The sequence below is a fragment of the Crassostrea angulata genome, chromosome 2 (assembly GCF_025612915.1).
Source record: "Crassostrea angulata isolate pt1a10 chromosome 2, ASM2561291v2, whole genome shotgun sequence".
NCBI lineage: Eukaryota > Metazoa > Mollusca > Bivalvia > Ostreida > Ostreidae > Magallana > Magallana angulata.
Window position 1 is genome coordinate 21,527,200 of NC_069112.1, and position 52,253 is coordinate 21,579,452.

At 32.8% G+C, this 52,253-nt stretch overlaps 5 protein-coding genes and 1 pseudogene across 7 annotated transcripts; 5 read left to right on the forward strand and 1 right to left on the reverse strand.

Annotated features, from left to right (window-relative positions):
• Window positions 1-725: 725 nt before the first annotated feature.
• LOC128174018 (ornithine decarboxylase antizyme 2-like) lies at window positions 726-6,232 on the forward strand. Its single transcript, XM_052839666.1, has 6 exons — window positions 726-749; window positions 868-934; window positions 2,648-2,823; window positions 4,196-4,362; window positions 4,776-4,861; window positions 5,123-6,232. The coding sequence occupies exons 1-6, from the start codon at window positions 726-728 to the stop codon at window positions 5,251-5,253; spliced, it is 651 nt and encodes a 216-aa protein (XP_052695626.1). The 3' UTR covers window positions 5,254-6,232.
• Window positions 6,233-9,215: 2,983 nt separating this feature from the next.
• LOC128171754 (uncharacterized) lies at window positions 9,216-18,135 on the reverse strand. Its single transcript, XM_052837519.1, has 9 exons — window positions 17,947-18,135; window positions 16,791-17,143; window positions 16,267-16,431; window positions 14,744-14,886; window positions 14,238-14,415; window positions 13,262-13,732; window positions 12,571-12,620; window positions 10,857-10,972; window positions 9,216-10,515 (listed from the first exon to the last, which is right to left on the reverse strand). The coding sequence occupies exons 2-9, from the start codon at window positions 17,002-17,004 to the stop codon at window positions 10,404-10,406; spliced, it is 1,449 nt and encodes a 482-aa protein (XP_052693479.1). The 5' UTR covers window positions 17,005-17,143; window positions 17,947-18,135; the 3' UTR covers window positions 9,216-10,403.
• A 1,684-nt stretch (window positions 18,136-19,819) lies between these two features.
• Window positions 19,820-22,656, forward strand: LOC128170481 (uncharacterized). 2 transcript variants are annotated; one of them, XM_052836252.1, is made up of 7 exons: window positions 19,820-19,969; window positions 20,071-20,109; window positions 20,436-20,521; window positions 20,955-21,026; window positions 21,203-21,374; window positions 21,750-21,909; window positions 22,384-22,656. In XM_052836252.1, exons 1-7 carry the CDS (start codon window positions 19,885-19,887, stop codon window positions 22,574-22,576), a joined length of 807 nt encoding a protein of 268 aa, XP_052692212.1. In that variant the 5' UTR covers window positions 19,820-19,884; the 3' UTR covers window positions 22,577-22,656. The 2 variants fall into 2 exon arrangements, with proteins under 2 accessions (XP_052692212.1, XP_052692213.1); XM_052836253.1 differs by having other exon boundaries at window positions 19,876-19,964.
• A 180-nt stretch (window positions 22,657-22,836) lies between these two features.
• Window positions 22,837-27,218, forward strand: LOC128170480 (cholecystokinin receptor type A-like). Of its 2 annotated transcripts, XM_052836250.1 has the most exons (3): window positions 22,839-23,541; window positions 23,929-24,099; window positions 25,031-27,218. In XM_052836250.1, the coding sequence occupies exon 3, from the start codon at window positions 25,066-25,068 to the stop codon at window positions 26,200-26,202; it is 1,137 nt and encodes a 378-aa protein (XP_052692210.1). In that variant the 5' UTR covers window positions 22,839-23,541; window positions 23,929-24,099; window positions 25,031-25,065; the 3' UTR covers window positions 26,203-27,218. The 2 variants fall into 2 exon arrangements, with proteins under 2 accessions (XP_052692211.1, XP_052692210.1); XM_052836251.1 differs by lacking the exon at window positions 23,929-24,099 and having other exon boundaries at window positions 22,837-23,541.
• A 1,271-nt stretch (window positions 27,219-28,489) lies between these two features.
• Window positions 28,490-29,476, forward strand: LOC128174019 (uncharacterized; annotated as a pseudogene).
• Window positions 29,477-47,095: 17,619 nt separating this feature from the next.
• LOC128174020 (gastrin/cholecystokinin type B receptor-like) lies at window positions 47,096-48,307 on the forward strand. The gene has a single exon (XM_052839667.1). The coding sequence runs from the start codon at window positions 47,096-47,098 to the stop codon at window positions 48,305-48,307; it is 1,212 nt and encodes a 403-aa protein (XP_052695627.1).
• The last annotated feature ends 3,946 nt before the right edge of the window (window positions 48,308-52,253 follow it).

Consider the following 52,253-nt stretch of genomic DNA (forward strand, 5'->3'; position numbering starts at 1 on the left):
ATTATTTTAGTTTTTTTTTTTTTTTTTTTGTTTTTTTTTTTACAGGCATTGCTTTTTTTATTTATTACAAAGGAGGGATAATAATGATATGCCAGAAAAAAAAACAAAAAAACCCAAAAAAACATTCACACTTAATCATATCAGTTAAGAGAAATTGACGCTTCCAGCAATTATTCAATTTGCCAGGAGATTAAGTAAAAATATCAAGGACTAGTGTCATCGAGTTAAGCATTTTTGTCAAATGAAATCATCTCGATTTGTTTGTTTGTTTGTTTTTTCTTACAAACTTTAAATATTGTTTAATTAATCTGAGAGAAAAACTTAACAAAGTGCGTTGCTACATAGTTCAGGTGTGAGGCTTGTGTATAGTAGATCATTAGTTCGAATCCGCCTGGGGCTTTTGTTCACATTTACTGAATTAAATTTTTGAAAATATATTTTTTATCCAAAATTTCACATTTTTTGCCTATTTGAATTATAGAAGTATTATATTTTTAGTAATTTTTAGTGTTAATTCAATGTTAATTTGAATTGAATTTCGCAGTGGTGGGGGGTGGGGTCAGGACCATAAGTCTAACCATTTATGTCTTTCAGTCTGTTCTTAAAATGTTTAATTTTAAAAATTACCCATGCTACATTTTTCACCCTTTTTTCTTTGCAGAATGTTCACACGCACTATGTGGTAAAAATCCGAGGAATTGCCGCTTCATTGTGACGTCAACAATATGTCACACGCGGAAATTGCCGAAGTGCGTGTATAAATCGAATAAATCCGGAAACTTCTCTCAAACAGAATTTCGTATTCGGGGTGTAAACACACACACCGCGAGAAAGTGATGTTGAGGGCCGCCGACGCCATAATTTTAGACGAAAACTTTGGCCCGAAAGCGAAAGAAGAAAAGGAGAAAATGCCTGCGTTACATAGTACAAACCTGTGAGTTCATAGATTTATTCTTTTGTTTGATTGCGATCAAATCGACAAGAAAGTCGGCCATCTTTTTTTTGTCAATAAAAGGAAGGTCATCAAACTTACTACGTAGATGCAGTTTTAATTTAGAATCTCGTTGAGAGATTCTTTTAGATTAACCTTAACAGTAGATATTCTAGTGTAAAGATTGTTCTTTTTTTTCCCTCGATATTTCGAAGCATCGTGATCGGGTCAAGATATGTGACGTAAGAGTCAGCTGATGAACTTTGTTTTCCACAAAATATTTTATAAGAAGTCGTTGTATGATGTTTATTAATCGAGAAAGACTCCAATGTCTTATATTTTATATACACACCTTGTCAAATTATTTTTATCCTGAATTTTTTTGATTCCTCAATCGAGAATCGCTTGTTTTTTAAATTGGGTCACTGTTCTGAAATAAAGATATTTTTATCACGGAAGTGTTTAATTTTCTGATATAACAGATTATTCACCCCGATAAAAAACCGCGTGAACTGTGACTGTCGAAGCTGTGGATTTCTTTCCTTTTTTTCAGTAAATGAACATGATGAATTGGGGATTGTCATAGATATTATTTTTTTTTTTCTAGAACATAAACAAATCATCTCAAAACTTTTCATCAGTTTGTCAAATTTAATATCACCAGACTCTCCTCTCCTGAGATTTTACTGCGTAAGATTAATTTAGCAAAGTCCATTAGTGATTGCCATGATTACCTTGTTAGTCCACCAGAAAAACAGTTATTTTAGGTAAATTCCATTGTAATGCGTTTGGTTTTTTCCATCCGCCGGCATGGGCTTTGTTGTAATACCATAAATGTTGATGACAGAACAGACTTTTACTTGAATTTTCTCAAATTCTCTTTCATCATGTTCATTGCAATTAATATATGAAATAAGCACTGGATGGAAATTCTCCTGCTTTTTATAAGAACAGTTTTGATACTTTACCTAGATCCCAGATGCATTAGGCCTAAAAAAAAAAAGTTGTGTGTTTCAGGTAACCCGACCTAACCTACAAAAATGGCCCGATCCTACCATTTTTAGATGCCTGATTTTATCCGACTGTGAATTTTATCTTCTTTCCAATAAAAAATACGTTTTTAAATATGAAACAAACAAACATTCTTAGGATTCAGGCAAAAAAAAATTATAAAATAAAAAAAATCCCGACCTACCTAACCTAATTTTTTCATCAGTGTTACCCTAAACACACTATTTTTTTTTTTAGGCCTTATCATGGCTTGAAGAAGAATTAACTTAATGGTATATATATAGCAATGATAATTGACAGGAAAAATCATCAAATAATATGTTTTACGGTGCGACCGTTGGGGCGAGCGCAGCATGTGATCGAATAATGAATTATTATAAATCAATAAAGATAAAAGTATTAACATAACATAAATGAATTTGAATGCAAAATAAAATATAAACATGCCTATTTTTTCTAGTAAATTCATTATTCATAATTTATAAGATTGTTTATTTATTTAAATAGAATTTATCTCAGATACAATGTTGTTGAATAATAAAGATTTTAACATAATGTTTATTGCACTTTATTTCCTCTTTTCTTGCAGCAGACATTTTTCTTAAACTTACATATAAAAAATTGACTTATCAAAGAGTCCCCTTCCCCCAGCTTCCCTTCCCTCTTGTACCAGCATCTGATTGTACTTTCATTTTCTACTTTCAGTTTGCCCAGCAAGCGGTACTCCATATCGCTTGGTGCAGGGCCTCGGTCGTGTTCCTGATGCTCCCCACGCCGTCAACGTGTCATTCGTGACAGAGGGCAACGGCGTGGGGGTTTCAACAGAGCCCCCTGTCAGTGCTAAAAGCTTGTTTATTAAGGAAAACAGCCGTCAGGCACAGGTTAGTCTATTTTTATATACAATCGTCGCATAATTTTTAAGTATCTTTCTCTGTGGTGACATAACCCATATATTTTGTGACTTATAGTGTGATACAGTTCACCGTTTATGCAAATGACGTACTATTGGGCACAAGCTCATCATTATACGAAATGAAAATAATGAAAAAATGTTAGTAAATTAATATTCAATTGAACAATTTCTGTGAAAATTTTATATAAATACAAGTAATAATCATTCATTGAACATTATGAGGTGATCAAATCTACATGTACCTTTAAGCACTGTGGGTTTTATTGGATTTGATCCCTCCTGATCGTATTTGATACATGACATTTTTAAAAGAAGAAAAAGAGGAAAAAGGAAGGAAAACTCCCCACATAAATGTACACTTAAAGTAACTTTTTATAATGTACATGTTTGTTTGTATATATATAGTATATTGTTTTCCCTTGGACTGAAATGTCACATTTTCATTGGATTAAACATAGCACGTGATTGCCTCATATATCTCTATATTTGTTCTGTGAGAAATAATATTAGGCAATATGGCCGTCATTGGTTGACGCTTCGCTTACTCATTTCGACATTTCATAGTATTTTATACTTAAACTGCATGCCGTAAGTTCTTAAAGTATTTGGAGTAGTTGCCCTTTGAAATTCTTTAAAATTAGAGTAGTTGCCCTTAGAATATTGACGTCACATTGTTTTGTCTGGAGCAAAACAAAATGGCAGCGTCGAAATTTGCTCAAATCTCTGCAGAGGAAAGGGGGAAAACATTTAAAATTGAATAGCAACAAAACATTGTAAGTAAACATGGGTGAAGCAAAGATTTTGAAAGAGTATTTGTAAGGTGAGATTGAAAATTTTGAAGAGTTTAAATGAGTTAAATTGGACGAGATGTAAGGCATCTTGTACATGGCTATGCGTAGATCATCGCTATTTGTGAATAAATATGTCGCTTGAAAGTCCTCGAGAAAACAAAACACTTATTAGGTTAGTTACTGACTCACTACGGAAATATATTGGGTTGATCAATCTCATAGAAGGCTCGGCTTCGCCTCGCCATCTATGAGATTGATCAACCCAATATATTTCCGTAGTGAGTCAGTAACTAACCTAATAAGTAATAGTATAGCAGTTAACTATTTTTGTTTACCAACGGGGAACGTATTATAGTATGCCATAACACTTCCATCTCAATACGAATCCGGCCTCTGTCAATACCTACTTCACCTCTCAAATGCACTGACACAGTGAAATTAAGTTGTGACGAGGTACATTTAGTCTTACATGCTCCGTACATTTAGTGTAACTTTATACATGTATATATTCAGTGTATGTACATATGTTGTTATATTCTCGTTAAACAGCTGGACAACAACCGACCTGTAGAGGTGGAGACTAGAGCGACGGCCAACCTGAGCTTTACTGTTTACCTCTCAGGACAACACAAGGTCACCTGGGAAACCATTCTGAAGAATCGCAACTTGTACGTGGAAGTCCCCAACGGAATTCTTCCGGAGGGCTCAAAGGAAAGGTCAGTGCGGAATCCGTCGTCATCCGCAAGAAATATTGGATTGTTTTATCCGCATCCGCTCATGAAAAAATTAAACATGTCAAAGTTCTTTCAAACATTTACTCCATAAGGTCCTTACATGAATCACATTCTCATTCATGTCTGTCCATCAACAATGCTTATTTGTAGTGAAGTAAGTCTTGTGCAAATCCGCCCCCCCCCCCCCCCCCCCCAAAAAAAAAAAAAAAAAAAATTGAATAAAAGAAGTTTTATATTGGGGGAGAGACACCTATAAAAGTTGGTGGTTTTTACCTATCTTTGTCTTTATGTATTTTAGTTATGGCCAGGACATTTTTGTTTTTCTATTTAATGTACCTCAGCCTTACAATATACCAGAAGTGTGTTTTAATTTAAACTTATTCTTTCTATTATAGCTTGATCACTCTTCTTGAGTACGCAGAGGAGAAGCTTTGCTGTGAGCACGTCATCCTCTGCTTTTGCAAGAGCAGAAATGACCGAGGTAATATTATTAATAGCAATAACATCCCCACACACCCCCCTCCCCCCTCCAATTCAGTTTCATTCTTAAACATGATTATTGCAATTTTCTGAAAATTGGAAAATTTGTTATACACAACCTTTTTTTTTTACCGTCATATATAATGTATAACCAAATATACAATTTTCAATATTTTAGTAAAAAAAAATTGCACAGCAAATGTTGCAAAGGAAGGGTAAAAATATGTTTGTTTGAAGCTGATTTGATCTGTTCTATTTTTAGCCTCCCTGATCCGGACTTTCATGTTCATGGGATTCGCAGTGGCTTGCCCTGGTGACCCTATCGTTCCCATGGTACCAGAGGTCATGTACATGGTGTACAGGATTGACCCTGACGATTTGGACGATGACTAATTAACGTTTTCCTTAATCAATAGAGCTTTTAGTATTATGGGCCACTTTTTGAACCTTTTCTCTTTGATTTTGTTGATTTTGATTTTCAAATCACTTTTTTTTTCTCATAGTTGGTAGTATTTTTGTTCACTCAAATTTTTTTTTCAGGTTTATTTTCAAAAAGAAGAAACACTGTTAATTTTCGTGAAGCACAAAAAGTGTTGGTAACAAATCTAAAATATTGAACTTCTTTTATATAAACTGTGAACAAATATTTTGTATCAAACTTGTTGCCATTATTTACATCGTTTGGAAATATTCTTTTTGTGTGGGTTTTTTTCTGACCTAGTGCTTGGTTTTGGGTTATCTGAACAAAATTTCATCGCCTTACGATCAAATGACATCAGATGTTGGTCTTGTTTTGCAATAACTTGTACAACATTTCATATTTTGTGTGGATTTTTTTTTATTAATTCAATTTTTTTTTAGCACTTCTTAAATGTCCTCTGTCATGAAATAGACATGTATTACAAAAAAATGAGAAAATGCAAAAAAAAAAAAAGAAAAAATATCTTTAAAAAGTTAAAAAAAATAAATATATGTATTGTACTATGTAACGCAGGTTCATTCGTTAATATTTTTACATTTTAAAAACTTTTTTTTTTTCATTGTACGTATTGTTTTGTGTAGAAACATTTTTGCTTAGTGATACACATGTAATTATACATGTACTTTGGACCATTTATTGTTAGTCGCAATTTCAGCGTATTGCACATATTTTCACTATCTTGCATGTTAATGACCTCCATGTAGCTAACAATTTCAAAATTCCCACTAAAAGAGTGTTTTTACTTGGTATTTGTCATTTTAAACTCTGAGTCTTTGTATTACTGAGTCTATGTAGATAATGGTTTGACTATTGGTTGTTTTTCTCCCCGTTTTTGTGCAGAAATGTTTCTATATAAATCTATTATAAAATAAAGAACAGTGAAAAAAAAAATGTTGAAAGTTTATTTTCTTTTTTCCCTTTCACGATCGGGACATTTAAATCATTTTCAGATAAAAATGGTTTTAAAAAATCGCTCCAATTATGAATTGTTGAAAACCTAAATTATTTAAAAACAATGATGCTAATAAACTTCTTTGTAACATGTTTTGATCATTTATAAATACATTAGACAAAAAATTTGTCAACTATGAATGATGCCTTATGACAGAATACAGCATATCCGGGTTTTTTTCGCGTGTCACAAAATATGCGAAAATGGGGAAAACCTGTAGCATTTTTAATTTGCGCAAGTCATTCTTTTGCGATTTTGAAAATTTCTTTTCGAAAATAATATGTGATATAATCTGCTCATATTCAATCTTTTTCAAATTGAAAGAGATCGCAAAATTAGCGAAATTAGATCATCACGAAATTTATCGGATATACGGTAATATGAAAAAGTTGATTTCCTGGTCATATTTTACCAAATCAGAAGCATATGGGTTAAACCAAGTAGAAAATACCTGGTTGTAAGTCGTGATCAATTCATGTGAAGAAAACATACAAGAAACATATGTCTAAAGTAATTCTCCCCTTGGAACCTAACTTTATTATCAGTAAATTATTTATATATCCGCAACATTAACCAGGTTATACAAACAGTTATTATCATTTATGATTCAGGACACCCGTCTCGTAAACCAGAGCAACTTGGTCTTATCCATTGTGTTTTTTTTGGTGGATTAATAATTTGTCACGTGTTTATGCAAAAAAAATATTTTATTATATTTAAATTTATCATAAAGCCCTCTGGGCTATATTGGAGTTGACCTTGCCCCAACAAAAATTATCACCTCATAATACTCAAAGAGTTATTCCTTAAGTACGGTAAAACGAGTGGACATATATTGCTCATTAACACAGGTGTCATAAGAGTAGACGTTACTTCAAACAGTAAACAAGAATTAAATATGTCGTAGTTTATTCAGTGATAATGTAGGCACATGTATAATCACAGGTAAATCAGAAATTTAATCTTTAAAGAGATTAGACTGGGATTATTTATAGGTGAAGTAAACATGTAGATTGACAGGAAGGGTAATATCCTCTTTGTCGTTGACGTTTTATTTATAAAATGTTTTCTTTTGTGATTTATGCATGTATGAAGGCAGCGGATATTGCAGAATAAAATGCCTTGAGTTAGAAGCCATATGTAAGGTCATGATTTAGATTGTGTATATCCCTGTTTTGTCATCCATATACATGTACGAATTACAATTTCTGAGGGAATTAATTTATTTTTGTTGGCAATATTAATCTACGAAATTGAGTCCACAACAAATTTTTAACTCAAGTACTCAAAAATACAAAGTTGATACAATGTAAATCTTAGAGATTATGTATGACAAAATTAAATCCCAACAACATTTTATATGGTTTAAAAACGAAATTTTAACCCAACAAAAATATATGCTTCTACAGAAGTTATTAGCTAATGGATGTAAATACAGTATATTTAATTGAATACTGTGGAATCATTTAAATTTGTGGGGGCCAATTTTCGTGGATTATGACTTTTTGCCGATTCATGGGGATGTAATTTCGTGGATGCGTCGGTTACTGTTTCAGCAACAAAGGATTTAAATTCGTGGGGAAGGGCTACCCACGATCACCACGAAAATTGAGCCACCATGAATTCTAATGATTCCACAGTACTTCACTTAAGCAGTGTGAAAACAGTATAATAGTGCTTTGACACAAAATGTTTCTAATATGGCAGAAACACAATGAAGCCAAGAACCATAGATGAGCAAATTTTGATTCATTATACATGAAATAATTTTAACTTGTATATAGTTACATGTACATGATAAGTTTAAGATTAATTAGGGGAATAGAACTTTTTTGCTGTAAGATTGAATTTGTTATAGCCATGTCATAATCAGGTATTAAATAGGGAAAGATAACAAAAATTGAGATTGCTGATATACTTTTAATTCATTTTTGATAAACTCTCATTAATAAATATCATTAACATATAAGATAGAACAACAGTCAAGTTATACAATGACAAAGGAACAGCTAAGGCTTACACTCCTCAGACAAACCCACATTATTCCATTATTCATGTAATAATAATGTGAAACTCAATACAGTGATTGTACATTGCACAACAAAATCCTTTTCATATACTGCATCAAAGATATTATATAATACATACAGAGCACACTGTTCTGTAAAACAAAATACTTTTTATGTGCTGCTTTCTATTTGAAAAGAAAAACCAACACTGGTTGCCGTCATAAAATCTAGATCTATATATAGTTTTTAAAAAAGCGATAACATGCACAAGTGCATGACTGTACCATGTATGAACAATGAAAAGAAGTTTTAGTTCCTCAATTTACTATACACATGTACATGTTCAAGTAAACATGGTGGCATTTTAATTATAAACCTCTCCTTTAGTTCAGGAAGGAATGACATCATCAGCACTTCTGGTATTATCACATAAAAACACAGGCTTTTTAATCTTCATATTATATTAATAATTAACATACATGCTTTAAATATGACTGGATATCTCTCTCTCTCTCTCTTTCTTTCTCTCCACATAACTTTAGTGTGCACAAAGTACCACTTAAATCTTCTACAATACAGTATCGTCATAAATACAATCAAAGTTTAAAATCCAGGTTCTTTTAAAAAAACAAACATAGTTGACCCACATAAAACATAACAGGACATGTACTTTTCTTAAATTTTAAAAATAGTTACAAATAAAAGGAGGAGTCAAGGCCATACAGATTTAAAAGTCCTGCAGCAAAATATAAAATTCAACCTGTAGACTACCTTTTATGAGCTAAACTATAATTCAAAAAATTGGGTAAGAGCCATTTTGGAAGATTTATCATTGCAATAAAAAGAAACTCCAAATATCACTCTAAAACTAAAACACTATAAATTTCATAATTTGAGACAGGTTTAATGAGCACTAGTTGTATAGCTGAAATAAAATAATTACAAGAACAGTTACACATTACATGAATGTTGAAAATGTACGGTGAAATTCAATATCGATCAATCCCAGTATTAAATAATAGGTTCCTTTGATACCAATACATATTAAATAAGTAGTTTGTGAAAAGTCTTTTCAGACAACATCCATGTACCTGTATACATGATTGATTTTTTGGACCAGATAAGTAGTTTACCATATTCAGTCCATTTCATGAACACTAGATTGTCAAAATTGTTTGATACCCCTGTTTTACATAAATGTTAGAACCCATGCATAGAAATCGGGGGACATAACTTGTAGACCTGACATAAATTACCGGTACAAACTAACTTTCATATAACTTTTGATATGATTTAAAATCTTTGACGAATTTATTTTGCAATGTGTACTATTTTCAAACAATCTTAAAGGACTTATCACTCTTCAAGGGGAAAGCTATCTAGAACTTAATGAAAACAGAGATTTTCATTTGATTTCCTCATTTCTACTAGATGTTTCAATTTTGTGCTGTTCCTGAATGTATAAGAAAATCACTTTTCTTCATAGTTAACTGCTAAATTTTCTTCTCAGTTTAACATGATCTCTTCACATTCAATACACTGACTTGCTCAGGATCATACATTTAATGTTGACTCGTTGTTGGTCCTACAAGGGAGATAATTATACATGCACCTCCGATTTCATAATTAAGGGAGTCGCAAGATTCAAGAGTGACACAGAGCCATAGAAGATATTATGTATGAGACCTCAGGGGAAGTAACTTTGCCATGGACTGGTGAGGTGCTAAAATCACTTTAAGCAGGATATAGCTAGGTCTCCGATTTCATGGTCCAGTGAGTTTTAAGGTTCCCGGATTCACACCAAGCTATAAGGTGGATATTTTTAGTACCTCAGGGGGAGGTAACTTTGCCCTGGACTGGTGAGGTGCTAAAATCACATCAAGCAGAATATAGCTAGGTCTCCGATTTTCAAGGTCCAGTGAGTTTGAATTTTCTCGAAATCACACCAAGCTATAAGGTGGATATAGCTAGGTCTCCGATTTCATGTTCCAGTGAGCTATGAATGGCATAAATCACACATAACTATAAACTGGAGATAGAAATAAGGTTGAGGTAGCTTGGTCTTCGATTTAAAGGTCAAGTAAGCAATGAGTCGCCGAAATCACACTGAGCTGTAGGCGCCGTTTGTTCGGGACCTCAGGCTGTACAGGGGAGGTAACTGGGGCGAGTTTTTCTGTTTGAGACTTTGAGGACTTTCACAGGTATTCTTTTCTCTATAAAATCATAAAGGACAAGTTTATTAAGAATACACAATTTTGAATGAATTTTTAAGCAATCTGATTATTCCCCTCATTTTCACTGCATTCATTGTTAGGAATCAATTTTCAATGGAAGACAAATTACTTACTTTTTTTTTCATTTTTTTTTTAATCTTTATGTAAAAATTTCATTGATGAGAGAGAGAGAGAAAGAGAGAGAGAGAGAGAGAGAGAATTTTGCTGTTGGGTAGCCATTTGCACTTTGAATTTTTAACTAAGACTAAGTAGTAAACTAGTATTTACTGGTAATTCAAATTAATAAAGATTTTAGGGAAAAAAAGCCTATGAGAACTTACATTTCTGTAAAAGCTTTCCTTTTTCGAATGCTGGAGTTAAAATAAGGAGACCTGCTTTTCATGGAACTAATACAGTAACTGTCTGTATTCTTTGACATACATGTTGCTGGGCTGCTCTAAAACAGAGAGGAGCAAAATAAAACTGTATTATGTCACTATGATTAAATACAGCACTGCATGTACAATGTACATGTAAATTATAACAAGAAGGAAATCCAGGCCTGATGTTGAAGAAAACTTACCAGTAATACAAAATATGGTAACTTTAATTTAATACAAATCAAAAATCTTTAGACTCTAAAAATCAGAATTTGATTACCTTCGATGCACAAAACCTTATGTTAAGTGAAATACAGAAACTCTATACTGTAAAGCAACTTTCATTTGCATGAGAAACTTTTGGGAGGTTTGCAAGAGCATTGCTGTGAACTAGTCCTCATTGACAAATGCCTCTGTCAATGATATTACAGTATACAGGGTTATTTTCGCCCTATGTAATTTTTGCCCTTCTACACTTGCAGACAGTTTCACCCCGTCTTGAGTTCGCCCTGACACAGTTCAGTTTAAAGAGTAATAATTTGAATCTTTGGGATTTGCCCAGTCTTAAATTCACTTGCTGACAACAAGGGCAAAAGGGGCAAAAATAAAATGGGGGCAAATATTTCCCTAATCCTGTATACAGTATATCATTTTCCAGAAAATCTACACATCTTGAGTGAAATACAGTTGCTATTTAAAACTAAGGCTTTGAAAAATTAACATCGACAAATACAGTCATAATTAAGTTGTTATCGAAACAATTATGGTCTTTCCTGCTGATGTGCTAATTAAAACCTACAACAACTGTCATCAAAACAGGATGTTGTGTTTACTAAAGATCTCTGTTTCAAGTCAAGTTATTAAGGATGTGCTAAATGAATCAAATATCAACCACATGACGTAAATATTGCAATATTCATGTTTTTGTTTAAAATACCTGAATACAGATAAAAATATTTGAAAGTCCTTTATGAACAGTTTCCATGGTTACTGTTACAATAAAATATATGACCTTATAGTTAACAATGATAGAAAAAAATATGTGGGGAAAATTTCAATTAAAAATGAATTTCAAATTTTGAAAGTGTGAATCTTCTCTACATTATAAGAGGACTGAAGCTCATATTAAATATTATATCATACAACAGTTCATTGTTTCAATTTTCCGTCATTAATACCAGTTATTCCTCTGTAGTTTGATGTCCCTATAAATTAAAGCAATATAAGCTGTATTTTCTAGAATTTATTTTGGTTCAAAAACCTGTTAGAATGATAAGTCTGCATGTAACTTTTATAATAAATAAGATTTGAAAAAATCATTATTTTTTTTTCAGAAGAAAGATTTCTCTTCGAAGGAATATATAAATATAGCAAATCAATTTTCGTACATGATGACATTAATTCAATTTTGCACCAATTAAGGCTTCTTAATGGCTTTTCCCACAAAAATATTTCAAAGCTAACAGAAATTGAAAAGCCATGATATTTTTTGTCATTTTAACAGAAAATAACATTTTTGTAAAAAAAAAAATTCAACATGGAAATTACAGCTCATATTTCAATAGAAACTATTTGATATGATTTTTTTTGGCTGAATGGCCTTACATGGTTTGTGTTGTAAGTACATGTAGGTGAACATGGTGAAAGGGCAGATAACTCTTAATGAGATACTCACCCTTAATACTCTAAAAGGTTTTATTTTTTTGCTTCTAAACTCTTTCCCACCTGAAATATAAATTACAAAAGATTTATTAGCATGGTTATACAATATCTTGATCATGTTAAGCCACTTTTCATTTTATAAGGTATTGTAACTACATATATTTTTCAAAAATGTTTATGGAAAGAAAAATTCTTGGTTAGTAGTTGCAAAAAAAAAAAAAAATAATAAATTCAGACATTTCTCCGCCAAAAAATTGATGTACATCTTTTCAACTAGTGATCCTTCTCCAAACAAAATTTTTGTTACAAAAAGAATACACATATTTTTTTTTCTTTTCTTAAAACTTGTTCCAATCTCATTTTTTTATGCACCTGATACATACAAGTATAATAGTTAGGTTAACTTCATGCAGTGAACATTAAATCCATTTTATATATGCATGTGGTGAAGTTCAAAATAAAACAAAAATTATAACGTAAGATTTTATAAAAAAAAAAATTTCTTTCATATTTTAATTTTCTAATTCTGGAAAATTTGGGTCGGTTGGTTTTAAAAAAACAACCGATAAAAAAAAGTGCTCATCGATGCAATCATTTCCAGCGGGTGGAAAACAATGGCTTTTCAACATGTTCAACAATGGGAATGATGTCTCTGTCATTCCCCCCCATACAGAGACAAATAAGAAGACCCTCATTTCTCTTACCTAGTTCCTTTAGACATCTTTTGTACTCTTTTTCACAAATCTCCACTTTTAATCTCACTTTGGCAACACAAAACTTCTCTAACAAATCCGTCGTCACTAACGTCTCTTGAAACATACTTTGTAAAGACCCAGAAGTGTACATTTTCCAGATCTCATGCACGCAGGCTAAGGACTTGCAACGTATACAGAAAATAACACTTCCGTACGATATATCCAAGTCTCCGTGCTTACACAGTATCTTTAACGTGTGCATGATTTCCATGCTCTCTTTAACAATCTCGTTTGTCTGCGAGAGTTCTTTCTTGAATTGTTCAAAAGACGCTGGTGTGTTGTCTCGCCTTCGTATGGCTTTATACGCCGTCTTTGCCATTATAAGAATCTGTTCTTCTACTTCTCCGCAGGAACAGGTTGGCTTTTTACTTGCTGGCAACGAAGAAACTTCCTCGCAATTGACAGAAATGTTTAAATCCCCTACAAAATAAACAATTAACACAAAGTATATTACTGTCACAAGTAATGCATTTTTTCTGCAATTCTATCTACCTTAACGCTAACTTACATGAAATAACTAAGAAAGCATTTTATTGTTTAAAATAATTTACATTTGATGGATGCAAGAGTTATTGCTCTTGTCATTGGAAACATACATTAAAACCACTTGAACTGTTTTTGAAATGTTCATGAGATTTGAAAGCTACATACAATTTCATTTTATTATATAAACATTCCTATAAAAATTGGTAGCTAAAAGTACAGTTAAACACATCTTAAATGAAGCACTAGGAGTGATTTCTTTATCAATAGAAACATTTTTTTTAAAAATCCAATCAGTTTATGGGAATAAATCAAATTTGCTGAAAGCATTGGTTCCTTGTAGAATTGTTCTTTACAAACATGTTTTTTTTGTACATGCAAGTACTGTGGAATATAATTTATTAAGGGTTCATTAATCTACACTCTGGGCTGTGACACTAACCCGTCCTTCGTTTCCTCTTGGGTGTACGTCGTTGTTGTGGAGAATCCTCCAGTAGATCTGCCAAATGACCTTGCAGGGTTCTACGCAGGGATTTGACAAATTCATAGAAAGCTCGATCAGGCCGCCTTATTAAGATGTTCAGAAGCTCTTCATTTTGTGACTCTAAAGGGGATTTTTCCTGAAAAGTAAAAAAAAATTCTCACTTACCATCACTTCTCTGCCTTAGGTCACATTGAAATAATTGTTAGTTTTTACGGCATTGCCGATTTAATCATTAAGGTCCAATTATTTGTTTTATGTTTAAGTTTATTTTGGGGGCTTAACAGCCCTTACATAAGGGCCAATTCCAAAAACATAATTAAAAAAAAACCCAGCCTGCTGTATCATATCTTTAAATGTTTAGTCAAGGAGACTAGAGTTTTATTTTCTAGGCTTTATAGGCTTACAGCCCTTACATAGTCCTTGACCTTTGACCCTCCTTTGTTTTTTTTTCAACCTTGACCTACCTTTATCCTGCGAACTTCTGCCGTGGCGATGACCTGGCTTGCGATGAGGATGTTGAAGATTTCCTCGGGAGTCATGTTCTCCACAAGTTCGCCTCGGTTCTGTTGTAGCTTGTTTTTATGTTCCTGGGACATCACTTTGTCCACTTTTAAAAAAAATCAAAAAGACAGTCAGACAAGACACAGTAATTTTCAAAGGACTATGTGCGGTTTTATGCATTTTTTGCCCCCAAAATCAAAGTTTTTGAAAGAGCTGTAAAAATAAGGTGAAAGATAGTTAAAATCATATTGAAAATAAAGGTGTAAAAGGTTATCACCACAGTGACGTCATAATGTAGAAATGACGTCATGAAAATTGCATTATTTTGATAAATTGATGTTTTGTAGCAAAATATGGGTGTTTTCCGATGGTTTTTCGACTGGGAAACATCGAGCGCAGGCTTGCTCAAGTACAATTTTTTAGAATAATGTGTATAACTATCTGAAGAGAAAGATATGTTAAAATCGCACTTGAGCAGACCTGCGCTCTATACTTCCAAATGCAAAATATAGAGCAAATATGGGAATATTTTCATTTGTTTGCAAATTTGCGGGAATTATGTCATTTAGGTGACGTCATAGATAAACAGCGAATGAGCAATGATGACTAAAATCAAGATAAAAGTGATAGGCTTCCTCTATACAATGATTTGTGAAGATTTGATTTTTATACGATACTATTTAAAAATTGGTTGAAATCGGGGGCAGATATTTGACCATACCGCACATAGTCCTTTAATAAAACTCAATTTAGATTCCATTAATATATCTCAGTAGATTTTTTCTATGTAAATTGAAATGGACAAGCATTTTATTCCAGCGTGCGAAATTAACAAAAGGACTGTCCCACTTAGATTTGGGAAAAACCTTGGAAAAATGGATTGTCCACATGTATTAACAACAAATTTTGTCAAACCATTATTTTCTGCAGTTAAATATTTCAACATAAGGGATGTACACAAACAGTAATATTTGTGTAAACATAGTTACACAGTACAAAAGATGTTCAAAATTCTCTTAAATGTTGAAATTAATAACAATATTGAACAAAGTTAGTCTAGAAAACATAACTGTGAAATTATTAATTCTAATTTTATATTTATTTCAATTCAATAATAAAAAAAAAAATGAAACGTTATTTTGTAAAACCTCTTTTACACACAGCTGCCAAAAATTGGGATAGACAACTCGGTCGCCTTCGATTCCGATAGGCGTAGCGCAATGCGATATGAGATAGATTCGGACTATTGGACAGGGGTTAATTTTCGCACACTGATATTCTATCTTGACTAGGCATAAAAATAATGAATAAGTGTTTCATACTATCTGCTAAACTTAAGGTGAATACAAGTTGTATGGTGTAGGCATTTATTTGTCATGTTGGTATACAGATGTAAACTGCAAGACCTGATCATGAGACCAACCACTTATTACATCTTTATAAAAGTCAAAGAATGATTTCCTATTTTTCATTCTAGGATACTTACAATTTTGTCTTTCCTCCGAGTCAGAATCTGATTGGTCAAGGTCCCTGCTCCGTAGTTGATGCTCCGCACTCAGTCTTTCTCCAGATCGCCTCTGGAGATCACGAAGTCTGTCCCTCTGTTCCGAAAGAAGATTTCCAAAGTCACCGTCTACTGGTTCACGAATTCCTTCAGAAAAAGGCCACTTCAAATTAGAAGGGATGGTAATTGATTGCAGATTTACTAATTATCGGTTAATTTGGTTCCGACCATTTAACTTATTCCTAGTATCAAAATACACAAAATTGTGCATATCTTTAAATTATGACTTGCAAGCAAATGGCTCAATATACTACCGCTATATATTTTAAAAAAAAATGCATGAACTTCTGGGAGAGCAAAATTGACATTTCCATACAAGCCTTAATGATTTAATTTTTACCAATATTTTTCGATGAAATATCTCAAATTTTCCCATTCTTAACAGCCCTGGCTCCTTGCCCACCACAAAGCCTTAGTTTTCAAAAGAAAGGGCACCAAATTCCTACCTCTGCTGGGATAATTTTTATCAATTGACGGACTTAGGCTGGATGGGTGGGGCTCAGGTTCCGATTGTTTACGCAGCTGCCCAATGGAGCGTGTCAGTTCTGCATGTTTCTTTTTCATATTTTTGCGTTCCAACAGCTCTTTCTCTCTTTCCAATTTTTTGATTTTCTCGGACAAGTCCTCTACGTCTAATTCGTCCTCCGATTTGTCACCCATTTCTAACACACAACTAAATTATTATAAATTCATCTCAGTTTCAATTTCATCCTGGTAACTCCATAGTGAATGTAACATCTTCGGTATTTGTCATTACTTCCCCATGGTCTCGACGTATTTGTTGAAATTGATGATAAGCCTGTAAAATTATCAAATGTGATAAATATGCACAGTAAATATTTGTGTACCATAATCAAGATTTCACAATCAGTGAATAATTTAATACTAACAGTTTAGAAATTGAAAAAAAAGCATACATGTATATAAAAACCTTTTACTAACAAACATAAACAAGACTGTCAGACTATTGTTGTCATTGAAAACTGTGACAGTCACTCTTTGCAGCGAGGCAATGATATTATTGCCTTGCTATCTACATTCCCCACACCTCTTTTTAAGCCTAGATAATAATTAATTTACTATGAAACAAATTCTACTAGTTCTACGTTTTCTTTTATTCATTTCCACATTCTTGGACGTCCCTCCTATTTTATAGATCCACAGCTGATACTTTATAGTCTAATGCCAGTTGATCATTCAGAGGGCATGGGGTGTTTGGAGCTAATCCATGCAATAGTATACATATGTTAACAAGTTAAATAACAACAGCGTTGCATATACTTTTATCCATTATTTACCATAATTTTACGACCTATTATCATCAGGGGTTAAAGTTAAAGTGTGTCAAATCATAGTACACAAGTTGACATCCTTGAGCAGAGTCGCCAATTTTAACAGTTAGTTTTGTAATAAAAAATGAGAAACGGGGCAAATCCTATCAGTGAGCTCGGCAAGCTCGCGAGGTTCGCGAAGCCCAACTGTTTTCTTGCTTATTTAGAACTAACTGATACAATTGTCGACCCTGTTTGACAACAGAGGAAATTCAAGACGCACATAAACTTTTACATTACACATTCTCATGAGACCCGTCTTAAATCTCACCTTCAAACCGATGCTATCTATGCAATGCTAAAAAAATTTTTGTTGATACATCTCCGCTTGATGAACTATAAATATATAATTTTCGTAATTTAAAATTGGCGCAAAGGCCGAAACAATCGCAACTTCTCGGGCCTTCCCGCAAGCCGAAAAAACCCGACAAGTTGCATTCGTTGCGGTGAGGCCGAAAAGGCTTTGTCACTAAAAAGAGCGAGGCAATCCGAACGTTGTTTACTTGCGCTTTTCTAAATACCGAACCCGATTATAATTAAAAGTAATAGAGCAATCAAGCATTATTTGTTATTTTTATATCCATTTCATTTTTTTTTTGCAATAGTTTTTTGTATGTTTGGTGTGTTCCATATATAGTAAAGAACGATAGCCTTGTCTAGCCGCCAAAATATAAAATTCTTTTTTTGGACTAATTTTTTTTTTCGGGGGGGGGGGGGGGGGTAATTTATACATTTATGTATAATTTCATTAAATATGAATGATTTACTCAAACAAAGAGGGAAAACTTTGTATTTTGGGGTGAAGCAGCTCACTTCATACTAGAAACTAACGGAAAACGGATTAAAAAAAAAACACAACATAAAACCAAACATTTTCCCCGTCGTGAAACAAAACTTCCTTTTGAGGGTTTTATATAAGGAATAAGGAATGATTTACTCAAACAAAGAGGGAAAACTTTGTATTTTGGGTTGAAACAGCTCACTTCATAATAGAAACTAACGGAAAACGGATTAAAACCAAACGTTTTCCCCGTCGTGAAACAAAACTTCCTTATAAGGAATAAGGAATCATTCTTTGAGTATTATGAGATGATAATTTTGGTCGGGGCGTGATCAAATCCAGCAAAGCCCGAAGGGCTTTATGATAGATTTGATCACACCCCAACCGAAATTATCACCTCATAATATTCAAAGAATGATTCCTTATTACTTAAATTTATATAATTTTAAGCCATCGTATGATTAAATATTTAAATATAGATAAGCAAACCCCGCTGGCGCCTCAATTTGGCGTCACTTGTATTATGGGTTATATAGTACAAAATCGATACGTAGTGTTTTCACAGGCAAAGACACTGGGAAATGTAAATATATTTTGTTATTTAGCATATTCATACCAAAGGGTTTGTTGTTTTACGGGGGGGGGGGTATGTCTACAAACAAACATACATTCCACAAAAAGCATTATGCTTTGTAACGTTTCAATAAATAATTAACAAATATAAATTAACATGGAAATTTACTTTAATATCTAACGTAAACATGTAAATACTAAGTTTTATATGGACATATCGGCCGCTAAATAATATCACTCATAAAGACCAATTTCAATGAAGAAATGTTTAGACTCCGTACGCAAAATTTCGTTTAAAAAATCATCATTTTGACTACAAATTTCATTTTAATATAAATCAATTAGGAATTGATATGAGTAGATATAACCTAGTTTTTGAATATCTGACAGAATTTTAGAAATACTTGAATGTAAAATGTGGGCTGGAAACAAGCAAGGATCTTCAAAGTTCATGCCAGTTTTATTCTGACAGGGTTTTTTAAAGCTTTGGTTTCCCTATCGAATACACGAGTCAAGTACACATGTATTTCTTTATTAAGAAAGCTGAAAGTATAAAACGAAGATTTAAAAAAAAATACATTGAGAACCTTTTACAGTGAGAATTACATGTATAAATGGTTTTAAAGGCGATCATAATTGTATTTGTCCTTTCATCTTTAATATCTATCAGATTTTTTCCCGGAGACACGAACAACATAAAGTTTACCTCGTTTACCCAGTCCTTCGATAATTAAGTATCATCCATTCTTTCACCTTCATTTTGTCAAAACTCTTATCTTGTGTCGGTATATCACACGTAATACTTCTCTTATCACATACTTAGTATATCTCTACCTGACTTAGAACATTGTGTTAATGAATACAGCGTTCATAATGGCGGGAATCAAAACAATATCAGTTGACAAAAGCAGTGTAAAATGGACACTGGGTCAGAGGTCTGGTGAGATTCATCTCTCTCTCTCTCTCTCTCTCTCTCTCTCTCTCTCTCTCTCTCTCTGTGCAAATCAGCGGCAACAAACTCGAAGTATTTTTTTTTTCCAGTGCTCGCTTTGGTCTTATTAAACAACGTATTGATAGGAGGTGAGTGCTTGACGATTAATTATTCTTAACGACATATGAATTGTCACAAACTACAACACAGAAAAAAAACCTAAAAAAAAAAACCGCAATATTTGCAAAGTGAAAGAGCACACTCGGTAATAATTAGGTTTTATCAAAAAATTAGGTTTGTCGTCCTTCAGTGGATTTCGTCTTTAAAAATTTAGAATTCATTTTTGCACACAAGACGAGACTCTTTGGAATGATCAATGATTATTTAATTTACCGTGAAATATGCATGTTGAATTATCAGTTCACATTTGTTGTTCTTTTTTTTTTTTCTAATCTTTTTTATATCATCAAAACAGCAATGGCCACACATCAGTGTGTTGAATGTTCCGATGTCTCCTCATTAGACCTGTGTACACATACAGTTGATTGTGCCCATGATGAGGTACACCGAGAAGTATAGAACACAATTATACCCCCCCCCCCCCCCCGAAAACACCATAACAAATCAATGAAATTTCCTATTTTAACACACTAAATTTACAGTTTTTTTTATGAAGATTGTTTATCCTTCTTGGTAGAATATTTGAAGTAATAAATGTATATATCATATATATCTGTAATTCTAAATCACTTCTCTTATAAATTGTGCATTGCGTTCCGGCTCAGTTATTAAGTGTATATCTAATGGATTATTTTTGAGAATATAATTATGTCGGATAACGTTCTAAAATGTTCGAATTCGTGGCTTTTTTTTTCACATTAAGTTTTACAGTCCAATCAAATTACATAAAGAAAAAAAAACTTTACTTCGTCATGTACTAACTTGTTAAAAAAATCATGATGATCGTTTTAAGTTTAATGCATACTTGTTGAAGGTTTGTTTCACCAATAGAAGAGAAGTATCTGAGGGAACATACCTCTATAGCGCAGGATGTACCACAAAACAGGTGATTCAATTTTAAAAAAACCGTTGACTACATTGAACAGCCTACATGTATATAAAATAAAATTTTAATCTCTGTTCAGTGGTCATTTCATCGTATTAGAGCAAGCGTTCATTCAGCAATGGTTCTCATAGAGGTAAGAATCATATTTCTATACATTCCATGTACATATCGTCTAGTCTTGTGAAGCTGGTCATCCAGTGGTGCACACGACGGAAGCCCCAGTAGAACAGGGTCTGGGTCACATCATCGGGAGGAAGCGGCGACAGGAGACGGGCACCTGCTACAAGTGCTGCTCCAGTACAGGGGCGACCAAAGAACCTTGCAACAACCAACTTTGCAAAGTACCAAGTAAAAGAATATGCTTCTTAATGGATGTCTTTCTTTTGGTTTTTCATTGCGAATTGAAGAGTACCTACCGCGAAGGGAGATTTTGTTAGCAAGAAACTGTTAAAGTAGCATTGTTTTCCGGTGTTTTGCACCTTTACAAAGAACCTAAGATTAATTCTCTAATTCTCTAATTTGAAACTCTACTGTTGTTACGTTGGTTTTGTTTGCAAGGGAAGTTCTCAAGTTTTAAAACTGTATTGGTATTACGTTGGTTTTCCATCTTGGAGAAGGCTAAATGACCGTCCCCTAATGAAATCAGTCATCACAACAGAACATTTGTCGTCTATAATGTGTGAATATTTAATAAGAGGACACCTTTTTTTCTTTTTTATACAGCTCAACCGCTAATGTGTCATCAATGTGGTGACATTGGTGGCGTTATTCCGTGCCTTACAAGTGAGGTGATTTCGGATCATTTGGCGCCGTGTCCAACAGGATACTTTTGTATGACCGACCTTTACCACCACTTTGATGGCTCTATCAACATTTATAAAAGGTAAATTGCTTCATAACATGCTAACGCTGGTCGTTTTAATTTTTCATCAATAATCGCTACCTTCATATTTCGCATGAAGTTCATCATTAAAACACCTCATGTTATTGTTTATTTATTTTAAAATGATAAAAAATGAATTGGTCATAAAGAGTAAATAAAGGTAACTAAACTAGTGCATTGTACATTAACACGTTCGTTAGATTAAAGAAATAGCCAAGTCTTCTTACATAGGAGTTTGAGTCTGATATCATCATGCTTATTTCGTGCAATCCGTGATTTATTTTAGGTTGCTGAAAATTTCGACCGATTGATAAACTGGTTAGAACTACTAGGTCGTGTAGATTTCGGTCAAGTTAGTTTCTATAGAGCTATGAATCACCATAGATTTTCATAAAAACAGTAAAGAATAGGTGTAAATGTATGCAAACTTTTGTATTGATGACAAGAATATTTATCTTCTTTGTCACTATTCAGATGTGTGAACGAGGCGATTTGTCAGAACATGTGGTTGAAGTCTACCTCAGACAACACTAACTGCATGAACTTTGTCCACCATCTCCGTCCCCAGGCCCAGTACACGAACTACGACTGTCACTACTGTTGTACACAAGACGGGTGTAACTCCAAGATAGCTCCCGCCAATAACACTCTGTATACAAGTTACTGACAATACATGTATTCTTTCTAGTTTTTCTGTGTTTCGTTTTCATTTTTTTTTTTTGGCTTGCTTTTGTTTTAAAATTTTTGTTTTGTTTTGTTTGAATTGGTTTTTTGTTTGTATTTTTTCCAATGAAAGTACATTTATTCTATTAAGTTCCTCTGTGTTTTGTTTTGTTTGCTTGTTTGTTTGTTTGTTTTTTGTTACGGTATTTGTTTTGAAAAAAAAGAATCGAATTGATATTTTAGCTGTGAAGAATGCAGTGTTGGATGCATTTTGGATTTGTGTTATATTTCAATTCTTGTTTTAATTTAAATATTAAAATGCCCGGAATTGGCATCGTAACATCAGAAACATTACACACATCTAACATTTGATAGTGGTTGAAGGTGTGTTAAAAGGAATTAACAAAATGATCACTTAAGACTATAAGCTTGTTGATAGTCATTATAAAATCAAAAGATTAAGCGTGTTATTTTATCTCTTAAGGGTGCTTCTAATAAGAAAAATAGAATGATATTGACCACAAAGTTTGAATTTTGTGTTTATTTATAATGTAAACTAAAATGCAGGGTTCTTATGGTAACCCACATTAATTTAATCGTATGGGTTTTGTTTAGCTTGTCGTCCAACTTTGAATAGAAAAAATGATAGAAAACTTCTACATTTCTAAATTTTTAAGAAATTGTGTTTCGACAAAACTATTACAAATACATACATCAATACATATAAAATTTTATACATATAAAAATGACGTTAAACCTTTATGTAAAATAAGGTATCTTTCCAAAAAATAACACAGAAATGAACGGTTTATAGACAATCGAGCATGTAAACCTCGGGCATGTGTCAATTTCATTAAAAAAGTTTAATTGAATCATCACTTCCGCGATTGTTGGAAGTAACATGTACAAACAAACTATGTAAGTCTGGGAAAGGATAACATTTTTTAAAAATAGGACATTTTATACATTGTAAGTGTTTTGTTGTTTGTATTTTTTTTCTCATACGTACCATATTTTGAATATTTGATAAGTAAGCTAGCGATTTGTATACTAAGAAATTGATTTTTATGTGTAATGTTGTATGCGCAAAATCTTATTTTTTAAGGTAGGGTTTCTATTTAAGGTATGATTTAGTATTTTACAGATTGTCTGAAAAATACCTTAAGTTACTTAAAAGCCTGTGTTAAAATTGTTGAAATGTATACATTGCAGTAGAGAGAAGTAGACAGAAGTTATAAACTTGTAATTTACCACTTTCTCCTAGAAAATAAGTCTACAACAGACTTTTCAAATCTTGATTTTAATTGAAACTTTGCTGATATCCATACACGAGTTTATATCTTTACACCTCTTCAGATCAAACAGGAATTTTGTAGCCCTCAAGGGTACCATTGCCAAACGAAATTCACACAAGTAACATATATAAAAGTGTTTGTCGATCAAAATGAAGGTCGAATTATGAGAGACATTAATCCACACGTGAGCCATGTGATTGCAAAGTAGGACAAAAGCTGTATATTGCTAAATGTAAGTGCATTCATGTGCTGATGAGTAAATCTCAGTTTAAAATTGAAAAGTAGAATGTATTTGGTATAATATGTAATAGGGACAATATTACGAAATAATTTTTTTTTGTCAAAACTAATATTGGTAAAGAGGAAATTTTCGTAAATTGAATCAAAACTCTTGTTTTGTTCGCGACTGTTAACCTAGCTAGCGCATCATGATAGTATGCTCTAAATGACAATCGTTTTTAGATAATTAACCATAGATCAGAATGGTACTTTTTAATAACACTTGTCCGCTGCTTATCCTCCTCAATCGAATATGAGACTTCAATCCGCGAATTACTCGAATCCAATAATATTTTTAGAAACATACATTACGTTTTTATCACACTATTAGAAATTAAAATAACAGAAACAAGTACATGGACTTTATATAGCCATTTGCTAAAGTGTGGAACATCCAATTTGATATTAGTCCATACTATTAATACAGTATCACATTAATTACCTATATTGACTATACTTTATTATTTTTAATCAAGCCTGTTTGATAATTTAGTTTAAAATACTGTAAGAACAAAAGCAAAACCCAATCTAAAAAACCTTTTCCCATGAAGGCTTGTTTCAACTATAATAACATTATAACCTGCATTTGGTTTCCCTTTTGCAAGTCAATAGAAAATTTGCCCACCTTTATAGAAATTATTTTAAAGATCAATTAGCCAGTAAACTCTTATTTATATAGCAATTAAACTGTTGTTGTACTCTTAGCTGGTCAACCAAGCCTTAAGGTACATCACTCTTATGCGTCTTTGTTATGCGCGCTACATTTTCCTTGTAATAAGGAAGGCGCTTTAGACATGTAAATTAACTTCCTGTGTCATTTAAGTGTTTAACAAATATCCACCCAAACATGTAACACATAAAAAACCAATTTTTTTAAATTCCAGATAAATATTGCTCTAGTACTTGTTTAACCATCAACATGGCCAGCAGTACAGACGCGGATATTCTACTGTCAGAGCAACATTCGAAGCAACTACTCCCCAACACGGTGTTGGACCTGATTGCAGGAGCATTTGGTTTCTTTGGAAACGGCATTGTCCTTCTGATGTACACCAGGTACATAACCGATAAAAGCGGCACAAGGTACTTCATCCCGATCCTGGCTCTAGTGGACCTCATAGGATGTGTATCGAGTGTGAGCAGTTTTCACTTAGACAACACGATGAGATACGTCTATCCGAGCGAAAACCTCTGCAAATCCCTATTTTTCCTGATTATCGTGTCCGGCGGGTTTTCCGCTCATCTGATTTTTGCTATCGCATTGCAGCGATATCTGATAATTTGCCGCCCTTTTGGTCAGCAGATGACTCAAAGGTACCGCAGAATTGCAGTTTTGGCTATTTTTCTTTTCTCGCTTGGATATGCGGCCCCATTGCTGAAGTTTGCTGGGTTGAAAGAGACTGGAAAACGATATACCGAAGGGAATGACACACAGAAAATCTCAGTATCTTTCTGCTATTTTGACGGTGGTTCATACGGATCTCGAGTGATGCTACCGTACTTTGGAACGCTTCTTCTGCTTTCGTTCATCAATATCATAGCGACTTCTGGATTATACATTCCCGTGACCAAAACCATTTATAAAACATTATCGCCATTTAATGGAGCTGCCTATAGGGTAAACAATTTACAAGACGAAGAAACCCGCGTTACCTCCACAGATGATCATAGTTCAAGTTTTGAACAAGCCAAAATAACGGAAATTCCTCGACAGGATTTGACTAAGAGGACAAATTGCTCTGAGCCACAACCAACTGCTTGCCGAGAATCTAACCATAAACAACAGACTCGCAGAAAACTTAGCATTATGTTTCTGCTAATCATTGTTGTCTACGTAGTTTCGTACCTGACGTCATTGATTACACAAATCCACACATTTGTGACTGGAATACGTTTAACGGGATACCGACTAAATATCAATTTCTTCTTTCTGCGTTTTAATCTTCTAAATCATATCGCAAACCCGTACATCTATTGGTTTTACGATGTCAAGTTTAGGGGAGAACTTAAGAAACTATGTTGTAGGAGACTACAAAAAAACTCTTTCGACCTTTAAAGAAAACATACTTTTGAAAAGAAAAAAAATGAAAGTCAGCGTTTCCAAATGACTATCCATTTGTAATTCGATGACATTGACATTTTGATGTAACCGACTGACAGCGAAATTGTCTTAGTCTTCTTCCTCTGAAGATATAATGATACGTTATATATATAACCCCGTTGGATATTTTGACATAACTTTGATGATGGGGAACAATATTATTTTAAGAAGTTCGTTTCGAATTACATTACTCTGTTTGATTCATTATCTAATTTAAAGCTTAGGTTTGTCGCACTGTAAATCGAATTCATTTTTTTTTATAACTATCAATGGGTGATTTGTAATTGTCTGGTTTATAGATTCAAAAATAAAAATAAAAATTGAAACCCACTGTTTGATTGGCTGGAAAATTTGTTTATATCGTATAAAGAATGTTGCCTAAGTCACAGTAAGACTGACGTCAAAAGCGTATCAATAAGCTTGCTTCATGTTTGAATTTTACAATTTGATGTTTTTTGAGATGAAATGACTAATTCCTGTCTTTAATTAATAGCAGGAAATTGAATTTAAGTAGAAATAAACTAGCCACCCAATTCATACTCATATACACTTGACTGGAACAGTATAGACCTTTTTTATCAAGTGCTGTGAACTGTCCTAACCCATTGCATCCTTGTTCATAAATTGGTTAGTTACTAAATCCATTTTGTAAAGAAAAAAAATCCATTAGAAATAGTGGGTTAAATCTGAATGAAGTTGTTGCGACATAAGTGCAGTTAAAGTGTTTGCCTCCTAATATACTTAGATGTACACTGTAATATGACACGAGCTGTCGGAAATAGATTACGTGTCACGTTTGTATTTTTCTGCCCCACGTTGGGAGCCAAATGTAACTGGTGCTAAAAATTCCTTCCCGCATCAATCGGGACTCGAACCCAGGGAATCTTAAGTACCGTGCCAGTGATCTAACCACGGATCTATTGAGACCAGATATATTGACCGACTTTCACACTTGTTAACACTTGTTCTGTTGCTGATAAAATTATTTATGAGCACACTGAATTCGTTTATCTTGTTTGTCACGAATCATTTTTCAAAGATATTGTACTTTCTGTACTTTACATCCTTGTCACCGGGTTCACAGGTGTGTGACTGTCAGTCAACATATCGGGTCTCAATAGCTCAGTGGTAAGAGCGCTGGTACGGTACGCCAGAGGCCCTGGGTTCGATTCTCCGTTAAGACTTGACTTTTCACCACCTGTGACATTTGTCGCCTAACTTACAAATCCCACGGTCACTCCCTAGGAACATGTTTCACAATATTTCCTTAACTTGTAGAGTTCTACTCGTTAATTCGAGGACGAATTTCTACCAAGAGGGGGAGTATGTCACCGGGTTCACAGGTGTGTGACTGTAAGTCAATATATCGGGTCTCAATAGCTCAGAGGCCCTGGGTTCGAGTCCCTGTTGAGAATTGACTTTTCACCACCTGTGACACCATTTTTAAACAAATATAAGACTCAAGCTTCGTTTGTTTTAAAGTGAATTTTTACCTCTGAATAGCGCCTTTTACTTGATTTCTAACATTCAAATTTTGGTCAATAATCCACAATGCACAAGTCAACCATTTATACTTATAATACAAAAATAAGATTTCAATCTGAAATCTGTGTAAGTCCCTTTAACTTCCAAAAGGATTTGAACATTTGAATAAAATGTTAAAATCCAAAAGGAAATATTTGTTTATAGGAAAACTACATGGTTAAATTCAATACAAAAATTCGTATATTCTATTTTCATGTACATTGATGAACATGTGAAGGTTATCATTACTTCGTTGGACCAAGGTTGAATATTGCTATGTTTGTGCATTCATCGGGTCGGGAAAAATTCCCCTATAGTGAGACAGTTTTGCATAAGCGAAATCATCCATCTTTACAATTTTCATACGATACTATTTAAAAATTAGTTAATATTGGGGGCAGATATTTGACCATACCGCACATAGTCCTTTATCGAAAAAGTGAATGGTACTAACCACTTGTCCGCTGTTGTTACTCTTTACTCGATATGATTGCAAATCAGGAAATACTGGAATTTCTTGCCATTTTTTGAGGTGTATACATTAAGTTTTAATTATACTTTATGTATTGGGGCATATTAATAGCAAAATCAAGTGCCTGAACTTTAGAGAATCATTTGACGTATACAAGTTTAACAACCAATTTGATATTATACATGTATGATACTATCAATATTATATTAGCTATCTATATTGACTGTCCTTTGATAGTTTCTAATCCTGCTTTTTAAATCTATTTATGAAAACTAAACAATACAGATTTGAAAAACAATTTCCAATCTATAGAAAAAAAAGGTACCGTAGAATTGCAATTTTGGCTATTTTCTTTTTTTTTGAATACATAGTTCGATTGTTAAAGTTTGCGGGATTAAAAGAGACTGGAAAACGATATACAGAAGGGAGTGTCACACAAATAATCTTGGTATCGTTTTATTATTTCGACAGCTCATATGGATCTCGATTATTGGTTCGGTACTTCGGAACGCTTCTGCTGCATTTTTTCATTGATATCATTGTGACTTCTGGGTCATACATTCCTGTGACCAAAACTATGTTTAAAACATTATCGCCATTTAATGGAGCTGGCCACAGGACAAACAATTTGAAGAACGCAGAAACCGAAGTGACCGCCATAGATGATCAACGTTATAGTTTTGTAAAGGTCACTTTTCCGAAAATTCCTCGACATGGTTCAACTGGGATGTAATACTGCCCCGAGTCTCAAACAATTTCAAGTTTAAGTGTTGAAAAGGTGCAACGTTAATACATCATCAACAAGGTTTGACTAAGACGACAACGTTCTCTGAATTTCATACAATTGCAACTATTTGCCGAGAATCGAACCATGAACAATAGACTCGCAGAAAACTTAGCATTATGTTTCTGCTAATCATTATTGTCTACGTAGTTTTGTATCTGACGTCATTGGTTACTCAAATCCACACATTTGCGACTGGAATACGTTTAACAGAATACCAATTGAATATCAATATTTTTTCTTAAGTTTAAACATTTTAAACCACATTGCAAATCCCGTACATTGGTTTTACGATGTCAAGTTTAGGGGCAGAATTTAAGAAACTATGTTGTAAGAGACTATGAAAGAAGTCTTTCGACACTTTACAAATGATTGTTTACTTCAGAACTGTTATAAGGAATTGTTATATGAATATGAAAAACAACAGTAAAAATGTAAAAACTGGGTAGGTCTCGTGAGAAATGAACTTTATTGTCTGGGACTTGGAAATGTTTGGGAACAACAAGAAGTTACTAATGTTAAACAATTTGTTCTACTAGTTGAACAGCGCCTTACGGACGCGTTCATACAGAATTGTTATAGTGTTTTTGAAAATTCTTCAATATGTAAAGTGTACAAGGAAATAGCTTCACATTTTTGTTTACAGAAATATCTTTTGAAACGGCTGTCACATAAGAAAAGTATCTGTTATGTAAATATAGAATATCAGCGCATTCCTTAAACCTTGAAAACGGAAGGTAGAAACATACATAAAAATGACCATAAATGTACTTTGTGTAATTCTCAAGAGATAGAGGACGAATTTCATTTTGTTCTGATATGTCCTGCTTTTTCGAATATTCGAGAAAAATACATAAAACCTTACTACTATTAGAAACCTTCCTTTTTCAAATCTATACAGTTGTTTAGTTATGATAATTTCAAATCTACTCAGAAACTTTGCTAACATTTATTGAAAGCTTCGAAGCTGAGAGAAAACTTATTATGTTAATTCCTTATGATGTTATCTGTCTTACGTATATTTACATATCTATTATATATTAATAATATTGTACACCATTTGATATATATATATACCATGTAGAATCCCCCGCCATTCTCATGTTAATTGTATGTATTATATGCCTATGAGCCACATGGCTCCTTTGGTCAATAAAGAATAAAGAATAATAAGATGACGCTTGTCGTATTTGTTAATCAATAACAATAATAAAGTGTAAGTTCTATCATCTGAATATATTGACACCACAACATTCACATATAATTCCCCATTCATTTACGAAAATGTGTAATTAGACCGTCAGAATTATTTTTTAAGGCACCATTGAAATATTTTTGTTCTAAATATAATAGGACCCAAATCAAACTATTTTATTTGTGCTTGTAACGCTCTATTAAAGAGAGTTGTCTACGTCACAGTTAGACTAACGTCAAAAATCTGTCAGTCGGCCTGACGTTATTCGAGCTCTGTAAAATTTAAAATATCATTAATGATCCACTTTTATAACTAACAACCGAAAAATAAAGCAACAGGAATGATTTCAACAGCTACCGAATTTATACTCATATTGACGTTTCCGTTTTTTGCAGACTTTTTATAAAGCGTAAATTGTCTCAACCGTTTCAAAATCATATTCATTTGGAAGGTATTGAGTCCACAAGAATATATGCAATTCCATTCGTTAGACATCCTCATAATACCGGGGATCCAGAGGCCAGTTATGGCCGTGGGAGTTAGAATCCCTGACGCTGTGGGGATGTAAGTGAGGAAAATCCTCTTTTTTATGAATGAAGTTGTTGTTACGTAAGTGCAGTTTAAGTGTTTCCCTATTGATATACTTAATAGTGCACTTTAAAATGAAAAAAAAAAGCTCTTAGTGAGCAAAAATAAACCTGTTGTTTCACGTTCAAAGTTTTACTGATGACGGTGACATTTCACACTATAAATAGAAAGTTCGTATGAATGCTGATGTATATTAATCTCCTAAAGAAAAACGTACCTTCATTCCACCATCTTTGTTTATAATCTATAAAAATAAAGTAAAACCACGCAATTCAATCATTTTGAAATGATCATTACATTACATTTTTTATGAATATTTAATCTTTCGAAATTTCGATTTAATTGTTTTATCATTCTAGAGTGATTTTTTTTGTCTACTTTCTGTATACACCGCATAAAAGTGACCCCATATTTTTCTATGTTTTCCGAGCTGAACGGAAAGGTCTAAAAAGTTGTGGTTGCCCCCCCCCCCCCCCACACACACACGCACACACACACAATCACACACACATACTTCCCATGGGTTTATTCCCACCTGGCCAACATTTTGATTTTCACACCTAAGTGATCAGGAGGCTATAGTCTGTTTTCACATGTTATGTATTTGAAATCAATCACATGAGAATAGTTTGATGAAAACAAATTTAAAATAAATAGCATTTAATTTTGCCTATAAGATGATAATCAGAATTAATAAATAAAAATAACCATTTTTTTTTTAATATAGATTAGCAATTTTCTGCAAGATCATTGCCCTAAACATTTTATATGTTGAAACCAATACGGGCACTTGCATGATCAAAACGTTTATGTAAGTAATTTTAAACTGTTTAAATTGAATGTATATAATATATATACATGAATAAGATTGATCAGCAGTTTTTAAAGAATAGACTAGAAACACGTATTACTTTGTTGTAATATATTATTATATTTAATAAGTACAGGGACAGAAGCATTACTATTTCTCATACTTTCATCTGAAAACAGACTATAGCTTACCTGTAATTAAATTCTTTTGTTCTCCACCTGCACCCCATTCCCACTTAGCCAACACAAATCTACCTGTATTTTACCTGTATTTTTTCAAAATGTTGGCTAAAGTCTGTCCCAAGATATTTTTGCCGCATATTTTCTTAAATTATTCAATATTTATAAATACCTCTTGGTTCAGACGATGTTCATTCAATAGTATGAAAAAATCCCAAGATTTCCCCTTTGAAACGCCCCCTCTAGCTTGTCGGGTATCAGTACACGGCTAAAAATAAAAAGTCTACGAGGTTTTTCCATTGCCAAGGAGATGAAGACGCCCGGATGATAACGTTGAAAAATTGCGCGAGGGGTCCCGAGTATTTCCGAATGGAGAAAAGATGTCAACATTCCCCATTATAAATCTCCGTAGGAAATCTGTTTTCGTTCCTGTGAATTTTTACGAGGGAAAAATGATAATGTGTGAATGATGTTATCTTGGGAATTTTCCCTTCTATCGATTTTAATTGCACTTTAGTCACAGGTATGTGTATTTTTATTAAAAATCGTTCAAATATGCAGGAAAAAAAAAACTTGGGACAGACTATAAGTGGGAAGACACCTTCCCATGTATGAAAAAAGACCAAATTTGATTGAGGATATGAGACCCAACCTCTGACTTAGTCCCTCCGAAGATAATAGCCTTCCTGTTGATAACAAGATTCCTATTTATTAGTACTTTGAAATCACTGAATATAAAAAAATGTGATGGGAGGAGGGGTTGTTATATCAATCGTTATTATATTACAATAATATCAATATGCAGTGCATTTGGCTTTAAACAATTGTCTATAAAAGCATAGTCAACTACCTGAATCGTTAGTGGTGAGTTAGTAATGTCTGAGAAATCTTCTAGAAAAAAAAACAAATTACGGAATCTAATTAAGATTAAACTGTTTAGGCGATCTCGAATGCGAAGTTATTGATATACCTTTATTAGTTAGGAGACAAACAGAGTTAGTTTACACAAAAAAATGAGTTCAAAACTGAAAGACTTGTTGTTTTTAATTAACATTGACATGTATACAACTGGCCATGTATGCCGATGATTGTTCACTCATCCTAAATAAAAGTATCACCCGATATACGTGTGTATCAAGGAGACATACTAGTTCAACAAGAAATTATATTGTCGCAAGCGTCAAATCGGTCGCCAGAACTATAACTGTTGTGTGAATCATCGGTGGTTGTTTACATAAAAACACACCACAAGGAAGAAAAAAACACGATTTGGTTGTACTAGTTGTGCTTGTAAATTTTCACATATTTACATCAATACGTTTTGAAGTTTAACATTTTACTATTATTATATAGAATCCAGTTCGTTACTGGAAACATTTCTAACGGTTATTGTATGATCATTGCCATTGTATAAAGTAATAGAAAACACATTGATTTTTACATAATCCTAATACAAAGTTCAACTCATCATTATTTTCTTGGAGATTAAGTAATTCCAACCATTTTGATTTTTTTGTTGCATTGTATTGAATTAAAACTTATTGCATTAGTTTATATGATTTCAAGGAAACACATAGCAAAATAGAAATGGATTATTTTAAAGGCATATGTAAGATCATGCTCATCCGGTAGAATCTGCACAATTTTTTAGGTGAAATATGGGCTGGATAATTTTGTTTCCTACATGGAATTATAAATCGTATCTACACTTCAGTTTGCAAAGATAATCATGTTTATCTAATTATATGAGGTTTTCAAATTATTAAGAATAATTCAGATTAGCTCAAATTTTGAGGTCAATTCAAATTTTAAGTTCTTTCATATTTTTGCGAAAATAATTGATATGGATGTATTCTGATATATTTACATGTTTTCTACTGATCCAGTTACACAGTTTTACATATGTAAGTTAACATTTGTAAATATAATTCAAAGATATTATTTACTGAAATCTAAAGCAATTCTTCTTTTCCATTACTTTCTATTGTCCTTTACAAAACAGAATAGATTGTTTAGAAAAAAAAGCACACAAATGACGCGTTTTGATATGCACTTTATTACATTATCGAGTTATATAATCTAAAATCGTTTCAATCAAGGGCAGGCAAACACGTTATAGAATGTCACCTGTTTAAATAAAAAAAAAAAAAAATAAACTTCAATTTGCAGTCAAGATACATGTACGTATGCTTGCAAACGTATGTTCGCAAATGAAACCGAAACCAATCATAGGGATATAATTGTTTTTGTCTTTTCACCGAATATTTTCTGATCAAATTAATGATTTAAAACAGAACGCTTCTTATCTGGATTATAAAAAAGCACACAAAAACGTACATTATCATCTAAACTATGCGTGGTAGCATGTTGTTTATTCTGAGACAATATAAAGTGAAACTGTATTGATGTCAATATTAATTATCTGGTTAATATAGCTTACAACGGTTTCAATATTCATAAATGAACTAAAACTAAGTGTCAAATGCTAATCGGGGATTATATTTTTTTTTATTTTCTAAGTTTGCACCGATGAATAAATTAAAAAAAAAGAAGAGATTAATAGGAAGTGAAACAATTATCATATTACAGGGAGAACAATTAATGTTTTTAACTTTTATCAGATATTACTTATAATTAAAATTCATTAAAAATAATTTCGACATTTAAAAGATATCACTGTTCCAATTTAAGGATTTCACTCATTGTAAATATATATTTTCCTTTAACGCAGATTGCACATGTTATACCACTATGTTGCTTTACTCTCAAGAAGCATCAACATATAAGATAAAGAAAATTCATGTGTAAGAGAAGAAAAGAAATAGATACCCCCTCTAAAAAAAATAAAACAACCATATAGACTCGATATACACTTCATTCACTTTTTTCAAAACTGCATACCTTGCACTGGGGATCCTCTTGCAATATATAATGTGCATATACCCATTTTTGTCGAGTACATCTTTAAGTCCAATTTCAAAACTTAAAATGACTTTGTAAGTAAGTTATTTCCAATGGATAAGCAAAAAACTTAGTAAAACTGCAAAGCTTTAAAAGAGATGCATTGCTATTAATTCTCGATGCTGAAAAGAAAATATATTACTTAAAATAAATGAAAAAAAAAAATCAAGAAAAAAAAAATAAAAAATAAAATATTCACAATAACAATTGCGAACAGATTATATATCAAGTTCTCTGAGAGAAGATCAAAACAGTATTACAATTCTTTATTAATCTGCATGTCAAATGTAACATCTGAAACTTAAAGCATTTACACTACATGTACATAGACCCGTGATAAGTTAATCTTTTTAAGGAAAAGCAAGTCCACAAACCCTGTCAAAAGGATGGTATTTAAGTTTTCTAATTCGATAAAGAAAAAAAATAACGCAATTCACTTGGTGCATTTAGGCATTCAAAAACTATAAACCTTGTACAATATAATCACCTTAGTGTGCTTCGCTGCTATACATATACCTACTTAAGAGTAATCAACGATGAAATACCATTGATTTAGACTATATATTAAAAAAACCTTTGAAAATCAATCTGTATTTATAGACGCGCAGCATTTGAGCCTGCTCTTATTTGTGAAAAAATGAATGTCTTTAATATAATATTAGTATTTTTATCATCGTTTTCTTTTTCAAGTCAACAAGATATGCTGAAGGGAAAATTCAAAAATTTGAAAACCTTTGATAAATTGTTACCTGAACATATTGGATCTTACTTGGTACCTATTTTTAAATCAACCCTGTTTGGATGTACCAGTAAATGCTTGATTCATGCACTCTGCGAAGGCTTTTTGTTTAATTCCATTTCAAACGACTGCGGCCTTCTACGATGCTCATTGCTTGGATTGCAAACTACAGCATCTGAATCTACATGGAGATATTTCAGCAGCATTAATAGCAAGTATATTTTCTATTATTCTAGTTAAACTTTGACATATTTTTGCTGCATTGTTAAAATAAGGAACAAAGAAATAAGAGTAAACTTTAATGACAGTTTTGAAATTTAGGTACCAATATAAATACTTAAAACACATGAGTTAATTTTTTATCTGCTTAAAATTTAACATCTTTTAATATTTCTGTATGCAGTTTGTGGTTTTGGATGGTCTCTTTATAACAATCATTGCTACCTGTATAATGAATCCATGAAAAGTTGGATGGATGCAGAGGTACACACAATTCGAAAGATTTATGTAAACATGCACTGTTAAGTCTTTATGAGAATAACACATGAAAATGAAAACAGAAATGTACAGCACTTTTGAAATACTGTAAATTGAATATTTTTATTAAAAAAAGGGCTAAATGCTTCATAATTATGCTTCGGCACAAAACATTGATGTAGCTATAGGATTGAATACAATATAACTACATGTAGTTTGTGAGTTTGATCTTAAGTGCAATTTTACGCTTTATGCATTATCTTGACTGACGTAACTTTCCAGCGATATAATATTCATAACTTAATACAATCAACGCAGAAATCGGCGTAAAGTTCAACAATATTTTAGTAATCAAGCTATAACAATTTAGTTGACTATGGCATTTTTGCACCAGTCTTTTTCAAGCCTCTTCTTATCATGCAGTTGAACTTGTCGATTTCTTTAATATGTGATTCTAACAGTTAAAATGAGGCTCTGTGTTCATCAAATTAACCACCAGAGCTTCCTTATATTTTAGATAAGATTCGTTTAAGCTACACACTATTATATTGTAAAGAAAAATCCATACAATTAAGCTTTAAATTTTAAGCATTTCCCTACAACTTCATACATTTCTATTCTTCTTAAAGAGATTAAGTAAACATAGTCTTAAAGGTACTGCGACCACCGAGCCCTTTTTCTTAAATCCCGTTTTTTTCTTTAAGTTTCTAATTAGGGTACGCTCTTGTATAAAAACACAACCAAAAGGTCCTGTTTTCATCGTTTTGTCAGGATGAACTACACAGTTTAGTTTTCCTTCATATTTGTTTTTAAAATCTTTGAAAAAGTCCATTTTAAATCATGTTCAAAATAGAAAATCTTCGAAAATAGATCACTGAAGCGTTGAAGCGAGGGACTATGCCATAAGTAGTTGAGACCAGAAGTATTTGATAAAGCATCATCCGTTTGATAAAGCAAAGGTTTATCACACGGGTAATATACACCACACGTATGATATAAATTTGTGGTAATATCTACTTTTTTAAGAATAATAATGGATATTTATATCATTTTCTTTCGTCATGACTTCTTTGATTTGTTAAATTGAGTGGACAATTAATTTATCCAATAAGAACATAATAAATGTCTATTCAAAAAATACGGCGGCACATTATGTCCTGTTCAAGATGTACAAATTTATCCAAGGTCCTATAAATTGTGTTTATGTTTTTCCGGTTGAATATACACGATTTAAAATCAGGCGTCGAATTACATTTCCTTTATCGATTCTTCTTGAAACTGGGTAGCCATGTTTAAATTTTCTGTAAAAAAAGTATACTCTTTAGATAAATTTATTTTAAATAGTCTCTTTGAATATTAAGTAAATACGCGTGGAGAATATCTTTAACATCAAAATCGAAGACGTAGATGGAATACATCTTTAGAGGTGAATTTCCTGTCAAGTATGGGAATTATGCGTTAGCATAAGGGAACATTTGTTTTTGCTTAACTTTTCGATTTCTGATAGACATTTGTAATTTTTATAAACATTTACTATGAAATATTACTTTATTATCAACTAAGAAATTCATAAATGTAATGGTAATTTGAAATGATTTGAAAAGTAGTCTTAGAAAAAAAAACCCCGGAGAAGTCTGAAATAATGAAATAATATTAACTTCTAGATATTTTGGATAAATGAATATCTCATTTGTAAACGTTTCTTTAAATTTAAGAAAAATGTGTGATTTTTTTTTTATCTAGGTGTTTTGTGAGTCCCTTGGGGGATATTTACTAGAGATACAAGACCAAGAAGAAAATGAATGGATAACACAAAAAATGTTGAAAGCTGGTAATGTTATGACAACGTTGATAATAATTTGAAGCGATGATAATTGAAATATTGAATCATTTTAGGTACACTGTATATTGTTTGATTATTTGAAAAATATTTCTGCAAGTTCTGGCAGGAAGTGCTGTTATAATTAACTTTCTATGATTTTTCTCCCTCGAAATGGTTTGGTTGTTTGCTAACATTTATTTTTTTTTAAAAATATTAACATATAAAACTCGATGGTTTGAGTCTCGTTTAATGTGATGATTCCAGCCTTGTAACGCGACGGTTTCGGACCCTTTGGCTCAAGTTACTATAATAATGAATACGCAAATGAACATTATGAGTGTTCCACGTGGTGTGGCGGAAAAAAGCGGACGGTAACACAATATTCCTGGTCACACTCAAGCAAAGACCTATCCTATACCAATTGGGCTCCCAATCAGCCTAGTCGCTGTGACCCTTGTATCAACATTCGTCATTCTGGTAAATGGAATGACGCTCAGTGTGGTAGTTCATTCAAATTCATATGTGAGAAGCCATTGCAAATATCACAGGGAGACCTTTGAACGACAAGAAATAATGACTTATTGAGTATTGAATATCTTTAAAATGTACTAAATGTACCTTCATGGGAGATTTAGTCAAATCGTGTGATTAAAAATACATGTATATGAGTAACGTGTTCATGTTTCTTATGCGACTCGGTTCATCAAGAAAATAAAATGGAAATGATATGTATCTTATTATCACAATGAACATCATTACCAATCACATATCACCAAAGGACTATATATGATATGGGCCTAAAATGGCCCCCTTAAATGAACATCATCATTTTACTGTAATTATTTGTTTTCTTTGTACAGATATATAATTATGTGATGTTTTTAAATAATGTTCATTTTGATTCAACTGCCCTCAATTTAGAAATATGACATCGTAAAGACAACATTTTTGCGTCATTTTTGCATGTTTATCATAAAACAGCTTGTTTTCGAGCAGTTTTTCTTTCAGAAAACATAGAGCGCATGCTTGAACAAACAAAATATTTTAATCGGAGATATATTAAGCCAAGGCTAATAAGTGACAAAAAAACTTTTCCTTGTTCAATCATGCGCTCTATATTTCCCATTTATAAAAAGATAAGAACAATGTCAATTTTTGACTGATTTTGATTGAATTATAGAAATAGCGTCACTTCTGACGTCATATACTGCCAGTGAGTAAATAAATCAAATCAGTAGGTGAAAAATATATTTCATATCCATTCTTCTTAAATATAACATAACATTTTATTGTACCCGAAACACTTCTAAAAATGGCGAATTATGGTAGCCAAATATATACTTCTTTTCCATAAATCAATACTTTTCCATTTAGATATAATATGCCGAATTACGTTCTGACTTTTCGTGATACTTTTTGCATCAGCCAATTCCTTTATAGCAGTTTCAGTCAGCATTTTTGTGATCGGCTTCGGCAGATCACTGTTGTGTCCATATGAGGCATCCGGCAAATTCTTCCACGTGCGCACACATTCCGCTTGGATAAGTAGTTTTTATAAAAACATGAAGTTTGGTTTAGTATTTATATAACATTTTACCCAGTTTTATTTCAATTCATATACTTTTGAGAGATGCAAACATACATAAAATACAGTTCGACCTGTTACTTCAAGAATGCACATTTTGTCTCACGCGTAAGAATTTCGATCGAAAGATTCATTCAGTAATGCAGTTGACCTCGATGAACTGACCTCAATCATAAGAAGATGCTCCATGAACTGACCTCGATCTATTGATGTTGCATAATAGTAGCTAGGAAGACGGCTTGATTTATAAACAAGGTTACGTTATAATGCGACCTCAATAGCAAGTAATGATGGCATTCAATGTTTTTCAGTCGCATTAAATTATTTTAATAAAAGTTTTTCTTTGTATACGTGTTAATGCTCTCTGAAGAGTCCTACTCAGTATTCTGAGGAAGAAAAAGATACATTAACATTTAATAATTACGTTTAAAATATAAAAATAGACAAGGAGTTTACGAACGGCTTTTCCCAAATTTATTTCAAAATTAAATTTGTTGACGGTTTATAATGATGGAATTATGGTGTACAGATTCAAAATATTCTATATTTTGTAAAAATACAGTACTTTTTAAATTATTTTACATCAAACTGGTCATGTTGATTGCTTGTAGCTATCAATATATCATTATTGCCGATTATTCCTTGTTTACATTATCACCTTTTAAACATTTTCTTTTTAACAGAAGTACAAAGATAACTGAAGCATTTTTATCTTAATCCTGGTTTTGATGTCGGAATTAATGGTTCGTGTACGATTTTTTATCACGTCAATGTAGTAAGAAATATCTTAGGCATTAAAGTAGTCCGAGTATCGCACAACGTCATAATACGGATTTTACATTATTGGTTCGACTTTTACAAAGCGTTTCTGATACCCGGTATTGATTTTGCTCTACATCGCTGTTGTAAACAATGGCAATAATAAGCAATTAGAACGGTAATATGTGTATTCTATAAGAGATAGAAATGATTAATGTTGAGAAACTCGATTCTGATAAAGTAAAATGAAAAACGAAGTTTCTGATTAACCAGGATCTCAGGTATGATTATATCTTCTTTGTTTTGACCCCCCCCCCCCCCGAATTTTCTTTTTTTTTTTTTACTGAAACCGGTTTAAATTTAGAGACAGAAGCTATTTCGAATTTAATCAATCGTCAATATAATTAATGATTAAATGATATCTAACATTGTTGACAGATCTAGGCAGAAAACTGTAGCAAAATGTGATTTTTACGGATTTGTTCGTCAGGGTCTACTTGGTTTAGAGCTTATAGCGTGAAAAGTAATCCGTCAACATATAATTTATTTTACCAAATCTTTTTTCTAAGATGTCAATCTATAAAATAGACACCATGAATTTAAGTTTGAGTCCATAAAATAGTAAAAAAAATTACCAAACGCGATACTAGCATTGCATTTTTTGTATTTTATTTTGATACATCAGGTCCATAAATCGTACTTACTTACAAAAATTTGCGCAAAATTATTGATGAGATATGGCTTAAATAAATATTTATACTCTATTTTGTATGTTCAGTTCTAATTTTCCCAAAATTGGTAATTATTTTTAGGAAAAACGGACGTCTGGCAAATTTCATAATTGTCAATAATTTTCGCAAGGGGGTACACCCGTCTGAGAGGTGATAACAAACAAACTAGCATGTGAACATACATATTTTCTTTTATGTATTGCTAGAATGTATATCTATCAATTAAAGCTAACCTTTTAATGATTGAGCCCATTTAATGCCGAGTATAGGACTACCTTAACACAGATAAATGGTCGTCTGCATAAATTATATAGCTGGCTTCAATACATACATTTCTGATTAATAAACAATATATGAACACCACGTGTCTGTTTCATATGAAGCCACTACAAATTTTAATAATTCCACACCAAGTCATTTGTACATATTACATGCATATGTAACATTAAATTAATTTTTTTTTCAAAGCTAAATTATCAATTTCAAGAATATATATATATATATATATATATATATATATATATATATATATATATATATATATATATATATATATATATATATATATATATATATACACCACTGACGTCAACAGAATGGTGAAGGTCTATCCATAACACCCATACTATTGGTACACGCACCATTCAAACGTTTAAGTACTTGGATTTTGCAAACAGGTGTTATAATCTAGTACTGTCAGACAGAGTGTTATAATCTAGTACTGTCAGACAGAGTGTTATAATCTAGTACTGTCAGACAGACAAAAGCAAGTGATCAGATTAAAATGAGAGAAGTATCGTGCAAGAATTGTTAAAGCTGTTAAAATCTTCGAGAAGCTTATTATATTTTTTTAATCCTTTACGTGTAGGGATCTGCATTGCAGCTCTTCACAGTGTTTATATGTAATGAACATGTGTATTTCAATCTGCAATCTGCAGATGATCATGCAACGCTGCTTAATGTATATAGTGTTTATTAATGTCCCATCCCTTTTAATTCAGCCAACTGCTGTATGTTTTTGCTTAAAAGAAATTTTTCCATAAGAGAAATAGTCTTTAGTAAAATATACACGGTCAATTTGGAGCAATTTACTCTTTTAAACGGGGTCACTTGATAATGTCATCATCTTTTTGTTTTGTTTTATTCAAAACGACAAGTCAATTAGGAAAGGTACACCCCAAAAATGACGTGATGCAATCTTCCACTGGGTCGCATGCTAACTGACGTTTTTCATACTAATTGTTAGACCATAATTAATCATCTAATTGTATACTGACTTTTCTTTTTTTCCGACTACAACATAGAGCCCACGGCGGGTGTGACTGGTCAGCAGAGGATGCTCACTCCTCTTAGGCACCTGATCATACCTCTATCTATTTGAAGGTCCGTGTTGCTCTGCTTTGATTTTGTACTTAGTTTTATGGATTTTTGAAATGGTTGACGGTTTGTTATTGTCATTTTTAAAGCGCTTAGCATAGCCTAGCGCTTTATTGTCGTTAGACTTCTATTTCCGGTGCATCGAATAACCGCCCCCTATGAGCAGAAGTATACATCATTAAGACTGGTTAGGGAACCAGTTTCAGGGGTTTATGCACATAACTGCACGGGCTATTGTGAATCATACGGGTTATTGTAAATTTAATGTACGGGGCTTACATGCATCATTGCAGGGGGTGTCATGCAGTGATGAGGAAATACAGTATAGTGGCAATACAGAAGCAGAAATGTTATATACATACACTGTTTATCCTTAATATACATTCAGAAGCTGGGTTAGCGCTTTTCAGTACTATGAGTACTTTGATTCTTCATTTACTTTTGCCCCTCTTTTCTAGTTTTATTGATTTGTAAACTGTAGATTTTTAATAAATGGAACGGTTGTTTCGTAATTCATGTAGATGTTTCAAGAGTTTACACAAAAAGGAGTAAGGGGCAAACATGTTTATTTTTACCTGTCAATTTTACACGAATCGCTGTCAGAAAATCGTGGCACATGAACCGGTCTAAAAAATCAAAATGGCTAACCTTACGAACCAAGCTTGTTACTTTTTTAATCTATGGAATAATGCTATAGTTATTTAGAAATACTTCTAATGTTCTGGTGTCTTTGTTTGCTATCGATATACCCGTCTGATTTGTGTCCGATAATTCTGCAGTTTGAGAGGTTTCTGAGTTTTTATAAAACCTCGTATAATGGATATCGACCTGTGTTTTTCCCTTCGGATTAAAATATTAAATCAATGTCATACACTTATTAATCTACCTAGATAGACAAAGTTGTTTTGATTTTCCCGCTAAGTTGTACTTTTTTTCCCGTAAGGGTCTTATTTTACATAAAATATCATTGTGTCAATCTTTTATAATTATACAGGAATGTCCCTCATTGAATTCAGAAAAGATTTTAAATTAAATAATAGGCAAAAAGCCAAATCTTACCTCACATTTAAGCACCTAATTCAATCTCATAATTTATTTTAAATAATTGAAGAAAACGTGGCCAATTACAACGTCAAACTTTCAAGACTTAGCTTCAGTCAGTATAAAAATACCGGAAAATGATGATACTTTAAGCCCATTTTACCCATAAGATGCAATGATATTGTACACTTTTAAAGCTTTTTATCAGCAGATCGGTTTGTAGCCTTCTAAGTGATTTCGATTGGTGTTGGACTTTCCTTGAAAATTTAGCACATGAAACAATACGCTTTCATAAAACTGATTGTGCCAGAAGGGGACATGTACTTCTCAGTGCGTAGTCTCATAATGCACTTTTGATCAAACACGAGGCCTTCAACGATTTCTAAGTTGATAATGTGTTATTAAATGGTGTTTTGTATTTATTGTAAATATGAATATCTATCTGCCTTATTAGAAGTTCAGTTTATTCATTGTGTTGTTACCGATCCTAACTGTTTTGTATACAACATTGGAAGCCATTTTATCTGTTTTTTAATTTTCACAACCTTCCTTGTTACCTTCTTTGTAAAATGGTTTGTGTTTAAGAATAATCAGTGTTCCAAACGAGTATACAATAGACGAACAATAGTAAGAACATACAGCTTTTGATGAATTTACTAACGAAGTTTGCAAAGGATGGATATAACTCTGAAAGAGCATTAAAGGTTCACCATATATATGGGACACGGGGAATGACGTACTCCTTTCAAGTTGGGATATACCTATGGCCACCACCATTTCTGTTCACAACACTAATGTATGTCATCTTCAAACGAAAGAAACTTATAGTAATCAACCAGAAATTTATTTTGTCGATAATGATGCTGAATATGTGCTATTTGTTGACTTCTGCTGTTTGAGATACAGTTTAAAACTATCTGAAATGAATTACGGGTTCCTTGACAATCAAATATATTTTCATATAGTTTTCATATCATATGATACTTAATTTCAACGTCCTTGTGTATGAAAACTTTCATGTCATTGCATCATATGTCGCTTGTCCGTCCCCTTTTACAGTTTAATGTTTCTTCACTTTGAGATTTGTATGTTTTTATACTTTCAACTATTCCTAGATTAGAACCGGTAACCTTGATCCAGGATTTCCAGCAGGGAAAACCTTTGATAAAGAGCAATAGCTGTGTAGGCAATAGTTGTTTATTTTGAGGAATCAAATGCTAGTATAGATCAGTATACTGTTATTCTGTACAACCAGGCGTTTCCTATCCCTTGTTGCTCTCTTGGCTCAAAACGTCTCTCTCCAATGTAACCAATTAAAATCTCATCACTACTGGCTCTAAAATCTCCTTTCCGTATGAAAATCCCCTGTCTTCTCCCGTGTTTTCACTGACGTCCCCTGTACACCCCCCTCCTGTCAGGCCCAGTACAGAGCCCCTGTATACCATGTCATTCCCTTTGCTCCCCTGTACACATCCCCTGTGTGCGACTGGAAGCCCATGTCACCCCTGTACGCCTCTGTCATCCCCTGTAAGCCACTGTACATCCATATGTATGGTCCTGTCACCCCTGTACGCCTCTGTCATCCCCTGTAAGCCACTGTGCATCCATATGTATGCCCCTGTCATCCCCTGTACGGCTTTTGACTTTTTTTTTCAATATTATTTTCTTAATTCAACCATTGGAATCACATGTGTTATATTTTGAACTATAAGTCACTTTTTGCACTAAAGATTCCCGAATCACAATACACTCTGTTATTGTTAATTCAGAAATCACATGTTTTAGTTAATAATTTATTGATACTTAAATAATCATGCCAACAACTAAAGACTTATGATTCACAGGGTGGTAAATATCAGGTTAGACCGGGGTTATTTTCGATAGGTGTGAAAGCCCTCAGGGCATGTAGTCCTTTAAAGTTCGGGAACATCGCTACTCCCTGACGTTTGAAAAACAGACAGAAAAAATACAACATTAAATTATTTTTTTTTTTTAATTGTCTTCATATAAATGAACACTTCACTCATGGATATCTTTAACCTAAGAATCGATTCTTGGTAATAAACAATACAATACAAACTAAGATCAAGCACGACTCATGATGTTAAGAATTTATATTAATTTTGTATATATCTAAACATATAGGTGTACACTAAAACAAGTAAATCAGTCAGAATGTAGTATTTATAAGCAGCCATGTTACGTTAGAGTACGTCTTTCTTCCCTTTTTTAATAGAGAGAGAGAGAGAGAGAGAGAGAGAAAGAGAGAGAGAGAAAGAAAGTCTTAGAGAGGTTGCATTAATTTTGAACTGAATTTACTTATTATATTAATAGTTTACTCGGGATTTACTTTCCTAATAAGTAAACATGCAATCCCAATTTCATTACCAATTCTTTATCATTTCGCGGCCCTGGTCAAAACTTACACAACATGCATTGGCATGTAAATGTAGAATTAACCTAAGGAGTTAATATTGAGAGAGAGAGAGAGAGAGAGAGAGAGAGAGAGAGAGAGAGAGAGAGAGAGAGAGAGAGAGAGAGAGAAAACTAATAGTTCACCCGGGAATTAATTTCCCAATTTTCAAAACTAATTCTCTATAATTGTTTAGATTAATTAGAGCTGTCAAATTGATTATTAATTTATCAATGTTTTATTATTCACCAGATCAATTGATCCAGAAACAACATATGGTTAAAGAGGAAATGTTCTTAACTTGAAGCAAAACAATTGTTTCTCCAATCAGGCTAACATAGCGTGACATGATAGTATGCTCTAAATAATTATTGTAGAACACAATATTATTGAACATGTGTCCACTAATTTCCCCCTTTATCGATATGATTATAATCTATGAATAAGTTATTTTGAGAAACATATATCACGACCTTATCATAATATTAGGAAATTTTAATAACAGAAGAAAATTACTTTATATGGTCATTTGCCTAAAAGTTGAACAGCCGATTTCATATTAGAAGACACTATGAATATTATATTAACTGCTAATATTCAATATACTTTTACAGTTTCAAATTAAGCCCGTTTGATAATTTTATGAAACTCCGTCAATACTACTTTAATTATCTAATTATTTCTTAATTCAAAAATTACAAAAAAAAAAAAATCATAAAACGATGAAAACAAAATTTAAAAATAGATTAAAAAAACCCACAAACAAAACATCTCCATACCCCCCCCCCCCCCCCAACAAAAAAAGAAAGAAAAAACAACAAACAACAACAAACAAACAAAAACAAAACTATAAAAAAAAAGAAAAAAAAAAAGAAGAAAAAAAACAAAATATTTGAATTCCCAATCTGGTCATATTACTGTTATAATGTGGTATCATCTTCATTTGATATTCCTTCATGCAAGTCATTAGAACTTAATTTCTTTGCATAGTAATCAGTATTATTGTTAAAGACGTCGCAAATATTGATCGCGTATATTGATTGATCTTCCCACAATGCAATCATTTCACGTTGGATATTTGTTCTCCCCTTTAAGATAATATCATTGATATAATTGCTAAAAAAACCAATTATGTTTATGCCATTTAGTAAAATGTTGTTGCACTCTTTATCTTGACAATTTAGCCTAAAGATACATTGTTCTCATTTCATCTTTGTTATATACAACACAGTTTCCTTGCAATAAGGAAGACATGTAAAGTTAACTTTCTGTGTTATTTAATTGTTTAACACTATCCACCCAAACATGAAACAAGAAAAATTACTATTTTCTCTCAGATAAATACTGTCCCATCGTTTTTTTTTTTAACCATTAACGACACGTTATCAACATGGCCAGTACAGACGCGAATATTCTACTGTCCGATCAACACTCGAAGCAACTTCTTCCTAACACAGTGTTAGAACTGATTTTTGGGGCATTTGGTGTATCTGGTAACAGCATTGTCCTTCTGATGTACACCAGGTTTATCACCGACAAGAGTGGCACAAGGTACTTCATCCCGATCCTGGCTCTGGTGGACCTTACAGGATGTGTATCGAGTGTGACTAGCTTCTATCTAGACAACACTATGGGTTACGTTTACCCGAGCGCCAACCTCTGTAAAATCATGATGTTCCTGATAATAATTTCCGGCGGGTTTTCTGCTCATCTGATATTTGCTATCGCGTTGCAGCGATACCTGTTAATTTGCCGCCCCTTTGGTCAGCAGATGACTCAAGCGTACCGCAGAATTGCAGTGTTGGCCATTTTTCTTTTCTCGCTTGGATACGCCGCTCCGTTCTTGAAGTTTGCGGGGTTAAGAGAGACAAGTAAACTATACACGGAAGGAAATGACACACGGGAAATCTCGGTATCTTTCTGTTATTTTGACGACGGATCATACGGATCTCCAGTAATGGTTCCGTACTTCGCTGCGCTTCTGCTGCTTTCGTTCATCAATATCATAGTGACATCTGGATTATACATTCCCGTAACCAGAACCATATATAGAACATTATCACCATTTAATAGAGCTGCCTACTGGACAAACCATTTAAAGAATGGAGAAACCACCGTGACCTCCTTAGATGATCAAAATACATTGTCGGAAATTCCTCGACAGGATTTACCTGTGATGCAAAGCTGCCCCGAGCCTCAAATCAGTTCTAGTTCAAGTTTTGAAAGGGTCACACCAGAAACCTCTCAAGAGGATTTGACTAAAACGACAAACTGCTCTGATTCCCAAAATACTGTAACTATTTGCCAAGAATCGAACCGTAAACAACAGACTCGCAGAAAACTTAGCATTATGTTTCTGCTAATCATTATTGTCTACGTACTTTCGTATCTTACGTCATTGGTTACTCAAATATACACATTTGCGACTGAACCAAATTTAACGGGGTATCGACTGAATATCTATGCATTATTTTTACGTATCAATCTACTGAACCATATTGCAAACCCATACATTTATTGGTTTTACGATGTCAAGTTTAGGGGAGAACTTAACAAACTATGTTGTAGGAGCTTACGCGAAAACTCTTCTAATATAAAGTGATAAAATTTATATATATATATATATATATATATATATATATATATATATATATATATATATATATATATATATATATAGTGAATAATTTCTATTTGTTTATCCATTTACAGCGCTTTGTCTTAATTCTATAATTATGAAAAAATCAAAGTGATAGTTCTTTTCATTTAAGCTTTTTTCTGTAGTTTTTGGACACGAATATATAAAAGCTATGTATCATTAAATTTTTACATTTTCAACTGACTTTGTCTTTGATAATATTACGAATCAATGATAAAGCCCTATAGCCCAATAACTTAAAAAAGTTGAGTGACACAAAATGGTCGTGTCATATGGCGTAAACAAAGAAACGGTATTGGCTGTGCTGCGTAGTAATACATAGCATTTGCTTCATAAAAAAGTGGTTCTAATATGATATTTTAAAATGTACAATTTGAAAATAATGAAAATATCATTAATAGGGAATTATACTTTGAATATTATTAGATGTTAATTTCGTTCGGAGCGTTGTCAAAATCGATCATAAAGTCTTTCGGGCTTTATTGGAGTTGACCACGCCCCGACCATAATTATCACTTCATTCTACTCAAAGAATGATTCTTTATTCCTTAAATACCTTACATCATACACTTTGGATTCCCAACTCACTCACAACAATTTGTAATTGGACTAGAAAAGTTATTATAATCGCCTTGTACAAAAAAAAATTATTTTGATTAAAAATATATTTTTGAGCTGACAGATTTTCTTCTATATTGTATTTATAACGCACATGATGTAGGTATCTAAGCAAATCCATTACAATACATCATTATTGTTGTTATTATTTTCACAAAGTCAGGGATCACGAGTCTACTTGTGCTTGTGGGGCTCAGAACCATTGACGGTGGGAGGATGTTACAGAGAAAAACCCGCTGTTGTGAATGAAGTTGTTGCAAAAGAAGTGTAGTTTTAGTGTTGCCACCTAAGTTACATATGTTTGCAATTTAAAATGAAAAAAAACTTTCAGGGAGATCAAATCAAAATAAATCATGTATCATGTTCATTTTTTTTTTTACAAATAACGGTGACGTAACACACTCGATTTACATTCCCCGATACTCAGCGACATTCGATAACTCTAAATAATCCGGGTTTTTTTTATCCGTATCATAATTCTGCCTTTAATATAGACAAATTTAATTAGTCTTTTAGTGCTAGTATCACGATCACTTATTCAACGATATGATTGGCTTACTGGATCCACGTTGATCTACAACATACATATTCATGTAGGTAAAGGGGTTCAAGGTCACTTATACACCAGTGCAACTTTTTTTTTTTATATCAATTTGTATATTTATTATATTATATCCGTCGTAGGCAAATTTGCATCAACTCTGGGAAAAGCATGGATAGCATTTTAAAATTCATTTTATTTCATTTCATTTATAAAGTTTGTTTGAGGGACAAATGTCATTTTTATGATAAAAAAAACCTCTTAGGCTGGGGGTTGGAGTACCTTAAACAAAATTTGGTATGCGTACTGAAATGGATTAATACTCATAGTATTGAAGCAGGCAGCTTCTGAATGTATTTTATAGCAAGAGTTATTCCCCTTTGATGTATTGATTTTTTTTTGATAATTATATTAATATTCCTAATAATGACCAATGAGTTTGCTAATTATTTTTATACAATAATAAATATTTAATGTAACTAAGGTGTTGTGCATATGTAGTTTTGGATTAGGTTGGGTTAGTTTGTTTATTTTTGATTTCGCATTTTTAGATACCACAAATTATTTTAGGCCGGCACATAAATAGGGACAGTGTCTATTGCGTGCTAAAGGACGACTGTTTGGGGTTAAACTTGAACAGGTGCGGCTAGAATGAGTGTGTGGACATCCCTGCTCTTTCTAATCTTCGTGTGATTTAACCTACGATACAGAGTGTGCGGTCATCCCTGCTTTGTATCGCATTAATACAAGTGTGCGGTCATCCCTGCTTGTATTGGTGGTGGTTGCAGCGGAGCACTAGTGTTTGGTCATCCCTGCTGGTGTTCTGGCCTTTCTAGCGCAAGTGTGCGGCACTCCCTGCTTGCGTTAGGTTGCGTTGTTGGCGCAAGTGTGCGGTAATCCCTGCTTGCGTTAACGTTGGTACCTGTTCAGTTGCGTAGGTGTGCAGTCATCCCTGCCTGCGTAACGTTGAGTCCCTATATATGTGCAGGAGCGGTGATTAAAGTCTGCACTTGTAAATATTGGCAGCAATCAGGGCTATCCGATTCTATCTCGGGTACGGGCCCGCGGGGATCACAGGCAGTGACCCCCTTGCACGTTACAGTATTTAGTGACTTGCTTTGCATATTTTGTAAAAATAAAAGAAATATACATAGCGATATGTTCATTATGATAAAAAAAATTACACTATTTTTTTTTTTTGATTATTTATTATCTTTCAAAAAAATCCGTTCGAGTTAATTTGTCCACCTTAGCTCCGATAATTTTATTTTTGTTGACAAATTTTACTTAAGATCAAACTGTCTTTACGAGCTTGAATGTGAAATTAATGATTTATCTTTATTAGTTAGAGATAAAAGAGTTAATTTACTTTAATTTAGTAAAAGTTGAATCTGTAGTATTAGAATTGAAAACTTCCTTCAAAATACATTTTTCATTTCTAATTTTTACTCACAACAAAATTATTCCCGATTGTTGAAGAATGGTTTCACTTCATATCGACTACTGAGTGTGTCTTACAACTATTTATTAATCAAAATCACCTGTAAATTTTATTTCATATTGTCCGCATCTCATGATCATAGCAATATATTGATCAAAGCGGATTTCAAAAGACTGCCCAACCATGCTGATGGGGAAAAATTATAATGATTTTTCGATTCTTAATTGAAATCGATTTTTTTTTCAAAATGTTTGCAGTTAATCTGCGCGTGTTTTGAACAAAAGTGTTACTGACAAATAAACTAATGGAGTATAAAGTGTCCATATTTTCCTAAAAACTAAATTTAGCTTTGTCAGCTAATGATTTCACAGTATATTGCTTCTTTTGTTTGGTTTCTTTACCTTGTTTATAACAAGTTTGCCTTTTTTTATAATATAAAATATATCTGATGAGTATTTAATGAATAGTAATAAAATTCAAACAATAATATCTGAACAGTCTGTTGTATTGGTAGCTAAATGTAGTTTAAAGTTATCGTTTCTTTTTAGTCCCCTACCAGTTTCACCGGAGGGGACTATAGCTTTCCTCTGCGTCCGTCAGTCCGTCTGTCTGTCTGTCCGTCCGTCCGTCCGTCTGTCCGTCCGTCTGTCTGTCCCACTTCAGTTTTCCACTGTTTTTTTCTTTATGGGTTTGACAAATGACATGAAACTTGCTGAGCAGCTTCAAAATGTCAAACTACAGATCAAGTTTACACTTTTGTAGCGTCTGGTTGACATATTTTCGAGAAAATTGATTTTTTATATTCAAATTGTTTATTGTTCGGGTTCGTTATCGGGCTCGGTGTGTATCAAATAAATTTCTACAAACCGGTAGGGGGTAGGGGACGTGTATTGCTTATGCAATACTCTCAGAATGCTTGTTTAATATGTCTTAAATCATTAAAATACAAGTATAATAAACAGAAGGCAATAAACTGAGTGTAATATCAATTACATGTAGTGTGATAAATAACAGTACATTAGTATTTATAATTGTATTCTAGGTTGGTGTCAATCCAAAATAATTTTTCAAGCTTTCATCATTTTGTGTGTGAATAAAACGATATATTGAACAGTGTTGATTCTATTGCGTATAATCACTATGGCATATTGGTTTGGATGATTAAAAAGAGAAAAACATCGGGACTGTGAGTTCACTTCGAGAGATCAAAGTTCGAGCTATCGAGTGTCACCTGTAGTAAAAGTATACCTCATAGTATAAAGACACAGCTAAAATATAGTTATACAATC

What these genes read in the sequence shown, in the direction of transcription:
- LOC128174018 (XM_052839666.1), top strand. Translation starts at nt 726, where the DNA reads ATGTCACACGCGGAAATTGCCGAA. An exon ending in GCGTTACATAGTACAAACCT is followed by an intron (nt 935 to 2,647) that starts GTGAGTTCATAG and finishes TTCTACTTTCAG; the next exon opens with TTTGCCCAGCAAGCGGTACT. An exon ending in CCGGAGGGCTCAAAGGAAAG is followed by an intron (nt 4,363 to 4,775) that starts GTCAGTGCGGAA and finishes TTTCTATTATAG; the next exon opens with CTTGATCACTCTTCTTGAGT.
- LOC128171754 (XM_052837519.1), bottom strand. Translation starts at nt 17,004, where the DNA reads ATGGGTGACAAATCGGAGGACGAATTAGACGTAGAGGACTTGTCCGAG. An exon ending in AACCTTTTAGAGTATTAAGG is followed by an intron (nt 10,973 to 12,570) that starts GTGAGTATCTCA and finishes TCTCTGTTTTAG; the next exon opens with AGCAGCCCAGCAACATGTAT. An exon ending in AGGAAAGCTTTTACAGAAAT is followed by an intron (nt 10,516 to 10,856) that starts GTAAGTTCTCAT and finishes ATGATTTTATAG; the next exon opens with AGAAAAGAATACCTGTGAAA.
- LOC128170481 (XM_052836252.1), top strand. Translation starts at nt 19,885, where the DNA reads ATGAATACAGCGTTCATAATGGCGGGAATCAAAACAATATCAGTTGAC. An exon ending in CAGGATGTACCACAAAACAG is followed by an intron (nt 21,027 to 21,202) that starts GTGATTCAATTT and finishes CATATCGTCTAG; the next exon opens with TCTTGTGAAGCTGGTCATCC. An exon ending in TCTATCAACATTTATAAAAG is followed by an intron (nt 21,910 to 22,383) that starts GTAAATTGCTTC and finishes GTCACTATTCAG; the next exon opens with ATGTGTGAACGAGGCGATTT.
- LOC128170480 (XM_052836251.1), top strand. Translation starts at nt 25,066, where the DNA reads ATGGCCAGCAGTACAGACGCGGATATTCTACTGTCAGAGCAACATTCG.
- LOC128174020 (XM_052839667.1), top strand. Translation starts at nt 47,096, where the DNA reads ATGGCCAGTACAGACGCGAATATTCTACTGTCCGATCAACACTCGAAG.